This window comes from Papaver somniferum, unplaced genomic scaffold (genome assembly GCF_003573695.1).
Source record: "Papaver somniferum cultivar HN1 unplaced genomic scaffold, ASM357369v1 unplaced-scaffold_107, whole genome shotgun sequence".
Taxonomy (NCBI): Eukaryota; Viridiplantae; Streptophyta; class Magnoliopsida; order Ranunculales; family Papaveraceae; genus Papaver; species Papaver somniferum.
Window position 1 is genome coordinate 3,441,958 of NW_020619603.1, and position 66,489 is coordinate 3,508,446.

Consider the following 66,489-nt stretch of genomic DNA (forward strand, 5'->3'; position numbering starts at 1 on the left):
GACATAGCATGCGCCGTGAGAAAACTAAGTAGGTTTACGAGTAACCCTAGTGAAACTCATTGGCAAGCCTTAACAAGAGTTTTGAGATACTTGAGACATACAAAGGAGTATGGTTTGCATTATACAAATTATCCTGCAGTACTTGAAGGATATGTTGATGCAAATTGGATCTCATACACGTATGATACTAAGGCTACTAGTGGCTATGTATTTACGATGGGAGGGGCTGCCATATCGTGGAAATCATCCAAACAAACGTTGATCTCTAGATCAACTATGGTGGATGTGTTTATCGCTTTAGACAAAGCAGCAGAAGAAGCAGAGTGGCTTCGAAATTTCCTTGAAGATATACCAATATGGCCTAAACCCATCTCGGCAATAAACATACATTGCGATAGTCAAGCGGCTATAGCAAAGGCTCATAGTAAAATGTATAATGGTAAGTCTAGACACATACGTCTTAGACATGAAACCATTAAGCAATTACGCTCCAGTGGAATTATAACAGTGAGTTATATCAGGACCAGAGATAATCTAGCGGATCCACTTACAAAAGGATTATCCAGAGAGCAAGTAATTGCATCATCGAGGGGAATGGGACTATTGCCTACAAATATAAAGTAAGTTACAGCGGTAACCCAACTTAACGATTGGAGATCCCAGGGTCTAGGATCAAAAGGGAAAACTAAGTTGTAAAACACTCGCCAGAGACACTGAGAGAGATTACTCTCTTTCCCATTTCTATGATGAAACAGTGTCACCTGTCAAGTGAAAGATTGAGAATTATTCTCTTAATGATTCTTATAGCTTAGTATGACTAAGAAAAGTATGGCAGTATACCTTCAAATAGGAGATCACCTATATGAGTGAGAAGTGGGGCCGCTTCCGTGATAACTATAAGGCTATGTTAACCAATGAAGTAAGGAAATAAGCTATGTGATATCTATTGTATCGACTTACACTATAAAGTTGAGCAGTTCAAGACATCATGTTCACTGAACAACTAGTAAGTCCGGTAGGTATTCACTAAGGAAGATTCAAAGCCAAAAGCTATCTTTCCCGATATAGTGATGTTCCGCGCACAAACTCTCTAGTGTCTGCATTAGAGTATAGGATTAGAATTAAGCATTTTCTAAATGTCTATGTGGGAAACTTTATTCATGTGGGGGATTGTAGGAAATCTGGATTTGGACGGCCCCCCAAATCCGTTCCCAAAGGTGAATAAAGTTGTGCCTGTTCCCAACCAACGTGACCATTCAGTTTGGGTCACAACCATTGGTGAACCGTCATCTTTTCTATTATAAGAACCCAATGTTCTTAAGCGTACAGATATAGAAAAAAAACAGAAACAAAGCATCCATTGTTTTACTGAAAATAAACTTGCATTAGAGTATAATTGAAGAGAGTTTGTTGATGCTTTAAGTTCGATTGTTTTGATGTTATTTGAGTGCATGTTAACATCAAAGGTATTGTTGTATCTTGGCTAGACTTACTTCCGAATTCGTTTTGCACCAGTGACGGGAAGTTAAAGTTTTCAGGAAAGAGGAGTACCTCGCCTCAATACACAAATTAAGTTGGTAATTCTAGTCCTTGTTCTCTATAATTATTGTATTGTCTATTTTGTGAATTGTGGATTCCTTGGTTGCTGAAATTGGAGGAAGAGGATTGCTGCTCACCAGGTATTTGATAAATTGTCTCAACCATCTCTTGTGTTATTTTGATAAACTAGAATATGGGTATTGTTTGTGAACGATTGATTTGGTTGTATCCATGGTTATAACCCAGATTTTCCAACACTGGTATGGTATCAATTATCAGTAGTAGACACCAAATTTGACAAATGTTCCCTTAAGCGACCTTGGCTAAAACAAATTTGAATTCTCTTAGAATGCTTATTGAATTAACTGATAGCGTGGATCAACCAAATTATGCTTAATTTTGGTTTTGCTTCACGTGGTCTACTCAGCAGAATTTATCTTCTTATCGTAACAAATGGAATTTGTCACAGAGATTCAAACATAATTGTTGCAGGTAGTATGTTGTATGCTTGGTACATTAGTAATTCCAGAGCAAAGAATAGATTTGATACTACTATTATTTCCAGGCTTGATTGGGGTATACCCAATAAGATAAAATCTGGTTATTTTGAAGTAAAACCAAGCCACCCCTTAACCTTGTATTTGCTAAATGGCTAATATGTCCTTGTTTAATTAACACTAAATATTATGATTAGGTTAATTAATTGAGTTTTGATGGATTGAATAGATTAAAACTTAGGAATTGAAGTTATAAAATTTTGTTTTTGATTGAACTTTTGTGAGATGATTTTTGATGAGAATTTTTCTTTTTTGAGAATATCTCTTGCAACGAAAATGAAGCACACAACTGAAACACTTTTAAAAGATGATTGCAAATCTGTGGTATGAAATCATACTCAAAATCAAAGAAGAAATCCACACTTTCATTTCTGAAAGTATTAAAGGTCGGAAGGGTCGACTAATGAAGATCATGTCGACCACTCTACGCCGGCAAGGTATACGGTTGAAGAAGGTGTCGGTTTCCTATGGCCGGTAGGGTATACGAATGAAGAAGATGTCGACTGTAATATTTTTGACACACATGAGACTGTTATAAATGCGAAGGTAGTCGGCATGGTATTGATTTATTACCTTGTCGGTTTCCTTGTCGTCGGCATTTATTAACTTTCTTACCCTGCCGGCCAGCGTTTAGCCGGCATGGTTGTAATATTATAACCTTTCCGACTTTGGTTATCCCCCAAAAAAGACTGAATTCTAATAGATGCAATTCACTTTATTCATTCAATTTTGGTTACTACATTTATTGAAACATAAAACCTAATCATTGTCGACGGAAAAACGAATGCACTTAGCATGTGCATCAAACCTACACTAGTGGACGAGTTATAGTCTCGTTAGGGCTTACATAGAGGTATACCCACAAAACCTACACTAAAACTTCTAAAGCCATCAATCTTCCTCTGACGAAGACGATACAGCATCCAAGTAGTCCGGGTTATCCTCCGGGATTCTTTCGGCCAAGAAGTGATAGCTTGCATTGAACGCGAATGCTTCCCCCTTTTCCTCCAAGTAGCGCGCTTTCACGACTTCGTGCTACAAAAACAAACTTACATTTGTTAGTGGTGTTTCATTGGAAGATAAAACAACATGGGTTACGTAAAACAAAAACCACAAAATTACTCACAAATTGCGCAACTTGAATATTAGAGCGCCGTAAAGAAAACATCACCACTCAATAAAACTCCTAAATTTCTTTGCATTTTCAACAACCGAAGAACTAGAACAATTGTTGTGATTCCAAACATTTTGTTGTTGTTTGTTGTAATTCTAATAGTTGTCACCAACATTGATCAAGAATTCTAAAAACCAGATAAAGAAATCAAGAATTCATAGAAAATGTATTTAAGTACTACAACTGAACTACGCAAGCAATGCCTCGGAAAACATGCGCAAAATGATGAGCAGTTGTTGCAGCTGATACTGCTAATTCCAAATCAAATTTCTTCATACCATTTAAATGTACCCAAATATAAAATTTTGGCAAAGTAGTAAACCAATTGGAATACTCTCGTGTGATTGGAAGTCTTATGTATCTAACGAGTTGTACTAGACCAGACATAGCATGCGCCGTGAGAAAACTAAGTAGGTTTACGAGTAACCCTAGTGAAACTCATTGGCAAGCCTTAACAAGAGTTTTGAGATACTTGAGACATACAAAGGAGTATGGTTTGCATTATACAAATTATCCTGCAGTACTTGAAGGATATGTTGATGCAAATTGGATCTCAGACACGTATGATACTAAGGCTACTAGTGGCTATGTATTTACGATGGGAGGGGCTGCCATATCGTGGAAATCATCCAAACAAACGTTGATCTCTAGATCAACTATGGAGGCTGTGTTAATCGCTTTAGACAAAGCAGCGGAAGAAGCAGAGTGGATTCGAAATTTCCTTGAAGATATACCAATATGGCCTAAACACGTCTCGGCAATAAACATACATTGCGATAGTCAAGAGGCTATAGCAAAGGCTCATAGTAAAATGTATAATGGTAAATCTAGACACATACGTCTTAGACATGAAACCATTAAGAAATTACGCTCCAGTGGAATTATAACAGTGAGTTATATAAGGTCCAGCGATAATGATCCACTTACAAAAGGATTATCCAGAGAGCAAGTAATTGCATCATCGAGGGGAATGGGACTATTGCCTACAAATATAAAGTAAGTTACAGCTTTAACCAACTTAGCGATTGGAGATCCCAGTGTCTAGGTTCAAAAGGGAAAACTAAGTTGTAAAACACTCGCCAGAGACACTGAGAGAGGTTACTCTCTTTCCCATTTCTATGATGAAACAGTGTCACCTGTCAAGTGAAAGGTTGAGAATTCTTCTCTTAATGATTCATATAGCTTAGTATGACTAAGAAACGTACGGCAGGATACTTTCAAATAGGAGATCACCTATATGAGTGAGAAGTGGGGCCGCTTCCGTGATAACTATAAGGCTATGTTAATCTAAGAGCACACATGAATTCCAAGATTGTTCAGGGCCGAAATGAACACAACCGAGAACCAATGAAGTAAGGAAATAAGCTATGTGATATCTATTGTATCGACTGACACTATAAAGTTGAGCAGTTCAAGACATCACGTTCACTGAACAACTAGTAAGTTTGGTAGGCATTCACTAAGGAAGATTCAAAGCCAAAAGATATCTTTCCCGATATAGTGATGTTCCGCGCACAAACTCTCTAGTGTTTGCATTAGAGTATAGGATTAGAATTAAGCATTTTCTAAATGTCTATGTGGGAAACTTTATTCATGTGGGGGATTGTAGGAAATCTGGATTTGGACGGGTCCCCCAAATCCGTTCCCAAAGGTGAATAAAGTTGTGCCTGTTCCCAACCAACGTGACCATTCAGTTTGGGTCACAACCATTGGTGAACCGTCATCTTTTCTATTATAAGAACCCAATGTTCTTAAGCGTACAGATATAGAAAAAAACAGAAAAAAAAGCATCCATTGCTTTACTGAAAATAAACTTGCATTAGAGTATAATTGAAGAGAGTTTGCTGCTGCTTTAAGTTCGATTGTTTTGATGTTATTCGAGTGCATGTTAACATCAAAGGTATTGTTGTATCTTGGCTAGACTTACTTCTGAATTCGTTTTGCACCAGTGACGGGAAGTTAAAGTTTTCAGGAAAGAGGAGTACCTCGCCTCAATACACAAATTAAGTTGGTAATTCTAGTCCTTGTTCTCTATAATTATTGTATTGTCTGTTTTGTGAATTGTGGATTCCTTGGTTGCTGAAATTGGAGGAAGAGGATTGCTGCTCACCAGGTATTTGATAAATTGTCTCAACCATCTCTTGTGTTATTTTGATAAACTAGAATATGGGTATTGTTTGTGAACGATTGATTTGGTTGTATCCATGGTTATAACCCAGATTTTCCAACACTGGTATGGTATCAATTATCAGTAGTAGACACCAAATTTGACAAATGTTCCCTTATGCGACCTTGGCTAAAACAAATTTTATTGAATTAACTGATAGCGTGGATCAACCAAATTATGCTTAATTTTGGTTTTGCTTCACGTGGTCTACTCAGCAGAATTTATCTTCTTATCGTAACAAATGGAATTTGTCACAGAGATTCAAACATAATTGTTGCAGGTAGTATGTTGTATGCTTGGTACATTGGTAATTCCAGAGCAAAGAATAGATTTGATACTACTATTATTTCCAGGCTTGATTAGGGTATACCCAATAAGACAAAATCTGGTTATTTTGAAGTAAAACCAAGCCACCCCTTAACCTTGTATTTTCTAAATGGCTAATATATCCTTGTTTAATTAACACTAAATATTATGATTAGGTTAATTAATTTAGTTTTGATGGATTGAATAGATTAAAACTTAGGAATTGAAGTTATGAAATTTTGTTTTTGATTGAACTTTTGTGAGATGATTTTTGATGAGAATTTTTCTTTTTTTGAGAATATCTCTTGCAACGAAAATGAAGCACACAACCGAAACACTTTTAAAAGATGATTGCAAATCTGTGGTATGAAATCATACTCAAAATCAAAGAAGAAATCCACACTTTCCGTTCTGAAAGTATTAAAGGTCGGCAGGGTCGACTAATGAAGATCATGTCGACCACTCTACGCCGGCAAGGTATACGGTCGAAAAAGGTGCCGGTTTCCTATGGCCGGCAGGGTATACGAATGAAGAAGATGTCGACTGTAATATTTTTGATACAAATGAGACTGTTATAAATGCGAAGGTAGTCGACATGGTATTGATTTATTACCTTGTCGGTTTCCTTGTCGTCGGCATTTATTAACTTTCTTACCCTGTCGGCCAGCGTTTAGCCGGCATGGTTGTAATATTATAACCTTGCCGACTTTGGTTATCCCCCAAAAAAGACTGAATTCTAATAGATGCAATTCACTGTATTCATTCAATTTTGGTTACTACATTCATTGAAACATAAAACCTAATCATTTACGATGGGAAAACGAATGCACTTAGCATGTGCATCAAACCTACACTAGTGGACGAGTTATAGTCTCGTGAGGGCTTACATAGAGGTATACCCACAAAACCTACACTAAAACTTCTAAAGCCATCAATCTTCCTCTGACGAAGACGATACAGCATCCAAGTAGTCCGGGTTATCCTCCGGGATTCTTTCGTCCAAGAAGTGATAGCTTGCATTGAACGTGAATGCTTCCCCCTTTTCCTCCAAGTAGCGCGCTTTCACGACTTCGTGCTACAAAAAAAAAACTTACATTTGTTAGTGGTGTTTCATTGGAAGATAAAACAACATGGGTTACGTAAAAAAAAAAACCAAAAAATTACTCACAAATTGCGCAATGGACAAGGTGAAGGGCCGAGTGTTAAAAATCCGAGGTTGGAGAGCTAAAAAAGAGAATATCGCGTTTTCGATGACAAGGTTCCTATCATGAATTTGTTGAACACTTCTTGCATTAGGATTCCCATACTCTTGGCTAAATTTGTTGTGTACCCTAGCCCAAAATGTTGTGGAATCCACCCTTTCGGAGGATTGACATCTAAGTCGTTTTCCGCATACCAAGCTTTGGTGATTGCCAAATCTTCATTAGAATCAAATGATGCCATTGTTATATCTATGTAGATAGCTATTCGGTGAGTTAGATGGAGTGTATGATGATATGAGCTTTGGAGAGTATATGCAAATAGTTGTGTGTTGTTTTGTGGAGATAAATAGTGTATTTATAGAATGGTGCCCAAACTTGACCGTTATAGTGTATAAGTACAAGTCAATCAATGCAATTGTACTTGCAAAAAATTTGAAATTTAAATCCGTCGGCACAGTTTTATTTCCCCAGTATGCCGACAAAGTCAGGTCGGCATGGTCTAAAATTTGTTACCATGCCGACCTGATGATGATTTTAGGCATTAGGAGACCAGTTTCTTATGTGTATCCGCCGGAACTGTATTTGGTCATTAGCATGCCGGCTTTGATATGGTCGGCATGTTAGGAAATTATAACCATGCCGACCTTTGATGATTTTAGGCATCAGGAGAAGGTTTTTCTTCTGTATATCCGCTGGAACCGTATTGGGTCATTAGCATGCCGGCTAGGATTCGACCGGAAAGGTAATAATTTTTTTACCATGCCGACCTTATATTATTTTAGGCATCAGGATAAAGTTTTTTTTTGCCACAAATAGCCGGCATGGTCGATAACATATTACCTTGTCGGCGAGTAAACAGCCGGCTAGGTAGGAATCGTATTACCTTGCCGACCCTGGTAACTACACAAATATCCGTTGTCAAAGCCGACATTCTGACAATTCACAACCTTTCCGGCCCTGGAACAGTCGGCAATGTAACTTAAACAAAGCATGCCGGCATAAGTATTGAAACTTTATATAGCTAAACAAACCATTCATTCAACAACTAGAAATCCAACACTTTTTGTCAAAAATACGAAAACATGTCCCATAAACCTTAAAAAATATTTGTCCACACCATTAACTTAAACATTTGTCCACCACAACATAAAGAAATAAACTAGGAAAGCATTCATTCACCACGACCACGACCACAACCCCGTTTAGGAACACTACCACTGCTGCATTGTCAACATTGCAAGCATAGTCAGTGTGCTTGCTTTGCTCTTCAATCGACAAAGGATCTCCTCTGTCTTTCGAACAACACAATACCTTCACAAAGGTATTCAATTGGTCCTTTTATTTTCAATTAAACAACAAACAATTAATAGAATGATTCGATAATGTAATCTTAAAATAGTAAGAGCAACTCTAAAATACTTACAAAGAACTTAAGACTTATTGTTGGGTCTTTCGATGCCATCCTCCTCTTACGAGCCAATTCTTCAGCAGTCATTCCCCTAATCACAGTAGGACGAGCCCAACCCAAGTACCACGCCATGTATTTCTCACTGGCTTCACAACCGGTGGTCACCTCGTCCAAAAGACTCACATCGATTTTACGACCACGTCTGTCGTCCCAATATTCTTGAACAGGCGCTGGATCGTAAGAGACATTAATAGTTTTTTGGGACGTGGTGCATTCAGCCATTTTCACAGTAAAGAACGGTTTTCTTCATCGAAATGAGGTTCTTCTTGGATGTAACCCAATTGTCGCATTACCCAATGTGGATTGTACATTGAATATCCATCATACATAGTCATCAAGGGTCCATAGTATAATGCAACTTCATCTCTCCTTTGGTTTAAACCTTGATTTCTAGTATCTCGATACGGATCAAATAACACATCATCCGCGGTCAATTTGTCGATGGCGATTCGGAGTTTGATAAGATTTTGCGGCATGTCCTTATCATGAGTACCCTTAAAACTGTACCTTTGCGCTCTTGGCTTATGAACCGCAACATTCGCATCCACTTTGACGTAGGAGTTGGCTTTGAACAAGGAAGGGAAGTGCTCATATATCCAAACCTATGCAAAAAAAAAAAGTTTAGTAAGAATCTTATCTTACGAGAATTTTGCAAATATAAATGATTTAGAGAATAAAATTACCTGGAAGAGACATGTGTTTCCGTTAACTTGCTTATTGAGTGCCCTAGAACATTTTGTCAACTCATTGTTCAAGAAGGCGACCACCGCAGTACCCAAAGAATACTCACGCATCTTATCTAAGGGATCCAATAGTTGCAAGTAACTTGCCTCGACCAAGCTTCCAGAACTGTCGGGGAAGATACATTTTCCCATGACGTATAGCAAATAAGCTGACGCGGTAGCATTGATTCGCACTGGGTTCACCCTTCCTTCCTTATCAAAGATTTTCTTTGTCTCCCATAATTTGTCCCTCAACTTATTCAGATTAAACTTCTTGCTTAGACGACCATCCTTCATCTCAAGAACAGACTCCGTCTCAATCTGATTCCAACCGAACAATTTCTGGCTCAATGCGTAAATATCCTTGAAAGGAAACTTATTATTGAATCCCTCGGTGACTGCTTTTCTATCAACCTCGAGGCCTAGAATTTGTTGAGCATCATCAGGAGTTATCGCCATCTCAACGAATAGGAATAACATTGTATCAGTCTCTCCCTAGAACCTCTCACAGAATGCAGATACGGTAACTTTATCATGCTCAATATTCGAACTCTCCACCGCAGGCCACAACCCGGAGTTCTTGACAATCACTTTCACCTCCTCACATTCCTTGTCAAGATCCCAAGTACTGATCACTAAACACGAAGCTTGGCGCCTCATGAGACGGACGACATGCCTGTGATTCTAAATACCAAAAAAACAAAATGAAAAGAAATACAAACACTTGACGCAAATTTAAGATAGTTACACACTTGAATAAAGAACAAAGACGGATTGAGATTACTTACAATAGTATTATGGATCGTACATCCCCAAGAGTCTTTGTATCCAAAAAGAACTTCTCCACCATCTCTTGGGGTCCCCCTTGGACGGTCACCTTTTTTCAGTGTAATTATCAAGTGAGGGGGAGGCATGTGGGATCTGGTTTAGTAATCACCCTCTTCTTCTCTCCGGTTTCACTTGAAGTTGAAGCTTCGGTTTGTTGAACAATAGCTAGAGTTTGTTCTCCGGTTCCATCACCTTCTTCTTCTTCTTGTTCCTCTGCCTCTTCAACAATTTCATCCTCCATATCCTTATCTTTATCTCCATTACCATCATAATCATCATCATCATTACCTCCTCCAACATTAGGAATTTCTTCATCACCCTTATCATCATCATTGTTACCTCCTCCAGCAGCCGAGTGCTTTCATCAACATCATCATCATCACCTCTTCTACCAGATGGAATTGATTGGTCATCATCCGGAGTATCGTCTGAATCACTGGGTTCCGATGGTGGTTGAGAATCATTCGGTACACGGATCTTGAGCATTCCCGGCACAACATATGCCCCTCGATGTGTTGAAGACAAGAGTTTATCACCAACACGAGGAGGTCTTGAAGGAGGACTAAGAGATTTCATAGCTTTCTTCTTTTCCTTTTCCAAACTGAACAAGAACAATTAAGGAATAAAAATTACAGGTCGGCAGGGTCGACAAATATAACCTATCCGGCGGAAGAATGGCCGGAAGGGTCTATATCTAAATTACATGTCGGCTAAAGAGCAGCCGGCAGGGTAGCATTCATATAGCCTGTCGTCTTATAACAGATATACTACACATAAGATACAAAGATTTTCCACATTACATGTCGGCAAGTTACATTACCCATACATTGCCGGCCAACAAACAGCCGGCATGGTTGTATCCAATCACCATTCCGGTTTTAAAAAATTCAAGGCATCAGGAACCAATGGTTCCAAAACAAGTTATAACATGCCGGCAGGGTAAAAAATAATAACATGCCGGCTTCATTAAACAAAAACTTCCGCCGGCAAGGTTGCAGGTTGAATAACCTGCCGACCCTGTGGAAGCAGTTACAGATATTAAACATCCGACAACATATTCAACCTAAGAGCTTGTCGGCCAAACCCTAACTATGAAAAGCCGTCAAGGTCGATAACATAATACCTTGCCAGCGTCGCAACTGCCAATTCAGAATTTCGATTTTTCTGACTTAATTTAACATGCAAACATGAAATTGAAGTACTAGAGTGAGTTTATGTGAGCCCTTACTTTCTTAAGCGCACCATTTCTTGCGTTTCAGCGGCTGCGAATTCTCCTTCTTCGACAGTTCTTTTCTTCACTTTCTTTTGAACCAAACTTGCAATTCCAGGGTTATACTCAGTGGGTTTTCGATTAGCACCTTTCGTACGAGTTTCCTTCCGCCATGGTGGATCTATTGATGAAGATTAATCGGAGTTTTCGAATCGACGATTTCACTGAATTAATCGATGAGTTTTGATGGTGGTGGGGGTGATGGAGCCGGTGTGGTTGTGGAGGAGAAGAAGAAGAGAAGAAGAATATGAAATGAAAAGATTAAAACTGATTTAAGATAATAGGTTTTTAAAGGGTAAGGGTAGTTTTGTAACTTACCCATTAAGACTCCCCTAAAATCCTTAAAAAGAGTCCCTTTAAAATTGGGTATTACCCCAATTAATCTGAGTATACCCCAATCTCGCTAGTATTATTTTTACATGTACATGTTTAACTGTTTAAAATATTTACCTGCAAAGACATCCGTCTCCTCGTGGAAAGCAATGCATCATACATGTTGTTGTGATATCACATAACCATACAAATTAATTAGTACAGCTTCGAATTTTCCCAACCACACCATCTGTGCATCATCAACTTTATGATTCGAAGTAATTTCCCAAGACTGTTAATGGGGTATTATTTTGCTTTGGGGTGTACCGACCCAAAGATAAATGATTTTTTATTCTATATATATATTGGTACACCCCTCACAATATGGTACCCATTAGCAGCCCTGTAATTTCCTATGTCACATCTTGAACGGTTCATTACAATTATTTAGAGAGCTATTCATGGTCAATTATTCAACCAAGTGGCATGAAAAATCCGAACGCATTCACACAATGCAGCACAAAAGCATGACAACCACACGTACTAGTCTCAATTATCAAAGAAAAGCGCACTCTTAAGGGTGTAGTCAGTAGTCCTATCCTTACTTTAAATTCATTCACTGTAAACCAAACTTGAAAAATACTTCCTCAGTCCCAATGTTAAGTGAACTATTTAATTTTAGATTTTGTCTTATAATAAATGACCTATATCATTAAACAAGGAGATATTTTTATCATTTTAATTAATTATAAGAAATGTGCATAATTTGTGTTTTTCAATGGTACGAAGTTTGCGGACATCCGTGGTGTAGTTTGTTTGAACACAAAATTGGTTAAAAAGACCAAAATCAACAATTCCTGGGTGAAATGTACAGTTAGATTTTGATACTGTTTAAATGGACAAAAATGTAAAAATAGGCAGGATGTAACCAGTTTCATCGTGCCCATTTTCAAATATTTTTTTCTTATTTTTAATTTACACAGGATGTATCCAGTTTCATCCTTGCTATTTTTTAAATTTAAGCAAGGATGAAACCTTACTATTTTTCTTTGATCATTTCACCCAAACTATTTTTTACTCGTCCATTTGAACCGTGATTTAAAAATATTTGGACAAATGACCCATTTTCCGTTGTTTGAAAGACAAATTATTTCAAAATTTGACTAGTTATTATCCATAAGGGTATAATTGCAAAAAAAAATGCTTAAAAATACTATTTTCCCTTAGTTGCCTTATAAATTATACAAACTTAAACTATGTCACTTAATAGTGGGACGGAGGGAGTATCTCTTAAGCGACCTGTACGAAGGTCGGTCATCGCCCAATATCACTGCATGTTTTCTTTTCTTTTTTTTTTGAAGCATTACTACATGTTATATGTCCTAATAATTTGTTTGTTCTATACTCCATTTGGGTAATTAAAAAAATGTTGCATCTCCTAATAATTTGTTTGTTGAGAGATGCTAGCTTCATTTGGAATACAAGCTGCGCAATGGCCAATTTTGTTGCACAAGAAGTGTTTTCAGCAAATATAAGATTCAGTAGGCTGGTTTTCCAGATGATTGTACGGTACTTACTGTTCAAGACCTGACAGAATAGGTGGTGTGGTTGGAACTGGACTCTCAAATCTCAAAAAGTAAATCAGTGTGCATACTAAAGACTAAAAATAGCTGATTATTGATAGCATATTTGATGGGCAGGTTAATATATAGACTAGTGCGGAATTATGGCTAGCAATTTTTGGAGCCTTGAATTGATTTTCTCGTTATTTACAGATTTTGTGTGCTTTGGGGTTTGGTGAAGATTTGCGATCGCCGCGGCAGGTTTTAGATAAGTCAGGTGGCAACTTTTGGTTCGTGATAAATTCCGGTTCATATGTGAGATTTGTGTCGCAGGGGAAGTTCTTGAGAACAAGATTTGTGTGTCATGAACAGATTTTTGGTTTTTTCAGTTTTCACGAGTAAATTTTGGAATCCAAGTGACAGAACATATTTCAGGGTACAATTTAGATAACGGATCAGGGAGTCGGGAACTATGCATGTCTTGCGCCGGGCAAATTAAATTCTGTAATAACACAAAATTTTCTTTCAGTTTCCCCTCAAATTCTGATAATTAAAAAAATCAAGAAAAAAAATGTGATTCTAGTGTCTCCAGAATCAGCGAGATGGCTGAGAAAATTTGTTCAGAAGAACTACATCAGTTGTACCGAAATCAAGAAACATGTAATTTCAGTTGTACTGCTGCACCGCAAAACCTTTCTGGCATACACCCCCTTATCTTCTTTCATGCAAATACTTGCAGTTTTCTCCATGATAACACCTTCCCTGATTGTAGTAGCGGCATACCTGCCGCTGCATGGGTGGACCTCCACGGTTGGGACTCCAAGGTGGGCAATTAAAGCTTGCGCGAGAAGGAGAATTGAAGTTTCTGTGAGTGGGACTTCGCACAGGAGAATTGAAGCTTCTGTAATTCGGACTTCTTGGAGGAGTGGGACTTCGCGCAGGAGAATTGAAGCTTCTGTGGTTAGGACTTCTTGGTGGATAATTGAAGCTATTCTGAGCATGCAACTGCCGTCCACGGCTGGGACTCCAAGGTGGGCAATTGAGGCTTCCTCGAGCAAGAGCATTGAAGCTTCTGGCAATGGGGCTCCGGACAGGAGAATTGAAGCTTCTATGTGTGGGACTCCTTGGTGGACAATTGAAGCTATTCTGAGCAGGAGCATTGAAGCTTCTGCGTATGGGGCTCCGAACAGGAGAATGGTAGCTTCTGCGTGAGGGACTCTGAAGAGAAGAATTGCAGCTTCTGCGGGTAGGGCTCCGAGGAGGGGCATTGAAGCTCGAAGCATTTTCATTTGGGTAAGAGGGTTTAGCAGTTACTCCATTCACACGTTTATCTCGGTCTTCGTGCAAATACTTACAGTTCTTTCCATATCTACACCTTCCTTGAGGATAGTATTGACAGACCTGGCGCTGTGAGGGAGCCCTCCCAAGAATAGAATTTCGAGGAGGAGCATTGAAGCTTGACTGATTTGCATTTGCATGATGGGATTGATGAAGTTTTTCTGAAAAGTTATTTTGTGCACTGTTCGCATATGCATCATGGACATTTCCAGAAAACTTTTGTTGGGTACTGCTGGCGAACTGAGATTGATTGACCTTTTCAGAGATGTGATTCTGCCTGTGCTTGGCAACCTGATATCCATTATTGTGATGTTGTTCAGTAATACTTGATGGCATTGTGGTGTTCATGCAGACCTCAGAGAGAACCATCTTTGGTGGGAAAGCTGGTTTATGTTGTCCAGTCTGAGTAGATTGTTTTGTGTAGATTGTTGGGTGTTCATTCTGAAGTTGACCAGCTGGTTCCATCTCCAATTCATCTGGTGACATCCTTCTTTTCGTCTCTTGGACACTATTTCTTTTACTATTTATTTCATTTCTCAACACCCTAAAGTCAAAAAAACAAGTGCGTTAATGAAGGAGTCTTTACAGGAAAACTACTAGCTGCCATAACGTCTCGACTTCCTATTCTGTTCTGTACAAACTTTCTAGCAGGAGATGACAAACGGGTTAAGAAGTTCACCTCTGTCCGATACACTTCTTCCGCATTTCCTTTTGCTGGATTCTTGTTTCTCTGTTGGACCTGGCAAGAGATCCTCTGGAGTGTTTTTCTAGCAACACCTTCCGCCTCATCTCCTCATCTACCCATAACTGAAATTTAAGAACGGAGTCAGCTCCATAATACATACACTCCCAAACAACGGAAAGAGAAAAAAAACGTAACTGAACAGACCTGTCTCATTGTCTTTAGTTTATAAAGGTTTCTACCCTTAATTAAAAGAGGGTGGAGTGGAGGAAGTGGTTTCACTCCTTTGCTCCATAATACTTCAATCTGATCAAATCGAGCAAACTTAGAGTTTCAACGTGCACAATGCCCAAATATAAGCCAATAGTATAATTTAGCTTCACTGAATGCTAGGATATTTGAAGTTAACATTGTTGCATATGAAACAATCAAGCTCACCGTAAATGTGTGTTGCTGTTTGGCCGAACCATAGCTTTCTTTCACAATGCGACCTGCAACGGTTCTAGTCCCACAGGGAGGGCCAATTGCACTCCTAGAAGCTATGTTATACCTATGGGAGACAATGTAATCAGATTCCAAAACAATAAGCATGGATATAGTTGTAACTGCAAACCAAGGATAAACAGTTTGCTTGCTCACATTTCATAAACATTTTGCTCGAACATTACGACATCTCCAGTGCAAGCATCACCTGCACATCAATCCCCATCATAAATAGTAATTCAACGACACGTAATAGTAATTTATCATTCCTTTATCAGATGGTATTATTGGTTTCAATGAATTTGGTTGATCACAGCTAGGACAGGTTCCGAGATTAGGTGACATCTAATTATCTGTAGCTCAATGGCACAAATTCTCTTTGTTGTGGTAAATGAAAGAACCAACCCCCAATAGTTTACTTTGTAGATCAAACTCAAGAGTACATCGATGCTCACACTTTTTGCACTGAAATTCACCGGTAATTGTGTATAACATAATAGTTTAATATGGTCTCTGCTAGAGAGAGGTGCTTCATGGTACACTTGTTGAACGAATAGCTTAACATGGTTTCTACTAGTGACTTAATATTTGTTCTAGTCTTTAACATTCTTTTAATGCAAAAACACCACCATAATGCTTGCTCGAATAGTAATTCCACAGGTAAAATCCAACAATGCTCAAACAGTAATTCAACGAACACGCAAAATCTAACAATCATAACAACCTGACCTTTGCAGTTAAACACGAAGCTGGATGCTGGATACTTGAGTTCTCCGCCACCATTTATGATCCTGCACTTACACACAGTCAATAACCAAATTAGATTATTACAACATCTTAACAAAACAATGTCATTCATTATTACCCAAGATGTTCCTTAATCCGATCGATAAGAACGTCTTTCTTCCCCGTTAATCGCAGCCCATTCTTCCTCAAATAAACTTTACACTGCTCCACTTTCAATTTCTCCACCTGACCACCTGTTCCCATCCATCAAAAACACAACACTTTATAATCCAACCGATACCTAAATCCTCATTGAAGCATTATATCAAACACCTTACCAGCAATAATCTTCTCAATAGTTTCATAACTTTTGGCATCTTTAGCATTAAGTTCAGGCACCTTAATCTCCACATCATCAGGTTCTTCATCATCATTTCCAGATTCGATAACCTTCGAAATACTATAAAAATAAAAATAAATAAATAAATAAAATCAGCTTCATCTCTGAGGTTAATCAAATCAAATCAATCAATAAGATTAATATACGAACCGTGATTTAGATTTCTTCAATGAAAGTCTGGATAAACTCGACCGCGTTTCTTCAAGAACATCAAATGTTGGGTCTTCTTCTGAATCATCAGCAGCAGCAATTTCTTCACGCCCTAATGATTCTCCTTCTTCTTCTTCTTCACAGTAGTTTTCATCATCACTCACTGGGAACATCTTCTGATTAATCTTCTCCATTAATGGGTTTTTTCCTCCTTCAAAATTTTTTAATCAAATTAGAGGATTAGGATTAATTGATTTAGTTGTTCTCTCTCTATCTTTTAATGGATTTCTAGTTTCTATAAACAGCGAAATGAATTATATTATTGCCGTTAAGAATTCAAAATTTGTAAACTATCTAGATTTACGGGATTGCCGAGAAGTCGTGCCGATCCGGGCTACGTATTAGGCCCGTAAGATCTAGGTCATTCATTCGAACCCAGGCACATATGCCTATCCGGTATAGAAAAATACAAAAACAAACAAAACTAAGAAGAGCTTGTCGTACCAAAATCCAACTTGTGCTAGCAGTATGGAGTAGGCGAAACGATTTGAAAACTATAGGCACGCAAAGAATTATTCTGATTGATAGAACCCGATGGTAATCGAGAGACATAAAAGTAGACCATGATTTTCGGGGTGGACGGTGGGTCCATCAGGGCCATCAGTAAAAATTGTGGGGGTCGATTTTCTCGATCAGTATGATAAATGTTCGAGCTTGTGTGATAAAAGATTCTTTGAAAAACTCACGAATGGCTGATATATATCAGAGTCGATTTTTGAATCTTTCTGACCACATATTCATCGTGCCTTGAAAGGAAATTTCAGCTATCAACGTTGCCCCAACTTTAAGATGTTAATTCTTTCTTTCGACCAATCACGATGATGATTACTAAAAAAACTATTGCGCTTCCTCTTTTTCAACCATCAAAGAGGGGTCCTAAGTGTCACTGTGGAGCGATGCATGACTTGTGGGTCTTCACATTGGTAGGTGTCACATGCCCATTTTGTGGCCTAAATTCCCATGAGACATGACTGTCAATATTCTGTGGTTCAATGAATAAACTTCACCCACTAATACTCATTCTTGCACACTTGCATCAAAGTATGCATCTTCCTTCACTCTTAAGGCTTTACACAATAGAAGTCTTTCTTATTTTCTCTCTAACTCTTTATGCCCACATAAGCGTAAGAGCTTCGCCATGCATCAATGTACTTAAACAACTTCGTAAGTTTGGCAACACAATGAAAACAAATATATAACGCAAACCCATTTTATTGCATTAAGGAAAACTACATACAACAGTCCATCTCATGGACCAAATTAGGTCATTCACCCTCTTTGGTGGATGCCTAACTCTCCACAATTCAACGGTTCTTCATCCAACCGAACAACTCTAAGCTTATTAATCCCTAAGCTATTTATACATGCTAAAGATCATGCCAAAAATTTTGTACAACCGCTTGCACATCATATGGAAAGACAAGTGTCCATATATAGTTTCTTTAACCGCCAATTGTCACCTTTTGTGTTGTTACGACAATTGATGCCACACTTGTTCTCTACAATTATGGAATGTTAATCAGTTATATATAAAGACACTTTATAACCGTCTCAATCTAACTCCTTGCTCTGGCATGCGAATGATGAGCATCCAATTTGCAACTGACAGCCTTGAGCCAATATCCAGCAAACATTTCGCTACACCCAACTTGGCTTAAGCCAATGTACATCCGACTTAGCGCTACAACTATCTCGTCCATGCACCTAACTCATTTGATTCCAACATCTGAGTAAAGTCATGCCAATCTAGTTTTGTTGCTTGGCTCAACTTCATATGTTAAATGCATCACTTGCATTCTTTTTGTCGAGCAATGGCGAACAATATCGCATTTGACATCGCCATTGTTGCATTTGCATTGGCTAGGCCTTGGCCAAGCCATAGGCCAATGCACTTGCATCCTTAATCCATTTCTTGAGCTGGGCTAATTCTGGATTGCGAATATGCAACACTATCGTCGGACTTTCTTGTCTAAGCCATTTTAGCGCTTCATCGTCGGACTATGCAGCTCCAATAACCGGACCAGTCACTTCAGTAACGTGCAACCTTGGCGCTTCACTGTCTTGGTCTGTAACAGTAGGGAAGCTCAAAAAAAGACTTGACGACCGAAGGTTTGTTGGGTAACAACTGTAAAGGAAGTTATGACATATTTTATTCATTGTTTATAAAGTCGGACAATGACAATACATAATCCGGCCACGAAGAAATAGTCAGTTCATAAAATTTCGAAAAAAAAGACTTCATCAAGAATTTCTTCACACCTTTGTGAGGCTAAAAACTGGAATCCTTTTATACGGGCTGAAGAAACCATTAGAGGGACTGATATAATAGAACAAAAAAGGTCATTAGATGGTAATTTCAAAATCCCCTTATCATTTTTTTTTGATAATGACTAATTAACCCTTACATAGATTAGTGTTGATAATTAAGTTTCAATAATTTACTCTAAAACAAAATCATATTAGTTTTAGAAAGAGAAAAGAATGTAGAGGAGAAAAAAAGAAAAAATATTTTTGAAACCCTAGGTTTTGATTCAATCAACCTAAATGAGTGAATCCAGTGACAAATTTGAGATGGGTAAATATTTATATGACTAGTTATACCTCTAACTTAGCTCCAATCAGATTTTTGTTGCTCAAAATTATCTAAAATACGTAAAAAGATCAAAAAGATTTAGAATTTCAGAGAAACTTGTTGTTGGAGATTTTCACGTAATCAACCGTAAGTGGGAGTTACAGTTTGTAATTGATGAATTACCAACCGTAACTGGTTAAATTTGGGTAAAACTCAATTGTAAAACCAGTTACGATTGGTAATAGTCTTCACGAGATGAACCGTAATTTAGTTATGGTTGATGATCTCTTCTTCACCACCAACACAAACCGTAACATCTTACAGTTTATAAAAAATTACAAAAACACTAATTGTAACAAGATAACGATTGGTATAGTAACCTGAATTATGAGCCGTAGAAAATATTTTGAAAGGGAGTGTAAATATTAGGGATCAATGGCGGTGACGAGTCAACCAGAGGGTATCAAAACATTTTTAGAAAATATCTTTGTTACCAATGGGGGTGACGAGTCAAACTGTAACTTAGTTACGCTTTATATGTTTACAGACAGTAGAACATTTTAGATCCTTCTATCTAAAACAAAGGATAATTTACGGTTTCTAATGGGAGTACCAATACCAACTGTAGACCAACTTACAGTTGCAAATCAAAATCGTAACTGGTCATTCCCATTTGATTTTTTTGTATTTACGGTTCGTAGTTCTACGCGAGACAAACCGTAACACCATCATCTATACTTATGGTTGGTAATTGAATCCGTAACCTCACATGGAACCCTAATTTCGAACTGAAATTTTCATACGAAACCCCAGTTTACAAGGATTTAACCTAGTTTGCAAGGATTCAACTTATTCAAACAAAATCAAAAGTGAGTTTCTTAAAACATCAGTCATTCCCATTAAATCGAAGACGGTGATTTTCCATTTAGGTTAAAAAGTGTGAAAAGCAACTCAGTCTTTTTAAATGAAAATGGGAGGGTAATTTAGACATTTTAAATACCATTAGGACATCCCCTAACCAACTAGATAGACATTACTATTACGTTTGTTTCGGTCCTTAGGATTCAAAAACTGTATCGCTCACAAATTGAAGTTTTATTGGTTGGTACCATGACATCAGCAGGAACCACCATTTCCCGAAATGGGTCTAACCCTTTCTCCTTTTAAGAGTGCAGATTTTGGGGATTCATCGATATGGCAAGGATTTTTTTTAGAATGATTTTTTATGGACCATGGTTTTTTTGGGGACCAGGGTCTTATTAGGCCACCTTCCCTATAGTTATAAGAGGTGTCCTAGAACATTGAAATGACTAACCTACCCTTAACCTAATTTAATTTAAAACCAACACAATAACCATCTATATATATATATATATACATATACATATATAACCACCACCACCACTTCCCACCACCGTCGATTACCACCACCACCACCAACCACCGATTACCACCACCACCACCAACCACCGATTACCACCACCACCACCACCCACCACCGCCAATTACCACCACCAACCACCGATTACCATCACCGCCGATTACCACCACCACCACCTCCAATTATCACTACCAACAACCAACGATTACCACCACCACCTCCGATTACCGCCACCACCACTATATATATAGCTTAATTTAAAACATTAACATAGATATTCTCACAAACCCATTACTTGTCATTCGTTTTTGGTTGAATAAATGAGAACTAATCATCAAAATGAGTTGAAAATGGAAGTTGCAGAGAGGTTTAATGGAGTTTTTTTTTCAGTAAAAAGTTCGGTTAGCACAAATTATTATTTTTTTAACCGAACTCAAAGTTTGGTTGATTCGCAAAAAAATACTTTTAATTGAACTCCTTGTATTAGAACAATACAAGTCCATAAGTTCGGTTCGTTCGCAAAATTATTAAGTTTTCTTTGTAAACGAACTCTACCTATAAGCCCAGTTCGGTTGATTCGCAAAATATGTTGAAGTTTGCGAACCAACCGAACTTCTAACACTAGGTTACTTTTAACCTGAAGTTCGGTTGGGAATTTGGTTGCGTTGAAGTTTGCGAACTAACCTAACACACAAGATGTACTCAAATAAATTGTCAAGTTCAAAGTTCGGTTACCTACCATTTTATCCTAGGTAACCGAACATTGCATTGTACGACCAAAACGTCCATTAACGAGCGAGTTCGGTAATCTGCGTGTTTGGAAAACGTAACCGGACTACACTTTCAGGTGTGTTCGGTTACATGTTCTTGACATATGGTAACCGAACTACACTTTCAGATGTGTTCGGTTACATGTTGTTGACATATGGTTAACCGAACTGGCCCAAATTTACATAAAAAAATTCATTTTTTTGAAAATTTGGAGCAATTCAACCAACATTATCTAAGTTTGAAGCATACCTAAGTACCCAAATACCCTTCCTCCGGTTGTGGTTGGTAAAATCCATCGTCTTTCATGTTTTCCTTCTTCATCTTCTCTAACTTTACTCTCTCAATAATTCTACTTCTTTAAAAAAAAAACTCATCTGATTTTTTAATCTCACTAATTATCTTTAGCTTAATCACCTCACTAGTCATTACACTAATTATTATTAACACTAGCTAATCATCACCCAAAATTAATCCGGAGGGTAATTTATGTATTAATATAAATATCTAGATAAGGGGTAATTAATCAGGAGGGTAATTTAGGTATTAATATAAATATCTAGATAAAGGATAACCTAGATTTACTTCTAATGTCTTTACCCAAAATAAAACCATGGTCCCCCAAGAAAAACCATGGTCCCAAAAAATCGTTCTTTTTTTAACCCTAGCATAGAGTTTACCTGGGCTTCCCATTTGAATATGGAGATTTGATTGGGGCATGGCATGGGCTTAATGAACCAGAAAAATCACAAGCTGCACATCAGGTTGGAATCTCAGCAGATTTGCAGAAAAATCACAAGCTGCACAAGCTCTAGTCGTTCATTCTTTTCTTTGGAGACAGTAAATGATGGAATTATATAGCCTTGGTATGAACCATGGACATATCTAGGGAAATAAGCTTCCAGACTATGTATGGGACCATTTCTCATACAATTTTCAGAGAATGTTTTACACAAATTTCTTTTCAGATTCGCGCTACAGAAAAATTGAACCTAATAAGTTGGTACATCACATATATTTTTCCTCATGTATCAAACCAGGGAAAGAAAGGAATTGAGGGTGCGAAAATAACTAATGAGAGCCTTCAACTTCAACAACACCCCAAACCTTTCACTTGTTCCTTTTTCCTCAAATCTCAATATCCGAAACTACAAGAAAACTGAATATGCTTACTCTTTCCTCCACTTTTAAGTCCATGGTTAAAGTTGCTAACTCCAGTTATGGCTTGCAAGGGGAAAATAAAATTGGTGAATTGTGGCCTCCAAAGCCAAATGAATTTGATAACGCCACCTTTATGTCAAGTCTCTCTTTCTTCGGGCCAACCAGCACCTTTGTATCCTGATTCTTTTAGTAAGTCATCTCAAGCATCCAATTGTAAAGCAATAGAAAGTATTTGCAACTGTGAACAACTATACTAGAGAGCTTACCACGCCTGCCTCAGGATTTTCAAGATTGACATTTGGATAGACCCAACCCGTCCGTGTTGCCTACGTGTAAAATCGATTTCAATTCAGCAATAAGTAAAACTGGAAAAGAAGAGCGCATACAAATTCAAGCAAAAGAGAACCTGAACTTGGCAAAAACTTTCATGTGAATTCTGTCCATTAGCTATGAACTATACATACTGTTTAAAGGCATTTTAGACTAGCTTATAGCTAAGGAAAGAAGCGGATAAATGGATTTACCTGCACTAGTGCAACAGCATCCACAGCACCAGCTGCTCCTAATAGTTGACAGATCATGGACTTGGTGGAATACACTCTTAACTGCAAAAGCCAATATGTCATCAAGCACTGGTATAAGCTCCTTAAAATAGAAAACCAAAAGAAAAAGAACATGAAGATGTAGTTCTAATGCAGGTAAGTTACATCAGGATTTTGGCCAACACAACGGATGATAGATCGGTACTCCTTCAAGTCACCAGACGATGACTTCCTTACAAAAATAGAATAACATTCTGGGTTGTAATATTCCTACCCTCTGGTTGTAATTCTGCCTGTGGTTGGCATTGGGAACCTGATATCCTTTATTGTGATGTTGTTCTGTAATACTTGATGCCATCGTGGTATTCATGCAGACCTCAGTGAGAACCATCTTCGGTGGGAAAGCAGGTTGACTCTGAAGTGGAGCAATTGGTGGCAACAAGTTTTTCGGCTCCAATTCATCTGGTGGCAACCTTCTTTCCTTCTTCTGGACAGAATTACTTTCATTCTCAACACCTGAGTTAAAAAATCAAGCGTGTTAATAAAATAGTCTCTATTGAATAACTACTGGCTAAACCTGAACTGAAAGACAAACTATCTGTTCAATACAAACCTCCTAGCAGGAGAGGACAAATGGGTTGAGAAGTTCACCTATGTCCTGAACTCTTCCGCATTTTGTTTTGTTTAGTTCTTGCTTCTCTGTTTAGTCTCCAAGGTGGACAACTGAAGCATCCTCGAGAACATCGTGGTGTTCATGCAGAGCTCGGTGAACACCATCTTTGGTAGGAAGATTTGGTGCATCCCACACGTACACGTCATGGACATCCTGCTTTTCTATGTCCGGTGTTGTTGTCCAATCTGAATGGGTTGTCTTGTGCAGGCTGCTGGGAGTTGATTCTGAAGTTGAGCAGGTAGTTTCATCAAGAATTCGTCCGGTGACATCCTTCTTTTCGTCTCTTGGACAGTATTTCTTTCATTTCTCAACGCCCTAAAGTCAAAAAATCAATCAAGTGTGTGTTAAAAGTGTGTTGATAAATGAGTCTTTACGGAATAACTACTAGCTCAGACAAACTGCACATAACATCTCGACTTCCTATACAATGTTTCTGGCAGAAGATGACAAAAGGGTTGAGAAGTACCTTTTCCTGAGATGGATGCAGATTTCATATCATAAAAAATTTAAAATTCGGAGTTTGAACTGATACGCAGCTAGACTTTGCTTGACTTTGTATTTGGGGGGACTCCTCGAAGAAAAATCACATTGCAATTGAAAAGGGGTTGTGGGTTTTGATGTGAACTTTATATTATTTCATAGAAAATCATATATGACAATTTCGTTCCAACATGGTTTACTGAAACTGGCTGGGACTGGAAGTTCTCGCAAGACTAACTATGTGTTAAGACATAATTTAAAATTTTAAAGGATAATTACCCACTATATTTAAGTTTACCAATTTTCATCTAACATACATACATCTTCGACCAAGCAACCATATCAATAAATTTCATGCTGATTGTTTGTTCAACATTGTTTCTCTCGTTTACCAGATAAGTTGATTGATAAATTTAATAAACTAGTTTGCAAGTCATGGAGTAATCATATCCAATGTTCCGATTTTGAAGAATACTCTTAATCCTCGACGAGTACGGCAAACCGCGAGAATGTCAACTAGAGGAGAAAACCAAACTATTTATTAGCAGTACCACCCAAAAGAAGAGGAGGTTCTTCCATTGTCAATATCTAATATGATTACTTTCTTACCTCGCCTTCTTTTTGCACTTTATTCTTATAACATGGTTTCTTTCTTACCTTGTCTTCTTTTTGGTGTACTGCTAATACTTGGTTTGGTCTTACTTTTCTAATTGAGATTCTCGGGGTACGCCTTATTCAAGGAGGATTAAGGGTATCTTCAAATTTAAGAAGATTTGATACGACACTTCCACCTATCGCAAACTAATTTAAAATTATCAATCAATATATCTCCTAAGCGAGAGAAACTAACTATTATTGAACATAATAACGACGACAGGAACTTATCAATACGACTGCTTGAACGAAAATACATCACTGTTGAAAATGATTTTTCGGGCTTTGAAAATGGTTTCTAGGCTTTAACATTCTTTTAATGTAGATGCATAGCCAAGAAACACATCACCATAATGCTAGCCACTAATAGAAATTCAACAAGTAAAATCTAACAATGCTCTCACAGTGATGTCAGTAATTCAACGAAGTAAAATCTACCAATCATAACGAACTAACCTAGTTATACACAAAGCTAGATGCCGGATACTTCTGTTCTCCACTTCCATTTATGATCCTGCACTCTCACACAGTCAATAGCCAAATTAGATTAGTACAACTAGTACAACATCAGTAAATTAAAAAATCAAAATCAGATACGATGCAGTGTCATTCATTATTACCCAAGATGTTCCTTAATCCGATCGATAAGAAATTCTTTCTTCCCCGTTAATCGCAATCCATTCTTCCACAAATAAACTTTACATTGCTCCACTTTCAATTCTCCACCTGACCACATTAAAATCCTACCCTTACTAACACCGCATTATATCAAACACCCTTACCAGCATTAATCTTCTCGATACAATGCACGAGAAAAAGAATCCCAAATAGTGATCACTGCTGGCAAGGAAGAGAGACAGATCAATACTTTTTCTCATGTTCTCATGCATTGTTGGATGACCGACCTGTTGCATTCATGCACAGAGTTCCCGTTCCTAGCATAAAGAATTAAAAAAAACACGATAATACTGTTTCACAATACAACCTGCAACAATCAAGCTCACGTCCGAAGAAGAGACAGTTGTAGAAACAACAATAGAAAAAGAAGAGACAGTTGTGAAACACAAACATCTTTTCCATCCATAATGGTGATACATATCTTTGTTCACGCAAAAATAATAATATCGATAATAAGCTTCCAGCAGATATCATGTACCAAATTTTGTGTGGTTTACCAAAGATAATAAGCTTCCAGCAGATAATTGACATTATCAATCAGATCAACTACTAAGACACATAAAATATCGAACACTATATCTGCTCGAAGTTTACCACGATATTATTTTTACTTGATTGAAAATACATCACCACTATAATTAGTGTTAAGACATGATTTTACCAATCCATATCGCATCTTAGAAATCCCTAGATATATATCTAGTAATTTCATGTCGATACTAAGTTCAACATTTTTTTTCTCTTATTCACCAGATAAGTTGAGTGATAAATGTAAACTAGTATGCAAAAGCTGGAACGAACACAACAACCTAAAACTTTGCAGTTACACGCAAAGCTAGGTACTGGATACTACAGTTCTCTACCATTATGATCCTGCTTTTACACACAGCCAATAACCACATCAAGATCAGATACAATAGTAAATCATTCAATACCCCAGAAGTCCCTTAATCCAATCACCTGTTGTCATTCATCAGAAACAAGACATAAACCACATTAAAACTCTATCCACAAACTTACATCCTCATTCAAGCATTATATCAAACACCTTACCAGCAATAATTTTCTCAATAGTTTCAAAACTCCCGCATTAAGTTCGGGTCCTTTTATCTCTACATCATCTGGTTGCTCTTCATCATTTCCCGATTCAATAACCTCTGGAACCATCCTGCAAAAATCAAAAAAAAAAGAAAAAAAAATTAGCTTCATTTCTGGATTTCTGGAATCAAGAGATCAAAGAATAAGATAACATAAGAACCGAGATTAGTTTCTTCAAGAACATCGAACGTTGGATCTTCTTCAGCATCTGCAATCTCTTCACTTCCTGATGATTCTCCTTCTTCTTCTTCTTCTTTCTCACCAGATTCTCACCAGAAGGAGAATCATCAGGAAGTGAAGAAATTGCATTGCCTGACAAATTGATTCAGAAGTTTCCTTCATCCGTCGTTGATATTGAAAATCTCTTAAAGGAAATAGGATTAGAGTTAATGTAGCTGTTATCTCTCTCTGTGATTTTCAAAGGATTTCTTGTTTCGATAGACAGGAAAATGAATTCAAAATTGAAAAACTGTTCATATTGACGGGATTAGAAGTCCGTGCCATACCTATCTCGCTATCAGAAAAATAAAATGAAGAAAAAAGAGGGGAAAGAAAACATGTGAAAATCAACCAGGGGCGGAAGTAAAGGGGGGCTAAACCTGGCTATAGCCCCCCCTTTTTCTCATAAAATTAGAACAAGTTAATAATTCACCCTTTAGTTGAATTTTTTCTTTTATTTTATCCACCAGTCAAAGGAATTTAGTCCATCCCTCGATCATATTAGTCCACCAAAGTCCGTCAAGTGATTAAAGAGACCAGTTGTCCAAGCCAATTAGTCAAAGCATCCAAGCCCAGTTACGTGTCTAACCTATTTTAATGTTCCATGTTCCAATCGGTGCTTTTGTTATTGTTAGAATACAGAACAGTGATAAACAAAGTGAGCGAAATTCATGGCTGGAATTGAATGGGGTTATGAACGATCATTAGTGATAGGTAAGAATTTTTCTTCTTTACTTATTTATGATCAACATGTCAATCAAGAGTAATTCTATAAGTTTGTAATTCCTAAAAGCTATTTCGTTTTGTGTTAAATTAGGTATTTAGGTTTTACTGATTTTGAATGAAGTAAAAACTCAAGGTTGTTAATTGTTTTTTAGGGGTTGATTCTAATTGAGAACTAAATTATGGCGATGTTTATTATTGATAATTGAAATTGTAATTGTAATTCTAGGGTTTGGGTTTTCTACTTTTAGACTTCTAATTGAGAATTGAATTGATGAAAATTGAAATTGTTGAAATTGTCTATTGTATAACAAGTTACTTGTGATGCTTACTACAGGTTGCAATGTCTACTCCTTGTCAAGGGACTAAACGTGGAAGAGTCACTAATAATATGCATAAATTTTTCAAAACTATTGAAGCAACAACTAGTAATGTGCTGTTTTCGTCTCCATCATCTGTTAGAAATCATGAAGTTCCAGTTGTAAATTATGAACCTGAAGAAGTTGAGGGTACTCGAAGAACTGTTGAAGTTGAGGGTACTCGAAGAACTGATTTTGAAGAAGTTGAGGGTACTCAAAGAACTGATGGAGTTGAGGGTATTCAAAGAACTGATTTTGAAGAAGTTGAGGGTACTCGAAGAATTAATCTTGAAGAATTGGATACTCGAATCGTACCTGAAGTTGCCGATAGTGCGTATGTTACTTCTTTAGAACGGGATCCTGGATTACGTATACCGATAATGCAGCATTCGGCTAACAAACATGATGAAGTTCGCCGAGCTTATCTACAAATGGGGCGTATTAGAATAAAACTTGCTAAGTATCCAGGTACTCCAATGGGAATCCAAGACCGTCGATTTTCTACGAAGTGGTTTGATGAATTTCATTGGTTAGAATATTCTAAAGCTAAAGATGTTGTGTTCTGTTTCTATTGCTATTTATTTGAGAAAAATCCACCAAGAAGACCAGAGTACACTTTTGAAGGATTTAGAAATTGGCATAACGTTAAAAATGGAGCTAAATGTGCATTTTTGGCACACATGGGAAGTAGCAATTCTGTACACTTCACATCTGTAGAAGCAGGTGAGAATTTAAAGAATCCACAGCAACATATTTCCACTATTATCCGTACGCAGTCGATAGAGATTATACGGAGAAACAGGTTAAGATTCACAATATCGGTTCAATGTGCCTTGTGGTTAGCTTTTCAGCAATGTCCTTTTAGAGGACACGATGAGTCGAAAAATTCAAAGAACCGTGGTAATTTTCTTGAGATGGTTAGATTTTCCGCCACACTCAATGACAAGGTGAAAGAGGTTGTCCTAGAAAATGCTCCCAAAAATTCTACTTATACGTCGCCTGCTATTCAAAAAGAGATTTTGAATATTGTTTCTAACGAAATCAGAGACAAGATTCGTGAAGAAATTGGAGATAGGAAATATTGCATACTTGTGGATGAATCTAAAGATGCTTCAGATAAAGAGCAGATGGTGCTAGTTTTGAGGTATGTGGATAGTGATGGGTATGTTCAAGAACGTTTTTTCGATATTCAACGTGTGAAAAACACTTGTGCCGTAACTCTCAAAAAAGGTATAACTGATATTCTTAATCGTTATAATCTTCCCATTGAAAACATGCGAGGACAAGGTTATGATGGTGCTAACAATATGCGAGGTCGAGTGAATGGATTAAAAGCTTTGTTTCTTAAAGATTGTAAATATGCATACTATGTTCATTGTTTTGCACATAGGCTACAGTTAGCTCTTGTTCACACAGCTGAAAAAAACGGTAGACTTTGGGACTTCTTTTCAATGTTAAATAATATTGTTAATCTTGTCAGTGCTTCTTCACTGCGTTTAGGATCTTTCCAAGATGCTCAAGAAGATGATATTAACCAAAGGTTGGCTAATGGTGATCTTGAGACAGGTAGAGGGTATAATCAAATAGGTCCGTTGCCACGAGCTACTGATACTCGCTGGAGTTCTCATTATGGTTTTGTATGCAGTTTGATTGATAAGTTTGATGCAGCTTATACAACTATTGAAGATATTAGTACAGTGATCCTAACGAGACATGTGGGGTAGGTCAAGCACAAAGTACTTTAGAAAAAATGCAAGAATTTAAATTTGTTTTTGTGTTGCATCTAGTATATAAGATAATGGGATACACTGAAATACTATGTCAAGGACTTCAAAAGAAAACACAAGGCATAGTCAATGTCGTGGCTTTAGTTTCGAACACTAAGATTTTACTTCATAAATTAAGATCAGATGAAGATGGTTATCGACTTTTTATCGAAACAGTGTGCCTATTTTTCATTGAACATGGTATCGACATCCCTGATATGACTGCACCTTATATGCAAGGTACAGGTCGTTCTTGCCAGCAACGTGATAACATTACTGTAGATCATCATTATCACCATGATATTTTTAATGCTGCAATTGATCTCAGATCGCGGAATTAGTTAGAAGGTTTCCTGAGGATACAATGGAGTTACTTGTTCTTTGTTCATGTTTGGATCCTCGAGAATCTTTCAAAGCATTCCATGTAGAAAATCTTTGTACTCTAGCTGAAAAGTTTTATCCTCTCGATTTCAGTCGACAAGAGGTACATACTTTGAGAAATGAATTATACCACTATGGGCAAGATGTAGTCAAGCATGCTGGTTTTAAGAACTTATCAACTGTTGCTGAATTATGTAGACGTCTAGTGGAAACAAGAAAGGCAGATGTTTATCCTTTAGTTTACAGGATGATTCGTCTTATATTAACTCTTCCTGTTTCTACAGCAAGTGCGGAACGGTATTTTTCAACAATTTCAAATGTTAAATCAGCTCTCCGCAACAAAATGGATGCAAACTTTTTTAGAGATTGCATGATGATAAACATTGAAAGTATCCTTACACGAAAAATCAGTATTGATCGGATAATTGATTTGTTTATTGCTCGAAAGGATAGAAAAGTAAAACTAAAGGAATAGATGATGATCTAAATGCTGGTTGATGGGTTTTGTTGGTAAATCTGTTGTTTTTTTGTATATTTGTATCAACCTGACTACTACATCTATTATGAAAACTTTTTTGTATTGATGGTGTTCACTTTAGCTCAATAGTAATGAAGGTTTCCCAGAAAGATCAGTTGAAATCAAACTTTGGTCCGTTAACTGACAAGTTCATTGTTATCTTATAAATGCAAGTTGCTTTAAAGGAGTGGGAGTTTCGAAAACCATGATGGAAGCAAGGGTGACAACACTTTCTGCGATAAAATGGTAACAGTCCTGTTTTGTATCTCACAAATTACTTTTTCTGCCATTCTCTACCATACTAGCTCACAGTAACAATATTGTAGCAGGAAAATTTTTTTTTATCCCCCCCCCTTCTAAAATCCTGGTTCCGCCACTGAAATCAACTGAATCCAACATCTTCCTGGATGCAACTCAGATGTGAAGACGACCATTCTCATTCTTCTCTCATTCTGCTCCAATTCCATATTGATGTAGATTCGTGGCCTACTGCAACGATTTATTAACCTGTAAACCATCTTAAGACATTTTTTTCTTTCTTAAATCGTAAGAAAATATACTATTCTCATAAAACAGGATAAAATCAAAATAAAACAACTAAATTCCTAAAATATCCTAAAATAATATCAAGATATTAACATAGATAACATAGTATAGTTTCACTCAAATGCTAGGATATCTGAAGTTAATGTTTCACCGAAATGCTATGACTATGACTTACCGTAAATGTATGTTTCTGCTTGCGACCCGCAACAGTTCTAGTCCCACGGGGAGGGCCAGTGGACCTCCTCGATGCTATGTTATACCTGCGAGAGACGATGGATGTAGATTTCATATGTAATTGCACCAAGGATAAAAAATTTGCTAGCTCACATTTTGCTCGAACATTAAAACATCTCCCGTCCAAGCATCACCTGCACATGAATACCATCATCAAGATTCAACAGTTATTCAACTTAGATCTTTTAAATCATAAGACATTTTAAAACAATCCTGTTAAAGGGACGGCATGATCCATAAGAGGGGAGGCAATCTAATAAGACAAAAGGGGTCATTACATGGTAATTCATGCCACCCTTTATAAAAAAAATATTGAAATGACCAATTAACCCTTATTATTGATAATCAAGATTAGTGTTGATAATTAATTTTCATTTATAATAACTTTAAAATCGGATTTTTAGAGTTGAAAAAAAAGTTGTGAGGGGAAGAAAAAGAAACTTTTGTGATATTTGTGAAACCCTAGATTTTGATTCACTCAACCAAAATGAGTGATTCCAGTGACAAATTTGAGATGGGTGAATCTCTAAATTAGTTCCCATTAGCTTTTTGTCGCTCAAAATTATCTAAAGTACATAAAAAAATCGAAACTTTTAAAATTTCAGAAAAACTTACGGTTGGAATTTAGCTCGTTACCAACCGTAACTTGCAGTTACGGTTCCAAAAGTATCGAATACCAACCGTAACTGGTTCAATTTGGGGAAAACCCAATCGTATACCAGTTACGGTTGGTAGAATGACAACACATAGCAACCGTAACAAATTACGGTTGGTAACTAATGAATCGAGATCAACCGTAACTTACCTACGGTTGGTAAGGTTATTTGAGTTACAAGTCATAACTCAAATACGGTTGATAACAGTGATGCAATTACAAACCGTGAAAAGAAGTTGAAACATCCAGAACAACTTACGGTTCGTAACTTAAGTAACGAGACCAACCGTAAGTAACTTACGGTTGCAAAAAAAAAATCGTAACTGAACATTTTATCTCAAAATCAAGAACTTACGGTTGGTATTTGAGTTAAATGAACCGTAACATCAACCAAATCTACAATTACGGTTCCAATTGGAGTTATTACCAACCGTAACTCACATGCAACACATAAATTTTAATTTCAATTTTGATCCAAAACCCTAATTTTTGATACAAAACTAACTTGAATCAAACACAATAAACTAAATCCTAACTGTGTCTTTTCGAAATATAGTTTTCAATCAACGATTATCAATTTTTTAAAATCGCTGATTAATCGAGGACGATGAAAATTTCAATTTTAATAGAGGAGGAAAAGAGAAGATAAGATGAAAAAATAAATAAAAAAACTGTTTTGATTTTTCTGATTCCATTAGGTTAAAAATAGAAGAGGGTAATCTAGTCAATTTACACCCCCTATAGGACACCCTCTAACCAATAAGAGGGACATTGCTATCACACTTGCCACCCCTCCAATGGAACATGCCGCCCCTTTAACAGGATTGTTTTAAAAACGTGGGTAAACACGAAGCTGACGTTGTATTTAGGGGGAACTCCTCCTCCCAATAAACCACGTTGTAACAGAATTATCTTAAGTTAGTATTTTTCAAACACTACTTTGGGTACTTTATTTTAAATTCCGAGTTCTCGCTACAAAACCCAAAAAATCTTCTTTATTCATAATGGTCAAGCAAAAACAATATTGATAATAAGGCCCTCCAGCCGACATAATCTTCAACATTATAATGTGGTTTACCAATTAATAAATGAAAATTAACATGCAAAATTTGGAAACATCATATAGAATCTTCTGAATGTGAAGGCAAACAACAAATTATAATTTGGTATGAGTATTTAAATATTTAATAACATACATACATCTTCGATCAAGTAACCATATCAATAAATTTCATGCCGATGTTATGTTCAACACTTCTTCTCCCGTTTACTGGATAAGTTGATTGATAAATATAAACTAGTGTGCAAGCTATGGAATAGTCATATTGAATCTTCCGATTTTGAAGATACTCTCAAACTCGTTACAACGCAATCAAGAATGTCAATTAGGGGAAAAAACCAAACTATTTATTAGCATTACCACAAAAAAAAAAGAGGAGGTTCTTCAATTATGAATGTCCAAATGCACTTTCTTCTTAATCTTAATATGGTTCCTTTCTTACCTCGTCCTCTTTTCGGTGTACTGCTAATACACGGTTTGGGCTCATTTCTCTAATCAAAATTCTTATTGTATACCTCAAGGAGGATTAAAAGTATCTTCAAATTCAGAAGATCCGATGGACTATTCCACCTGTTGCACACTAATTTATAATTGTCAATCTATCTATCTCCTAAGCGAGGGCTATTATTGAACATAATAACAACTGGAAACTTATCAATACGACTACTTGAACGAAAAATACATCATTGTTGAAAATGAGTCATTTGGGCTTCGAAAATGGTTTCTAGTCTTTAACATTCTATTAATGGACAAAAATAGCCAAGAAACACTGTAACATTCTATTAATGGACAAAAATAGCCAAGAAACACCATAATGCTAGCACCAATAGAAATTCAACGAAGTAAAATCTTACAATCATAACAACCTAACCGCTGCGGTTGTACACATATCTAGATAGCAGATACTTCCTTTTCTCCACAACCATTTATGATCCTGCACTCACACACGGTCAATAACCATATTAGATCAAAACCACATCAATAAATTATAAAATCAAAATCAGACAAAATGCAATGTCATTCATCATTACCCAAGATGTTCCTTAATATCGATCGATAAGAACGTATGTCTTCCATGTTAATCGCAGTCCATTCTTCCTCAAATAGACTTTACATTGCTCAACTTTCAGTTTCTCCAACTGACCACCTGTTCTCATCCATCAAAACCACATTAAAATTCTATCCACAAAAACTTACAACCTCATTGAAGCAATATATCAAACACCTTACAAGCAATAATATTCTCCATAGTTTCGCATCTATAGCATTAAATTCGGGCACCTTAATCTCTACATCATCTGGCTCTTCATCATTTCCAAATTCAATAACCTTTCAAATCCTGCAAAAATCAAAAAATCAAACAAACAAAATTAGCTCCATCACTACACATGAAGAAGATAATCAATCAATCAATCAACCGATAAAATTAATATACAAACCGTGATTTGGTCTTCTTCAACGAAAGTTTGGATAAACTTGATCAGATGTTGTTATCTCTCTCTTTCTCTCTTTGTGATTTCCAAAGAATTTCTAATTTCTACAGTAGAGAGAAATCCGGGCCGTGCCGATCTGGATCGGGCTAGAACTAGGTGTGTAAGATCCAGTTTGAGCTCAGCCGACCCTATCCAGGAATACCTGGTCATATTTTATAATAAATCGATGATACATTGGCAAATTAGACTAAAAATATTTCTCAGGATCAGTGATCTGAATTCCAAACTCGTAGCGATACTTCTTATTGAAAATCGATTTTCGATAATCAAATAAGATTTGAGAAAAGTTGAAATCGTAATCTACATGATTAATCAAACAAAGAGTGATAAATAAGTTTTAAACAAAACACTTTTAATTAATCTGATAAAGATGAGGCAAAGATATTTATAACTTGTGATTGTAAACCCTAAAACTGTTAAAATTACAAATTATCCTAAAACAGAATATTTTTTATTTTTATTTTTGAAGATAAAAATAAGTGTAATTTGATTCATTATTTTGAAGATTCTAACGAAAATAAAGCAACAAATTATCCAAATGAAAATATCCAAGATATTAGCCAAATCTTGATAAATGCTGAGTTGCCAAAAAAAAAAAAACACGTCCGGCTCACCAAAGACTACTCACAAGCTGGTTTTGCACCAAAGGTGTCCAAGTGCGGCTCTTTTGACATTTCTTTTTTTTGTCATTGTGGATGGTCTTAAGTTCGTAAAATGCATTGTTATTTTTACTTTTTTTGTCAAATAGCAGGAAATGCATGATTTAAGCATCTAGACGTCAACTGAACATGCACATTGCATTTTCTTCTTCAAACAGACGTGTAAGATTTGCTTTTCCCCTCGACAAATATTTGGTGCTCCATTAATAATTCTTGTTGCTGGCATGAAATATGCATGAACCAGAATGTCTAGAAGACTTATTGCTTCCATAATGTATGGGTTTGTCCTCACAATATAAACGAGTTTAATAGTTTTGTTTAATGTTAAGTCATTTTCTAGAAGACTTATTGCTCATATGCACTGTTTTTTTTTTTGTTTTTTGAATGATGTAACCGTGCAAGTCATAGTCACATATAGGGGTGGAGCCAAGATTTCTAAGTAGGGGTGCAAAAATACGCTTTGGGATGCAAAGAAAGAAAAATTTAGGCTTGTGAATGAACGATTTTTTGGGGACGATGGTTTTTTTTTTTGGGACCATGGTTTTATTTTGGGTAAAGGTATTAGAAGTAATTCTAGGTCACCCCTTATCTGGATATTTATATTCATACCTAATCTACCCTCTTAATTAATTTTAGGTTATGATTAGTGAATGATTTAGTTAAAAATAATTAGTGAGATTAAATTAAAAGATGGGTTTATTATTAGTTGAGTAGAATTATTGAGAGAGTAGAGTTAGAGAAGATGAAGGAGAAGGAGAAAAACATGGAAAATAATTTTTTTTTTCCAAATCACTAAGTTTGAGTATTCAAATGATGAAAACTCATCTGATTCTTCATCTCCATCCTCTCCTAGAATATTTGTTAACCTTCAAAATGATCCGGATTTGAACTGGATTTTGAACAGTTCGGTTACTTTATATGAAGAACAAGTAACCGAACTCATCTGAAGCTGTACTTCGGTTGTCCCGTGAGATGAACAAGCAACCGAACTCATCTGAAAGTGTAGTTCGGTTACTTGTTCCGAACACGCAGGTTACCGAACTCTCTAATAATTTCTAGGAGTTACAACGTTATGTTCGATTGGTTCTCAACTAACCAAACTTTGGTGCACAAAGTTCGGTTGGTTCGCAAACTGCATGCACTTTTGATCTAACCGAACTTTACGTAATATAAGAGTATATAAGTTTACAAAGTTCGGTTCTTTCGCAAACTTGAACCTAACATCTAACCAACTGAACTCTGAGTTCGGTTTCTGTGATAAAATTGTGAAGTTACCGAACTTAACAAACAAACAAAAATGTGAAGTTCCAGCTTCTATTGGCTAAGTTCGGTTACTTTGTAGTTTTAAGATTTTTTGCGAACAAACCGAACTCTATTGGCTAAGTTCGGTTATTTTGGAACTCAACATAGTGGCCACAACAACACAGTTCGGTTAGACTGGATTTGTTTTTTTCGGTTTTAAGGGTGGAGTTCGGTTACTTTGTAATTTTAAATTATTATGTAACCGAACTTAATTGTGATTGCATTGATGTTGTTACATTTCTTAAATAGGCGGTGGTGGTGGTGGTAATCGGTGGTTGGTGGTGGTGATAATCAGAGGTGGTGGTGGTGGTAATCGGCGGTTGGTGGTGGTGATAATCAGAGGTGGTGGTGGTGGTAATCGGCGGTGGTGGGCGGCGGCGGTGGTGGTGGTAATCGGTGGTTGGTGGTGGTGATAATCGGAGGAGGTGGTGGTGGTAATCGGCGGTGGTGGGAGGAGGTGGTGGTTATATATATATATATAGGTGTTTATTAGGTTGGTTTTAAATTAAATTAGGTTAAGGGTAGATTAGTCATTTCAACGTTTTAGGACACCCCTTATCACTATAGGGAAGGTGTCCTAATAAAACCATGGTCCCCTCAAAAAAACCATGGTCCCTAAAAAATCATTCTTGTAAATAGTCTGAAATTTATATATGGGCCTAAATCAGGTTTGGGAGTCAGTTTGGCAGGATCTATATATATAAACTGCCTCTACCCCTGGTCACAGAGTGCATACGTTGAGAACTGGAACTCAGAAGTATCAGATCAATCTGTGTCCCTTGCAGAAATGACCAGATTAATTTTCCGAGTAAGGCATTAGCTTACTAAGAAGATTTACAGGGGATCTTGGAGTCTCGGTGTAGATTTTAAGTAATGAAGGGCAAGGAACGATTTTTGTATTACGATGTTTGCCACACTAATTTTGAAATCAGAAAAAACATTTAAATTTATCTGGTAAGCCCCGATGTTACCAGATCAGGAAATGCTCTGAGCAGCGCGTGAGCAAATTCTTTTTGCCTCAACCAGTTAGCCAAGTCAGGTGAGGTGGTCATCATGACTAGACACCTTGATGATAAAGAGATAAATTCAATTTGTTTAATATATATTTTTTATTTTTGGCATTTATGGTGAAGCAAACTGAACTTAATTTTTTTTATATTTTTAATCTAGAAAAAATCCAATAAAAAAAATCCATAAATTTGTGGGTCAAATTGGTTCCGGTCATAATCCATTTTGAGCAGAGCAGACAAACCAGTCTTCTTTTTTCTGGTATTAAAACACCCCACTTGGCATCCATCTCCTTTTCTCTGTTCCAAAACCTCACTCACTCCATCCAGACTCAGATTCATTCATTCACCAAATCTTACTCGCCCCTTCTCCTCCAAATCCCCCCAACTTCGATTACATCATCACTCTCTCTCTCTCTCTCTCTCTTTCCCATTCTCAACAAACCAGAAGAAAGAATTTCCCACTTCTCCATTTTCTTGATTCAAAACCTAGAAATCAAAACCCCCATTGTTTCAATTCCTCAAAATTTCTTATCAAGATTGATTTCTGTCCAATCTGGGTCTCATTAATTCATCTGGGTCTGATTAATTTTAGAATCTGGGTTTTGGTTATCAATGGCGACGGCGTCTGTTACTTCTCCATTATGTACATGGCTTGTTGCTGCTTGCATGTCTGTAGACTTTGATAATAAAGATTGTTGTAAGAAACGGCACCCATCTTCTTCTTTGTTTCAATCTTCAAAGAGATGGGCAGCATCTAAAAGGAGGAATCTATTAGTATCTAGATGTAGTGGTAGTGCTTCAGATTTTTCGATTTCATCAAAAGGGGGTTTCATTTCATCGTTTTGTGGATCTTTGATGAATTCCTGTTTAGCTTTTGAACCTTGTCAAGAGTATTACACTTCTAAAGGACTGACTACATTCTTTGGCGAATCGTTGTTTGGTTCCTCTTCGAATACTAATCGGATTTCGAGAAAGCAAAGACGGATTGCTGCCCATTCAGGTAATAATCATGATAATACTAGCTTGCATTCTTGATTTTGTTTATGTGTGGTGGTGGTGATGGTGTTTTAGCATGTGTGGTGGTGGTGGGTGGTTGGGATTGTGTCATTTGTCATGTGTGTGTGGTGCGAAATTGGTCATGAGTAGATACTAGTAGATGTAACTAATGAGATTAGGTGTTTACTGCTTCTTGCATTGTCTGACAACCCCAACCACCCACCACCACCACCAAACATGCAATTACACTACCGCCGCGTTAGCTGATTGCGTCGAATAGTTTATGGTCATTGTATTGATTGCGTTGTTGCTATGAATAAGCAGGGAAAACTATAGCTGTAGCTGTGCAACCGTCTAAAGAAGTGTCAACAGAAAGCAAACCTCATACAAAGCAAAGGCGGGTTGTTGTGACGGGAATGAGTGTGGTGACACCATTAGGTCATGAACCGGATGAGTTTTACAATAACCTACTTGAAGGTGTTAGTGGTATAAGTGATATCGAAGGTTTTGACTGTTCCGGTTTTCCAACTGTGAGTCCTATTTGATTCGGTCCTTTGCATACGAAGTTTCATGTTTATATATTGCTTGAGGCTTACTTGTTGGTTTATTTTATTTGTAATGTGTAGAGAATTGCGGGAGAAATCAAGTCTTTCTCGACGGAAGGATGGGTTGCACCAAAACTCTCTAAAAGGGCTGACAAGTTCATGCTCTACATGCTTACTGCTGGGAAGAAAGCTCTGGCTGATGGTGGGATCTCGGAAGAGGTCATGAAGGAACTGGATAAAACTAGGTGTGGTGTAGTGATTGGCTCTGGGATGGGTGGTATGAAGGTTTGTTTCTTTCTTCTTTTTGGATTCCAATGTTGGTTTTTTGATCTTGAGCACATGATATGGGGAAACTAATGTCGATTTAGTGGTCCAATGGCTTTCATTAGGATAAGTATAGAGGTGTTTTAGGAAAAAGGGTGGTGTGTTGTTTACTTTAACAAACCTATCACTGGCTTACTTTTCTTTAGTAATATGTGCCATGAGAAGCTTGATGGTATGATAACTAAGAGTCTAGGTGTAGCTATAAAAATTCGATACAGGAATTTGCTGGTACAATACCCTATTGCATGAGGATTATATAGCTGCAAACGAGCATTAAAGATGTTGCGGATTAAGGAAGTTGTTCTTCCTGACAGCATATCAGTCCCCTTTCAAATTTTTGTATACAGAGCGTTTGTTTGTTAATTAAGTTTTTTGTTACAGATTGCCATTGATGCATGATGGATTTTACTTTGAGCAGGTTTTTGATGATGCAATTAAAGCCTTAAATATATCTTACAAAAAGATGAATCCGTTCTGTGTTCCATTTGCTACTACAAATATGGGTTCTGCCATGCTCGCAATAGATCTGGTAAGCTAAAAGCCTAGAAGTAGTCAAGGAGCATCCAGAGTGTGTTCTGTGATTTTGAAACTTTTTCTACTCTTATCTACAGGGATGGATGGGCCCCAACTATTCAATCTCTACGGCCTGTGCCACCAGCAACTTCTGTATTCTGAATGCAGCAAACCACATTATTAGAGGAGAAGCTGTAAGTTGTTCAGTTTACTTAATGTATATCAAACATTAGAACAATTGTGTAACCTTTATAGCTGAAATTGTTGAAAATTTCTGAGAGGTTGCAGGATGTGATGCTCTGCGGTGGCTCTGACTCAGTAATAATTCCTTTAGGTATCCTTTTCTTCTTCCCTTGAGCTTCCTCTTTTTCATCTATTATCCTGAACTATCGCATTTTTTATGTTATTTGATTATTATTAATTTTTGTGTTCTTGTGTTGCCTTACTACTGCAGGCTTAGGAGGTTTCGTGGCATGTAGAGCACTTTCAAAAAGGAACGAGGATCCAACCAAAGCTTCACGCCCTTGGGATATTGTAATCACCTATCATCTTCTCTCGCATTTAAATCTATATTAAAAGCTTTTTGTATAAAAATAAATTGGCAGATTATTAAGTCATATGTCAGCTCAAGCTAGTCTTCCAGTAGTCGGCTATGTAGCATTAACGCATCCTAGTGTTGGACTTTTTATTCCGATACTGTCACTACCTAATTAGAATTTTTCACCCAATCAGGATGAGTTCTCCTCAATCCATATCTATCAATATAGATTTCACCATATGGATTATTCTTGCGGGTAATATTTTGAGAAATTGCTAATGTTAGGCTTAACTTGTAACTAACAGAATCGTGATGGATTTGTTATGGGAGAAGGAGCTGGAGTTCTACTTCTTGAAGAACTAGAACATGCAAAGGTAATTTGTTGATTTGATAGTGTCATTGTTAAATAACTACTTTTATAGCCTCTGATTTTCTTTTGGCTGTGCAATACAGAAAAGAGGTGCAACTATCTATGCTGAGTTTCTTGGCGGAAGCTTTACTTCTGATGCTTATCATATGACTGAGCCTCATCCAGAAGGTAAGAAAGTTGCAACTCAGAATTTTACTACTTTTGTAAGGAAGTCGGCCTCTTGGTCATTGCCAGCATGTATTACATTGCCTTGAGAAACATGTTCAGTACTCATGTCTAGGCCAAACAAAGATGCATGCTCGCCTTGATTGATGCATTTAACTGATGACTGTGGTTTCCCCCTTTGTACAATCAGGAAAAGGGACTGTTCTTTGTATAGAAAAGGCCTTAGCTCAATCTGGGGTTTCCCGCGAAGATGTCAACTACGTGAATGCTCATGCAACATCAACACAAGCTGGTGACTTGAAGGAGTACCAATCTATCATCCGTTGTTTTGGCCAAAATCCTGATGTAACTTTGCTGCACTAAAACTACATCTTCATGTCTTTTCCTTTTGGTTTTCTCTTTTAGGAGCATATGCCCATGCTCGATGACATATTGCGCATTTGCAGTTAAGAGTGAATTCCACCAAGTCCATGATCGGTCACCTATTAGGAGCAGCTGGTGCTGTGGAAGCTGTTGCACTGGTGCAGGTAAATCCATTTATCTTTAGCTATAAGCTAGTCTAAGATGTCTTTAAACACAGTCGGTATGAAGATGTATAGTTCACATGAAAGTTTTTGCTAAGTTCAGATTTTCTCTTTTGCTAGAATTTTGTATGCGATCTTCTTCCAAGTTTCTTATACTTGTTGTTGAACTGAAATCGAATTTACATGTAGGCAATACGGACAGGTTGGGTCCATCCAAATGTCAATCTTGAAAACCCTGAGGCAGGCGTGGTAAGCTCTCCTCTATATAGTTGTTTACAGTTGCAAATGCTTTTTATTTTCTACAACTAGATGCTTGAGGAGGGTTGCAATTTTTTTAGTAGTCAGGTGTTACCCATTTGCGGGTGTGACATCAGGGATGATAAATTGAGATGACTTACTAAAATGGTAGTTTAATAAGATAGATACAAATGTGCTCGGAAAAGAATTGATGAACATTCTCTACTTTTAACTGCTGTACCTTCATATAGTTAGTTGCCTCTGACACTGGACTGCAATGAATCAGGATACCAAGGTGCTGGTTGGCCCGAAGAAAGAGAGACTTGACATAAAGGTGGCGTTATCAAATTCATTTGGCTTTGGAGGCCACAATTCATCCATTTTATTTTCCCCTTACAAGCCGTAACTGGAGGTAGAAACTTTTAACCATGGACTTAAAAGAGGAGGGAGGAATTAGCAATTCAGTTTTCTTGTTTTCGGATATTGAGATTTGAGGAAGAAGGGAACAAGTGAAGGTACGGGGTGTTGCTGAAGTTGAAGTTGAAGACTCTTATTAGTTGTTTTTCAGAATCCTCAGTTCCTTCCTTTCCCTGGTTTGATAGAAAAGATATGTGATGTACCAACTGAATTAGGTTCAATTTTTCTGTAGGGCGAAATTTGTGTAAAACATTCTCTGGAAAATTGTATGAGAAATTATCCCATACATGAAATCTTGTTTTTGTAGTGTCATGAAATGGTCGCCTGGCAGCTTATTTTCCGGCACCACCATCAATGTCAGGACTGACAACACTGTCTTGGTAGAATCTAGTTATAATACTCGGTAATCCGGTTGTTGATGTCGTCTACGTCTGCAACCCTACTGCACTTGTTATTCAACCACTGAAATGCTTCATGGAGTGCACGCTCCATCTTCTTCTTATCATCGGCTGCTAGTTTTGGTCCTATTCTATAAATCATGTTCCTCATAAGAACTCATCGACTCCATTTTCTTCACGTATTCTTCATCTTCTAATTTATGTTTCTCAGCCTCTTGAATCATCCTCTCAATCTCTTCCTTAGACAACGCCCCCCTGTTCTTTGTAATGGTGATCATTTTATTTTTCCCTGTTTTGTTCTCTTTTGCAGGCGCACATAATATATAGTTTGCATCCATATCAAAGCATACTGTGAACTGAGGAACACCACGAGGCGCTAGCTGAATTCCTTTTAACTCAAACGTACCCAACCTGTTGTTGCGGCATGTTCTAATACTTTCACCCTCATTCACCAAGAACTCAATATCAGTTTGTCTGCTCTTGCTAGTAGTGAACATCGCTGTCTTCTTAGTAGGAATGCGGCTGTTCCTCGGTATTACCACACTCATAACTGCAGCACCATATGCCACAGCTTCATCAGGATTGATGCTTTTTCAGAGTTCCTTGCCATCAAAGAACTCCTGCAACAGAGACTGAACTTTTGGGATTCTAGTGGAACCACCAACTAACACAATTTCGTGGATGCTGCTCTTGTCCATCTCATAATCCATCAAACACTTGTCAACAGTTTCCAAGCACTTTCTGAACAACTCCATGTTCATATCTTCGAAACCTTTACGTGTAAAAATCGATACCTTCGTGCAAGGAATCAGTCTCCATGGTTGCCTGGGTAGCAGATGAGAGTGTCCTCTTTGACCTCTCGCATGCATTCCTTAATCTCCTAGCTAATAAGAGCCCTTGGGTTTTCACTAATGTCCTTGTTGTGCTTTCACTTGAACTCTCGCACAAAGTGATCGACCATCCTGTTATCAAAATCCTCCCCTCCAAGATGCGTATCTCCAGCTGTAGCAATGACTTCGAAAATACCCTCATTAATGGTGAGTACTGAAACATCAAAAGTACCGCCACCAAGATCAAAGATAACGTTTTTTTCCCTTCCCTTGTTATCAAGACCATAAGCTATTGCTGCTGCGGTTGGTTCATTGATGATTCGCAGTACACTAAGGCCAGCAATGGCTCCAGAATCCTTAGTTGCTTGACGCTGTGAACAACCAGGTTAACTTTGGAACCAAGATAAGTCTCGGCAACCAAAGTTGTTGCCTGGCAGCTTATTTAAGGCTATATGTTTATGCCGTAATTTCTTAGGGCGCTGCTTTGGCAGAGCTTAGTAACTTTTATTTTGGCCTATGCTGACACTACCAAATCCATCATTTACTGTCCAAAGAAAACAAAGAACAACTAGAGTCTAGGGATGCAGTTGGAGAATTTCCAGTCATATGGACCAAATTTTCTACAAATCTGCTGAGATTTTGACCTTAATGGGCTCGTTTGTGATTTTACTGGTTCAATTAAGCCCATGTCATGTCCCAACCCAATCTCTCTCTCTATCGTTAAGAATTTGGGGACCATGAATTTTTTGAAGGTGACCATTCTTTTAGTTTTGGTAGGTCATCTGTTAGCCAACAAACCTTCCATCGGTGGTCAAGTCTCTTTGGAGAAGAAAGAAGAAGTATCATGTGTGTGAAGAATTTTAATTGTTTATTTATTTTTTTTATCTTGTTGTACTTTTATTATTTTTCGTGGCATAGTAAATCATTTTTTCCTTTTCCTTGTTCATTGTGGTCGTCTTCAACTTATTCTTTATCCATGTTATTAGTTTTGATACTACATGGATTATTCCAACAATTATAAGCATGCGTAGATGAATGACAAAAGAGTTTAGCAACTTCAGCCATGGCTTTTTATTTTCGCACCAAAAGAAAATTTTATTTACAATTCTAGTAAAAACAGTAGCGACCTCGACGGTTTTGCAAATTATTATATTGTTATCAAATATAATCCATATTAAACATAGTTTACACACCTCCCAAACACAAATTTTGCTTTTGTCCACCATCTAACAGAAAAAGAAGCTAAACTTGTTATAGAAACTACCAATGATAAACTAGAGTGTATCTATAGGATTTAAAAGGCATCTCTTTGATGGGCAACAATCTCCCTGTGGATATAATTGCTGACATATTTTTCCAATTATCAGTTGAACCATTTTTAACATACAAACGAGTATATAAAACATAGGGAAATCTCTTGTCACTTAATAACATGATTTTTGACGAGATACACTTAACTATTGTGGATGATCACAACAATTTTAACAATGATGTTAAAACTAAGGTAAATCTAGGTATAATACGATATAACTTTCTGATATGTTATGGAGTAATGCGGGAGTATCGCTTTGTGGAAAATAAAATAAATGAGAGTTGCATAAAAGTTAAGATAGGTGAGACTGTTTTCTAAGAAAATAATGATTATTTTTCTTATTTATTTACAAATATTAACCACTTATTTTATTTACATATATATTTGACGAAAAATTAGGATTCATACAAAGCTTTGGTTTAAGAAAAGATCATTGTGACTTCTCTCTCTCCTTTGCGAATCGGTGTCTCTTCGTATGCCCGACTCAGTTCTTTTATACCACTAGATTTTGATGATTAATCCTAATTAAACAGGTTTTTCTAATCTTTTTTGCTTTATATTCTCAATTAATGTTTCTGTTTTAGTCTAATTTTCTCTTCAACGATTATTCTTTGATCTTTTAAACTCTATCTCATGTTTCATTTTCAAAATTTCATGAGTAGCTAATCTATTTGCTCCTCCATTATGTGTTTACATTTGTTTCTTGCTCTAATGGCTTTTGCTTATATATACATTGTGATTATAGCTTTTGCTGAGTTCTCTATTAAGCTTTTGCTTTCAGGAAGTGTTTGTATTGCTATCCATGAACCTACAGATGTTATGAGGATGAAGATTTGGCAGAACTTCAACTCACTGTTCCGATTCTTGACTTTGGCCCGCCATTCAAGCAAATTCAAAAATTTCAAATTTCAAAATCACAGCTATTTTAGGAAAATATGTTATTTTTGGTTCATCACTTGGTCAATAGACAGCTACCATAGTTATCAAACTTTCCACAATCTGCGTAATTTAAGTTCCCTCAATTACAGCCCTAATATATCTCAACATTCAATCCAAAGATATCTCCAAAACCCTACATCTCATATCATAAAACCAATTCACAGTGCTCTCCATTATTCTATCTTTAGAAGTAAAACAGATCTCCTCAAGATGGCTGACGAAAATCAAGAAAATGTTAGCAACCTTGTTAACAAATTCAAACAAGCTCTACTAGAACTGGGTGATACAAATGAAGTTAAAGTTTTACAAAAGGTTTCAGATAAAGGTGAGAGTGAAGAAAGTAATTGGGAAGCAAGCTCCATTGGCAAAATAATAATTGAGGGTAGAATGAACTATGACACTGTAGAAAGATTCATCAAGTTCACCTAGCCTTTCATGGAATCTACTGATATCAAAATAGTGGAGATTGAACCTAATACTTTCATTTTTAAATTCAGCAATTGGGATCTATTGAATAAGTCTATAGAACACAAGCCATGGAGTGTTAACAAGAAGCTGTTGGTGGTTCATGATTACATTCAGGATATGGTCTACATTGAAAAGCACTGGGGTTTTCAGCAATTTTGGATCTAGTTGAAATACTTACTTCCAGAACATATGAATATCTCTGCAGTTACTAAGATTGGTTAAGTGATGGGTGAAGTTTGTGGTATTGAACCAAAAGATGCTCTTCCAATTGGTACTGATCCTGTCAAGGTTTGTGTCAATATTGATCTCTGCATGCCATTAAGTAGGGGAGTCAAATGTATCACTAATGCTGGTGTCTCTAAGTGGAAGAAATTATTCTATGAAAGACAACCAAGAAGTATATGCACTGATTGTTATGTCATCAAGCACTGTAAGGTGGCCTGTAATGACGCTGCAAACTACCTAGCTAAAGCTCATGAGAAGCCATACTTTTTTGGTAACCCTAATAACCTCAGGAAAAATATTTCCAAAAGGAATCTCAATGAAGCCCCTGTCCCAAAATAGAGTCAAGGTAAATTTGTCAAAGTTGTTGTATTTTCCACCAAAATATGGTGAAATAATCAATATGGATTTCGTTCTTAAGACTACTTCTGCTGGTGATTCTAAGGATGTCAGAGTTGGTAAAAGAACTAGAATCTCATTAGATTCAAGTCAATGTTCTACTGATGCTGAGTCTTCTTCCCAACATAACATCTTGGATAGCAATTCAAGCCTTCAGGAAACTCAATGGTCACAATCGGAGCTCAGCAAAATGAAAATACAAACATGGAGGATCAGGTATATCTTACTTCTCATCTAAATCTTCTTTATTCTTTTACTTACTGTTTTCTATATTATCTCTTTACAGTTAAATTTCTCTTTCAATTTTTTTTGTTTGGTTCTATTTTCATTATTTTTCCATCACTAAGCACTCAACTTTTAATGATCTTATAGAGGGGGTATTTTTATTATCTCTTATTCTTTCTATTCATTACAATAATCATTTAGAAAGTGAAGTGTCTAAATGAAGATTATCTCATGGAATGTTCAAGGTTTTAATAAAGTTAATACTAGAAATCACTTGAGTTATCTTATTAGAACCCAAAACCCTGATATTATCTTCCTTTGTGAAACCAAAATTAGTTAGCTCAAATGCCTTCCCCTTCTAAAAAAATATCAATACCCAAATACTGCCTACATAGAACCTGTAGGTCTTTCTGAGGTCTAGTTCTTCTTTGGAAGAATGGTTTCACATGTGATGTGGTAGATTCTTACTACAATATGTTCAATGTTATAGTTCAAGGAGACCCCAACAAACCTGAATTCCTCTTAACTTGTATGTATGGTCATAGTAATTATAGTAAGAAAAAAGAGAAATGCGACTTTATTCAAGAATCAGTAGAGCCAACAATAATCCTTGGATTGTTCTAGGAGACCTGAACTTTCACTTTATTGATAATGATAATGTTGCTTCTTCGTCTTCATATGGTCTTGTGAATGGTATTATTAAAGACTGTGGGTTAGATGATATTGGTTATATAGGCAAGGATTACACTTGGACCAACAACAATCTAGGTACAGGATTTAAGAAATCTAGGATAGACATGGCCATTGGTAATGGTAATTGGTCTTTCTATTTCCCCAATGTTAAACTCATGCATTTGCCACAAGTTGGTAGTGACCACAGTCCTATAATGCTTGTAACAGATGCCACTGTACCTAAATGTTGGAAACCATTTAAATTTTTCCTTACTTGGTTGAATGATGATAATTTTGCTACTGTTACTGCTAACTCTTGGAAAACTAGTGTTCAAGGCTCTCCAGCATTTCAGTTTAACCAAAAGCTTCATATCACAAGGAAAAATCTTTCTCTGTGGAATAAGGAACATTTTGGTAACATCAATCAAAGAGTGGATAAGTTGCAAGAGGATTTAAAACTACTTCAAGAAGATACTAATATCTCTAATGTTCAAGATAACATCATCAACATCAATATTGAATTGGATAAGTGGCACAAAGCTCAAAGTGACTTCTACCAACAAAAATCAAGAGATAGCTTCATGAAGGAGATGGATTATAACAACAAATATTTTCACACCAAGGCCAATAAAAGGAGAACAAGGAATAATATAGATTCCATACAAGATCATGAAGGTAACTGGCTACAATCAAGAGATGAAATATCTGCACATCTCACTCTTCACTTCAAACAAATCAGCTCAACTACAAATCCACAACTGGAAGAAAGTCTCTACAACATTTTGCCTACTTTCATCACTGAGGATGACAACAACAGACTCACATGTATTCCTTCATCTCAAGAAATCTTGGACACTCTTAGAAGTATGGAAAACTGGAGTGCACCAGGACCAGAGGGATTTCAGGCTGGTTTGTATAAAAGTCAGTGGGCTGTGATAGAAGAAGATGTTTGCTTAATGGTCTCCAGGTTTTTGATTCTAAGCATTTATCAAGACAAATTAACAAGACCTACATCTCTCTCATCCCAAAGAAGAAGAAATCCTTGTGTGCTGCTGATTACGGACCTATATGTTTGTGTAATACTTCATATAAGATCATCTCCAAGATATTGGTGAACAGAATGAAGCCTCTAATGTCCAAAATTGTGTCACATTTTCAAGCTGCTTATGTCACAGGTAGACTCATACAAGATAACACAGTTATAGCACAAGAAATTATACACTCCATGAAGAAAAAAAGAGGTCAGATAGGTTGGTTAGCCCTTAAACTAGACATGTCAAAAGCTTTTGACAGACTAGAATGGCCTTTCTTTTTAAAAGTTCTTCAATATTTTGGGTTTTGTAATGATTTCTGCTCCCTGGTACATCAATGCATCAGTACTACCACACTGTCAGTCATGCTCAATGGTAGTCCTTGTGAAGATTTTACTCCTACAAGAGGTATAAGACAAGGAGACCCCTTGTCTCCTTATATTTTCATCCCAGCTATGGAATTCCTTTCTAGGCATCTTACTGCTGCTCAAGAAAACAAGAAAATTCCTGGTAATAAAGTGTCTGCTCTTGCACCAGCCATCAATCATCTGTTATTTACAGATGACTGTTTGATTTTCACTCAAGCAAACACATCATCAGTCAACAATTTATTGGAAGTCCTTCATATGTTCAGTTCTCAATCAGGGCAGGTCATCAACTTTGATAAATCTGTAGTTTATTTCAACAAGAAGACAAAGTCAGAAGTTGCAGCAACTATCACCAACATTCTTGGAGTAAAAACAATGAATTCAAAAGAAAAGTATTTGGGTTCAGCACTCATTATTGGACATTCAAATCAGGAAGCTTTCAAAAGCATTAAGGAATGTTTTGAATCAAGATTCTCCACATGGTCTTCCATCAATATCTCTCAAGCTGGAAGAGGAATTATGATCAAACATGTGCTCAATTCTATTCCAGTTTATCAAATAGGTACATTCAAGCTCCCTAGTAATTTAATCAGTCAGCTCACTTCCATTAAAAGGAAATTCTTTTGGGGCCATAAAAGTAATAGAGGTTCAAATCCTGTAGCTTGGCAGAATTTATGTACTTCTAAGGATCTGGGAGGTCTTGCTTTCAGAGACCTGGAAAAACTGAACCTTGCACTTCTCACCAAATTAGCTTGGAGGATATGCAATGATTCAGATCATCTAATGGTTAGACTTTTGATCAGTAAATACTTCAAAAAATAAGGACTTATTACATCAAAATATAGAAGCTAAAAATTGTTCTTTCACTTGGAATGGGATCACTAAAGGCTTGAAGATAGTGCAGCAAAACTATTTCATGGAAATCAATAATGGAGAAGACACAAAAATCTGGTCAGACAAATGGATAGAAGGTATGCATCATCCACCCCTTCCACAAAATGACACCTTCAGGTTTTATGGTGAAGTTGCTGAACTCATGATCCCAAACACAAATCAGTGGAATATCAATCTGCTAAATCATCTATTTGATGCTAGTACTTCCATGAAAATTCAAAATCTCTTCATTGATAAGTCTAAAAAGGATGTTATGATTTGGATTCCAGCAAAAGATGGAAAGTTCTCAGTTAAAAGTGCTTACAAGCTCCTCACTAGTGCTGACAGGGAAGTGCAAGTTAATGGTGTTTCTATCAATAAAATGGTTTGGAGAAGATTATGGAGCAGTCGTGCGGCACACAAGATTAAGATGTTTGCCTGGAAGTGTATTAGAGACATTCACTCCACTAAACACAACCTGGCAAGGTATAATGGGGATATGGATAATCATTGTGATACATGTTGGCATTATAATGAGACTATGTAACACATTATTTTTTGAATGCACTCATGCAAGGAAAGTCTGGAAGGAAATTAACATAAATATAGATAATGTCATACAACAATTTCAAACTGCTCAGAATGGGTTATAAGTTGTTTCATGAACAACTCAGTTTTAGAAGAAAGCCTACTATACACTTTCATGATAGGAGCTTGGATGTTATGGAAGGACAGATGTGAAGTGGTTTTTCAGGGAGTATCTCTCAACCCTAATACTATTGTGCACAAGATTTTTTATTATTTTTCTCCTTATCTGCGTGAAATTGCATCGATTACTCCCTCTCATATGAGTGTTAATAATTCTGATTGGAAACCACATTTGAATGACACTTGCAAAATTAATGTAGATGCTTCTTTTGACTTGGATACTAATCAACTTGGAACTGGTCTTGTTTTGCGAGATCACACGGGTACCTGTAATGGCATCAAAGGGAGCTACTCAAATGGAGCTTTAAGTACTGAGGCTGGGGAGTATATGGCAGTGTGAGAGGCTTTATCTTGGGCTAAGGAGAAGCAACTAGTTAACATCCATATTGAAGCTGATGCCAAATTGGTCATACAATCCATAACTGGTAGCACTTTACTAGTTCAATGGGAGAATAGGAACCTAATAAAAGAGATTAAACATCTCATCTCAGGTTTCAATAGTTGTATTTTTTCTTTCGTTGGTAGAATAAACAATCAAGTGGCAGATTCTATAGCAAATTCTGTCAGAGTATCTGCTTCAAACATTGAAGAGTATGTGTTTTTTAACGATGAGTTTTGTAGTCTTCTGGCAAAAGACATGCAAAACAATTTAAGCTAAAAAGCTAATAAAATTCTTTTATCAAAAAAAAAATACAAAGCTTTGGTTGAAAACTAGCAACGACACCCTCCTGAATAGCAATACCTAATCTATAAAAAAACAAATTTACCTACACCATTACTAGCATCATTACTAACTAGACAATTCTTCAACCTCTTAACAAAACACACAATATCACAACTAAGTTCACCCAACGTGGGAAAAGATATAACATGCAAACCATATCCGTGTGAAACACAATTGTCTAAATATTTAGTACGTTTACGCACACTGCATTTGAAATAGCCTGACCCGAAACATAAACAAGAATGCCCTCCCCTGTGAATGGTGAAATTCCGGTGACATCCATACAAACATCAAAAGTTCTTTGGTTGGCTTCCTGGCAGCTTATTTCCCATTATACCAAGGCTATATGTTTATGCCATATTGCTTAGGGCGCTGCTTTGGCGGAGCTTAGTAAGTTTATTTTGGCCTATGCTGACACAACCATCATTTATTGTCCAAAGAAAACAAAGAGCAACTAGAGATGCATTTGGAGGATTTCCAGTCGTATGAACCAAATTTTCTGCAAATTTGCTGAGATTTTGACCTTAATGGGCTGGTTTTGTGGTTTTACTGTTCAGTTAAGCCCATGTCATGTCCCAACCCAATCTCTCTCTATCGTTAAGAATTTGGGGACCATGGAATTTTGGAAGGTGGCTATTTTCTTTTCTTCGTTTTGGTCATTTGTTACCCAACAAACCTTCCTTCGGTTGTCAAGTCTCTTTTGAGATTCCCTACCAATATGAAGACCCACAAATCATGCATCGCCCCATCCTGACACTAAAGACCGGAGGATATTCGCTTATTTACGACAACTTATTTGCGGTGAGATATTTTCAACCGTTAGAGACAAGTCCATAAATATCAACAGAGAATAAAGAAGTATTATGTGTGTGAAGAATTGTAATTGTTCATTTAATTCTTTGATCTTGTTGCATTTTTATTATTTTCGTGACGTAGTAAATCCTTTCTTCCTTTTCCCTGTTCATTATCGTCGTCTTTTTCAGCTTATTCTTTATCCATATTTATCGTCATTTTTTTCGACATATTCTTTATCCATATTTTATCGTCATTTTTTTCGACTTATTTTTTATCCATATTCATTAGTTGTAGATGCTACATGGATTATTCCAACAATGGTAAGTGCATTTAGCTGAATGAAAAAAGAGTTAAGCTGCTTCAGCAATTGGAGAGCACATGTAAACGATTTCAGTTTTAAGATAATTGTCCCAGCGAAGGAATGGTTGTGGTAATTGTAGAAGGTATGGTTATTGACAGGGTCGAACGTATCCTTTTTATTTTCCCTCCAAAACAAAATTTTATTTTCAATTGTTGTAGAAAAATTAGCGACCCCGACGCTTTTGCAAGTTATAATATTTTTTATCAAATATAATCCATGTTAAACAAGTTTACATACCTCTAAAACATATATTTTGAGTTTGTCCACCACCTAACCAAAAAGGAATCTAGCTGTTGTTGAAGCTATCAATGATAAACTAGAGTGTAAGTACCGACTTTTAAGACATTACTTTGATGGGTGACAATCTTCGTGCACAGATAATTGTTGACATATTTATTCAATTATCAGTTGAAACCTTTCTCATATGATATATGGGAATCTCTTATCACTTGATAACGCAACATTTGATGAGATCCATTCGCACGAAGGATTGTGGATGATCACAATACTTTTATAACAATGATGCTAGTTTTAAGGTAAATCTAGGTTTTTTAATTACAATATGACTTGCTAATGTGGTGCGAGTAATGCGAGAGTGTCGAATTGTAGAGAGTAAAATAAATAAGAAAAGTCAAAAAAATGTGAGATTGTTTTCACTAAGAAAACAAAGATTATTTTTCTTATTTATTTACATGCAGTATTAATTTTTGTCTTCAACATACGTGTAATTTTAGTTTTATTAGCTTATTATATTACAATGTAACAAGTTTTATTGTTATTCATAAGGATTATCTTTCTAACAACCTTTTAACACTCTTATAGATTTTAATGTATTAAGAAAGAGGGAGGATCCATGGATACTCTTGGATGAACACTATCATATATGATTTGTGTCATTTTCTCCGTAAAACACAAACGATAATGAATTAAATCTAATATTTTGATGGTACGTTCCTCTTATGGGGCTCTACATTCCTACCAAAAATGACTACAATTCGAGATACCTAACCTCACAATCTACCGATCTTAATTTCAACTGTTAACTTTTAACGACCGAGATTCAAAGGGGTAGATGGTGGTGTTATACGTCTCGAATTGTTCTCATTTTTTATAGGAATGTAGGTCCCCATAAGGGGAATGTATCATCTAAATATTAGATTTAGATTCATTGTCGTTTGGGTTTTGGGGAGAAAATGACACAAATCATGTATGACAGTGTCCATCCAAGAGTGTCCATGGATCCTCCCTCATTAAGAAAACTCAGAACCGTGTGAATTTTCATTTCTTATTTATATTTTTGTAAATTATATCCTCATGAGACTTAACTTCTTTCTTCTTTAGCATTTATTTACCATTGTAAAGATATGGTATGGATCCTCCAAACATGTTGAAACTATGAACACTAAGATGAGCCCTTTTTTCATTCATCACTTCATTTGAAATTTGTTTAATAATTTGTATTTGCAGAGATTACATTACTTAATCGGGAGGGTTGAAATAAACGATGTTAAGTTTCCTGATGTCATTAATAAGTTATCAGCAAAAGATACAAAAAAAAAACAAGTTTGTTAATTACAATGGACACTTTAAAAAGAAGAGTAATAGTTTTTCTAGTAATCATGATCGTGATTGGTTGAAATAAATAATGAATGTCTTAAAGGTGGGGGCAATGTTGGTTGTTGTAATTTCCTTTCTAAACGGTGATGAACCTGTAGTTAGAAGATTCGAAAATCGACTCTTATACTCGTTATTTGTGGATTTATCGACGGATTTTTTATTACCCAAGTTCGAACTTTTATCATGTTGATTTGCATTTCAATAGGGTGCCTTGCATTTAGTTATTTATCTATATTTGGACGACCAAAGGGAGTCCCTATGTGATGAAAAAACCAAAAATATCAGTCACAGAGAGTGTGCAGAGAAAATATAATTGAAAAAAATTTCACCAAATTGAGTTACAATTTGAGATAGGTATACAAATTGTCAACAATTTCAATCAAATGAACAGATTAACAGTTCCAAGTTATTTGAAAACTTCATTAAATAAATCGGAATCGATTGAAAATCGAACACCATGGCAAAAACTTGAATGGATAAGTTTCAGTTAAACGGTGAAGATGATTGATTTTCAGTGCAGATTTCTACATCAGAACCCTATCTCTATGAACCCCATTGAATTTCATTAAGAAGAGTTTCCGAGCAATAACCAATAATTGTACACCAACTAACTAATTTTATATATTAATTATTCTAATAACAAGGTATCTTGCAACATCGATTGATCAATGAGAAAAAAGAAAAACAGAGTTGTTCTTCGACTGTTCGGGTAGAGAAGATGAGTAGCGAGTCAGGTAGCGATTCACTTGCTTACAATTTTGATATACAGTAGTTGTTTCCACCCATCCCTAACTAAACATGTCAATTTCAAATATCAAATTTGTCTCATGCATACTCATTTTACCACACCTAGAAGGAAACACAGAGGTCCATCACCACGTACCAAGTAATAAAATGTGGTGTTAAAAAAAAGAAGAGAAAACAATGACACGTTTGGTCGGCCTTTCAATGTGGAAACACAATCATATAGTAGTAGACATGTTGCCACACTTTTAAATTAAGCCAAATTTTTATTCTTAGTACTCTTGCTATTCTTTGGAGTTTGAACACTAAGATGAGCCCTTTTTGCCATACTAAGAGGAATTTGCTGCATTGGTTGTGGCGCCGAAGATGCATTAGCTTCCTTAGAAAAATATAGAAAAGTACAAATAAATTTCATATTATAGTATATCTAACTTTAGTTTATGTAGCTTCTTTAATGGCCAAGCTTAGAGTGACCAAGTTTAGATATCTATAATTTTAGTTTTGGTATTATTTCGTTAACTCATATAAGAAATGTGGAGGGGGACTACTCGCGGAGCCGTAAAGCTTGTTTGTGATGATGCTTACTGGACAGCCAACCAAAGGGATAACATAATAATTGTGGAGGCAGAGTAGTAGGAACGTCTCTAGTTCCTTTTTCCTTATAGTTCAATTATTATATGTTATTATAGAATGTTTATCAATATCCACTTCTGTATATATTATGATGATATTATTTCATTTCTAATACGAGGTTACTATCTCATTAAGAGAATTAAAATATATTAAGAAGACTTTGAACTATCCGAATTACTATTTCTTGTTTAATCTTTTATTAATTATATTTTAACATCGGAAACACATGTCACGATTAATTTGTTTAATGCAAAAAGAAAATTGTATAGATATATTAGGACTTCTTTTCCCGAGATACCGTAGTCAAGTAGTGGGAATGTACTTTATAAGCAACTGGTGAGTGTTGCTTTTTCATCTAGAGGTTTTCTTCTTCATTTCAAATATCATGTGACTTGACTACATTAATTTCTTTCTGCTAAAAGACAGTGTGACCGGGATTCAATAATTCCTTAGAGAATACTTCAAAAATTGTTACATAACATAGTTTTTAAGGAAACCTAGGTCTTTAGAGAACGACTCTAACTGCAACTAGCAAACATAAGTGCCATGATTGAGATTTTAGTTTGCAAAGAGTCCTCTATTTATAATGATGAATAAAGATAGGTAGCTTACAATCAAAGATGAGTTTGTGACCTAGTTTCCATATTTACGAATTACTTTGAAACCAAGTAAGATCAGCTTCTCAATTTAGATTCATTATACAAGCACATGGAAAGTTTTCCTTGGATTACAAAAAAGAATGTGCACCCGCGTATTTATCGATATAAGCTATGTGCAACAAAAAGTTATCCCAAGGACAATGGTTAAGTTGTCTGTGAACCATCAAGGAATCATAAAGTTAAGTATCTCTCAAAGACTAAATTAGCTTCTGAACTATCCAAAATAATTTGTAAACAAATTGTTGCCTTGGAGTTCTGAAACTTTTGATATCCATAAATTCACAAACTATCCAAATAAGTTTGCGTACTTAAGTTACAAGAAGTGTCAATGAATCTTGTGAAATCAACGAATTTGTGTAAGTGAGTTAATAAGAGAATTATTCATTAAGTATTTTATTTATATGATCAAAGTTCGTGTACTGACCAAATCGGTTCTTGAACATAAATATGACTTGATGTTTATTATCAACTTCTTACGCAATTACGATATGTTGAACAATAAATTGTTCTCAACCTATTATGCGACAAGTATTTATTGAATTTATAATTCGATATTTATCATGTACTAGCTTGAACTCGAAATTCCGTTTTTACAATATTCATCGATTATACTAGTCATATGATATTGTCTCAGAAGATAGAATGATAAAAACTATGAGTAAATAGGATAGTCAGTCTTCACATACATTTGTTGATGAATTTCTCATAGATGTCTCCGTTGTTAATTAGTCTTCAATCTTCAACGTAGATTGGTGAATTATGATACTCAACTAACATGAACAACGGTTAATTGGTACGTGAACCATCAAGCAATCATACAACAAAGTCAACTAGAGAAACAAGATCACATGTTGAAACTTATGGTAATTTTGAACCTGCTATATGTAGTCTCATAGCAAGAGACCAAAATTTCAATTACGGATATAAAATGTCTTATTTTATAAAAAAAGCTAAAAAATAAAAAATCAATTCACAAACTGCCCAAAATAATTTGTGAACAAATTGTTGTTTTAGAGTTTTGAATTTTTTTATATCCATAAATTGGCGAACTATCCAAATCAGTTTGTGCATTCAAGTTCCAAGTAGTGTTCATAAACCTCTTTAAATCAACCAGTTCACTATCTGACCGAATCAATTTGTGCGCATGAGGTAATAAGAGAATAATTCATCAAGTATTTTATTTATAAGCTCAAAGTTCGCGTACTGACCAAATCGGTTCCTGAACATAATTCTAACTTGATGTCTCTTATAAACTTCTTACACAATTATAATATGTTGGACAATAAATTGTTCCCAAACTATTATGCGATAAGTTATTTATTGCTTGAATTTATAATTCGATATTTATCAAGTACTAGCTTGAACTTGAAATTTCTTTTTTTGCAATATCCATCGATAATACCGGAGTCATACGACATTATCGCAAAATATAGAATGGTAAAAACTATGACTAAATAGGATAATTAGTCGTCACATACATTTGTTGATGAATTTATGGCAGATGTCTCCCTCGATCTTCAGTCTTCACAGTCGGTCGGTGAATTCTGATATTTAATTCTATTCCTATCCGAGACTGACTTTAGTAGACTATAAAATATAACGTTGATCAACTAAATTTGGCAACAAACTTAACATACCGAAACTCTTGAGTTTTACCAAGCGACACTACACAAACATCCTAGAAAAGTTAACTTTTTTGCTTCTAGAAGTCATTCTCAAATTTTATTCCTTACCTAGTAAATGTCTTTTTTTTTCTTCTAGAAGTCGAAAAACAACTTTTAAAATAATATCCAAACACTAGCAAACTGTTTTTGCTTATGATTTATGGGATTAATTATTATTGCTTTTTCATGTACCCACATACTGGGAGGAGGGTGTCCCATACTCTATCCGTATCAACTTTGAATCACAATGACATTCAATATAGTTAGTAATGTTAATTAGAAATTAGTTGTAACGACCGGTCCAGATGAAACCACTTAGAATATTATTAGTGTCTATGAAAAAAAATACAATTATTAACAAAAACAATCGTACAATTATTCGATCCAGGGTAGTTCTTAAGAATTAGAAGGCTTGATCTTTCGGGATTCGGAGGCCACTTCTTTTTCTTTTATATATATATATATTTTTTTTTTGGATCATCAAACCTCAAGTATTTCATTCCAAAAGAAACATTTACATGATGGTTTTAAAGAGAACAGGTACATCATAACATGAAACGAATAAAAAGAAAGATACAAAACATAAATATATCGCGAAGAGAAAGAGCGATCTACCACGATAACACCCAAATCTTGTACTATAGATTGGAGAAGGAATGGTATACGAAACTATAATTCGACCATTTTGACAGATTTTTTCTTCTTAGAATAGAGATGCTCCTATGACAGAGGAGTGGTATGCCCAAAAATTCTTCATGTGCAACTAACCCGAACTCAAGATCTATTTTTCTGATAAAGAAGAAATTGATCTCCGCCCTTGCCGAATCTCCGATGTACTTTTATCAAGAAAACCAAACACGAACTAATCGTTAGAAAGAAACATTATAAAAGTGTAGATAAAATCGCCCAAATAGCGAAGATAAAAATCGCTCTAATAGCGAAGAAATTATTGAAAACAACAAAAATAACTAAAAATAAGAAAGATTTTCTCGGATCTAGCCCCTAAGAGCATCTCCAACAGAAGGTGAAAATATTTTTTTTGAATGACACATGGATTTTAGACCACCATTTAGTATAAAATCGTCTTCAATGGTTAGGTCCTACAAATTAGGAGGGATCAAATACTAAATACGAAGGTGTTAAAGAAAGTCTTAACTACACCTTCGGGATGACCCTTAACTAATTCCATGTCATCAATTTTATTCAAAAGAATAATTTTTAATATGGAATCAAGCTAAATGTTATTTTTTTAATGTTTATCTAAATCTAAAATACAATGTATCACCTTGACTACTGGAGATGAGTTCTAATATAAAGGATCTTATTAAGATCCACGGATAAAATCTAAATAAATGGAGGTCTAAAAATGACATCCACGTAGGATTTTTTTGACCTACTGTTGGAGATGCTCTAAAAGACTAAATCTGAGCAAATGAAGTTGATGGGGATTTCTCTAGTTTTTGAGAAGTGAGAGAGAGAAGAGAAAAGTTTTTTTTTGTTTTGTTTTTGTTTTTGTTTTGTCAATTGATCCAATCTTATACCGACATGCCTTGTTATCAAAACACTCTTTTCCCAGTGCAAATTGTGGCCAGACCCGGCCCATAAAATAAGGCTAAATAAACTTCACACCCAAACCCGTCAAATACAAAGCACGCCCTCCAAATTTAATTCCGTTATAACAGTTCATATTTCTTAAAACCTACCATTCCATTTATCAGAAACCAAAAACTAGGGTTTAGACAATTTCCGCGGCAGCTCCTCCTCCTCCGTCTTTCTCCGCCTTCTTAAACCCTAATTTCTGAACCCCAATACAACCAACCATGGAAGGAACATACCTTCATGAAGAAGATTCCTTACCAATCATTCAAGAAGATGAAGATATCTGCAATTCAATCCTCTCTCGATTCGGAGCTTCCACAAAAGACCACCACCAACATCTCTGTGCAGTAGTTGGTGCAATCTCAGCAGAACTCAAAGAATCAACAAAAAAAAACTTCAATCTCTGTGATTTACTATTTAGGTGCTACGACTTCATCTTTGACAAAATTATCTGAAGAATTGAATCCATCTGAACATATTATCACAGCTTTGTTGACTTTCCAATCAATGGTTTTGCCGAGGATTTGGAAGGCGATTTTGGGGAAGAAGAGGAATGAAGTGAGTTGACCGATTTTGAAGGTTTTGGAAAGGAAGGGTGGAGGTCGCTATCTCATTCAAAGACATAAAATATGTTCAGAAGACTTAGAACTATATGAATTACCATTTTTTATTTAAACTTTTACTATTTTTATTTTAACATGGAAAATATATTTCACAATTAAATTATTCAATGCATAAAAGAATTATATATGTATATTAAGACTTTTTACCTATATACCGTAGTCAATTAGTGGAACGTACTTTATAAGCCACCGACGAATGTTGATGGGACTTTTTCTTTTTTTTCAATATCATGTGCTTTAACTAACAGGTTATAACTAGACTTGTACCATTACAAAAAAAATGAGCCAGATCTGTCAAACATCATAAATATTATTAAGGAAAAATAAACTTATGTTTTTACTTCTGATATAATAATTCCACATTTTCATTGTCGACAACCCTCGCCAAATTTTGATTTTGAAACCTTGGTCGTTAATCAAATATATAAATATATATTCACTAAATATTTGGCCGTCGTAATATTTCCAAACTGACTGATTTTTTGTTATAACGAAATCGACTCATCTTTATATTATTAAACAAAAATCTTAGAATACTTATAACACAAATTGACAGACTTCCAATATCATGAAAAAAATAGTATAAAGATTAAACATTTGTTCTCCCGGAAGATTGGTTTCATGCTAAAGATTTTTATCGTTACATAGAACGAGATCAATACGAAGTAAGGAAAAAGTGACGAAGAAAATAAGAACAACAATGTAGTGGAGAGATTTATCTAGGCGGGTCTCCCCATAACTTAGTTTTTATCGAAGTGAGAAGCTATTGGTCGCTTCACAAAAAGTTTTATTTTTTTACTTTTAGAAGTCATCCTTAAATTGTGTACTCAAACTAACTTATGAGGTTTTTGCTTCCAGAAGTCAGAAAACAATTTCTGAAATGATATCCAAACATGATGTAATTTTTTTTTGCTTCTTGCGGGAGTTCTTTTTCGGCTTATAAGTAACTTTACAATTCGTTTTTTTTAGCTATCCATCCTTCTGGCTTTTCTGTTCCCAGAAGTTGAAAAACAACTTCTAAGATGATATCCAAACAACCTCTACAAAAGTTAACTTCTTTTTTTAATTTACCTATAAAAATCATTTTTTGTTCCCAACCCAACATATGACTTCTCTGCATCTTGAAGTCGAAAACCAACTTCTAAAAGAATATCCAAGTAACACCAAATTATTTTGGTTTCCGACTTCTGATATTAACTTCCGTTGCATCTCCGGAAGCACTTCTGCTTTGTTATCCGAACAATTCTTAACAATATAAAACGGGTTAGACCCGGCCCATAACAGTGTAGCTCTTAAAAGTTAAAAGTGAAAAATACTATAACCCCCCTTCTATATGGGTTCAACATATAGAAGCCCCACTAAATGGATCATACATTGTCAACTCCATACTTTCAGAAAATGATATTACCAGGCCCAAAATATCAAAAAAAATTCAGATCTGGTCCATAATTAATTATTACAAATTTAAGTAATGATAACACTACCCTTTAGTATATATACAAGAGGAATATCAGAAGATAATTTTCATTTCTCTATTCTCTTTCTCTCTCTTCTCCAACCTCTTTCTCTCTCGACTCCAGAGAAAATAATTTCTAGGGTTCTATGATTTTTAATTGTAAATCGATTTTAATTCAATAAGTTGATTAAAACAATTTCATGTAAGATTCGAGTTAGTTTTAGGTCCGTTTAGTTCTGATCTAGTATTTGTTTAGGTTGATTTTATTCAGACCGGGGAAGAAGAAAGAGATCTGGATTCTTTTTTGATTTAAGAAATATGATTTTTCATGAATCAATCGATTCATGTGTTTTGAATCTAGGCACGTTGTTTTGATTCAGGTAATTATAATCTCAATTAACAACTCCAATCAACAAATATTTTATTATTTCATTTTCTTCCTTTCTTCTCTCTTCTCTGCAACTCGCATAGTTGTTAGGGTTTGAAGAAATTTTCAATCTCGTCTTGACACGATTCGGCTTTAATGTTCATCATCTTAGTATAAGTTCCATATTCACTGAAATCAGATCTAACATTTATGTCAGAATTGAAGATTTTTGAGATCGAGAAATTCAATCAAATATCAAGTAATTATCATCTTAATAACGACTTCAATTAGTTTTCATCCTATGATTTGTTAATTTGATCAACCGTTCTTTTTTCTTCATTTTAATGAGTTACGGTTTTCATGTTTTGATCTAGTTTATTTTCGGTTTTAAATTAATTGGAATACTAATCTTTTTTTTATCTCCTTATTCATTACGAGGACAGTCTTACACAATTTGGACATGATGGTAAACTCAATAAACATTTTCGTTGAATTTTTTATTGTGTTTTTGGTACTTGATGTGATGATTTTTCAGATGATTTTTACTTTTGGGTTTATATCTTTCTTTCTTTGTTTGATTTTTTTTTTTTTGTAATAAGTCTTGGTCTATTGTAGTACTGTCACATGTAATGTTTACCACTCGTGTACTGTGAGAAAGTATGATCTTCTCTCATACTTTTTGTAGTTAATCTATTACCAATCAAATTTGAATATGTAGAAAAACAATCAAGTTTTAGATTTTTAATTGATATGATGGGACACACGTACAACCATACTTTACCGTATGATACCATATTGGTATTATTTAGTTACTGCAATAGTTTGTCTCTTTGTAAACTGCCTGGAACTTCACTTCGCATAAAGTATGTCTTGTTCTTTTATTAGTTTCATTTATGTTGCTTCTAGACATTGACCAATCTTTTCAATGCAGCTGATGCAAGTTCATTGGTCCAACAAGCAAGGAAATATGTAGATGACGAATTGGAAAAACTAGGTGTGATAATTATTCATATGTGTATTTATATTTTTCGTCATTCCAGTGGATTCTCTTAACATGCTTGGTCTAATTTTGAGTTCCAAAATTATATTTTTAGTTTGTGTACTTATAAGGATGAAATTATCCTTTTACTTTGCGTATATTAAGATCTTATTTCAACTCTGCAGCAATTGTTGGGCCGATTTGCGAATCGAAAGGAACCATTACATTAGAATAGTGATCTTTAGAACGCCATCAATTCCCTGCATTTTCTGTTCACTATAGATGCTTTGAACTAGTACTAGTATAATAATTTATTAGTTGTGGCATAGTTCAATGAATATGATTGTGAAATGTACATTACTGTATTTTGGTTTAATTTTATGACAAGACGAGCCATCATGTTTGAGAAATTAGATCCATCAAAAAAAAATTGTTTCAATGCTTGGATATGTTTAATAGGTGCTAAAGAAACAATATTGTTGTCCAGTAGATATATTTTGTGCTTTAACGTTTATAGATATCTGAGTTTTGTTGATAATGGATGCCAATATGCATGTGTAACCGCTGATTACACATGCTAATATGCATGCGTAACTGTTGATTACACATTTATTCTCTTGCCATGATGTTGGTTCATCGATGTCTATATTTTCTCAATGTTGGTTTGTTGGTGTCTTCACACAATGTTTTGTTCATTAACTGCGGAAGATAGAAATCCTGGAAACTAAATTAATCATATGCATGTGTAACTGAACGTTACACAAGTTAGATGCATGTGTATCTCATAATTACACATGTTATATTCATGTGTAACTCTCAGTTACACAAGTTAGCTGGTGTGTAACTAAATCTGAAGTTTATGTATAAATCTGATATTCAGTGTTTGTAGAGTTCAATGAAAAGTGTATTTCACTTTGATTGTTTGATTGTTCTTGTAATGTTAATGGTTGATTCTTTTTAATGAATTTGTTCTTTGTTCTGATTCTTTAAATGGTTTTGTCATTGAAAACCATGAGAATAGATTCTGAGATGAACAATTTGTTTTTCCAATATAGATTTTACTTTTTGAACTATACGCATGAGATTTACATGCGAACCATTGTGCCATTTCTTAGCCGTGTCATTTCTAGTTGGGATGCTGGCTAATACTTTGTAAGCATGACTTATTGACATCCCAGGTTTTTTCTTAAAGTAGTAAATGAATCCTGAGCTCGTTATTGTAGGCTGAAAGTGAGAACTTTCGAACTGAAGCTCAAGTTGCTTAATGCTAGTGGACCAATCTTTTGCTAGTTTCTCGACAGAATCGGGTCGCTTGCCAAGTGAAGTGTAGTTATCTGATATAATCTTCCCAGCCCCTTTATATTTATCAGCTACAGAAGAGACCAATGGTGAGCTCCTCCCAGACTTAGCTCCATTATACTGATTTTTCTTTTTTTGTACTATCTAATTTGTTCTTGTCCTGTTCCTCAATTTTTACTCATTTTCATGAAGCATATATATATTTTGACATGTCATTCGACACAAATTAGGTCTGCTAAATCTGTAGCTTCTAAAAGTTCATCTGAATAGATGTGTAATTTCTAGTTACACATGTTAATTAGATGTGTAACTTTTACTTACACATACTGATTGAATGTGTAACTTCTAGTTACATAGATTTTACTTACATATAGTAATGGAATGGTTGTTAATATCATCAATTTGACAGGAAGTGATGCTGGTAGAGAATGATGATATGAGCCATGGTGGTAGCGGTAGCTGGTAGGATAAATGTTGTTGAAGGTGTGCACAATGCTGTTGGACATGATGTGAAGTTACAGGTGCTCATAGTGGTCCTGGTGAAGTGCAGATGCAATTGGAATTGCTGGTTTAGATGCATGTTTATGACAGGGAAGTGCAATAGCAGGTACTTGTGATTCTTAGTTTGCAGCTGGTTGGTTGTACGGGTGCTGGGAAGATATAGATGTGGTGGCTGTGGTAGGAAGTGCAGGTGATGGTGCTTAGAGAGTTATGGGTGGTGTTATACTGAAGAATGGTTGCAGCTGCTGGAGTGCCTACCACATCCACCACACCTGATATGACATGTGTAACTGTTGATTACACATTTCATATGCATGTGTAACTCCAAATTACACATGCATTTTTATGTGTACTAGTGGATTATTTCTAGGATTTTTCCATATCTAGTATTTTAATTCGTTTATTGTGTTCAAACAACCAATTACTACAATTGTAGTAATTGATGAACGAAAAAATTATTGTAAATGGAAAATTAAAGTAATACATGTATTTTATGATGAATAACTTGTAGATAACCTGACATATAGCATATGTAATAAATAGTTACACATGCATATGGATGTGTAACTCGTAGATACACATGCCATACGCATGTGTAACTTATGCGTACACACATGTAACTACAAAGTACACATTTATGTACAAATGTAGCTTTGTGTATTGAATGTGTCACTTCTGGATACACATGTCATATGCATGTGTAACTTCTGTGTACACATCCATATGTTGGTAGTGGTCGCAGTGGTGGTTGGCGGCGGCGGTGGTGGTCAAAGGTGGCTGGTGGTGGTGGTCGGAGGTGGTTTCACTGACGGTGGTGGTCGGAAGTGGTTTGACTGACGGTGGTCGGAGGTGGCTGGCGGTGGTGGTCGAAGGTGGCTAGTGGCGGTCGGAGGTGGTTGGCGGTGGCTGTGGTGGTTGGAGGTGGTTGGAACATCATCACATAATATTTTAATAATTTGGGCCTAATTTTAAATTTTATTTAATTATGGCTTGACAAAATGCATAAGGGTATCAAGGTCTTTTGAATGATTTTTTGGGATCATGGTTTTTTTGGGGGGACCATGGTTTTATTTTGGATAAAGGCATTAGAAGTAATTTTAGGTCACCCCATATCTAGTTATTTATTTAATACATAATCTACCCTCTTAATTAATTTTAGGTTATGATTAGTGAATGATTTAGTCAAAAACAATTAGTGAGATTAAATTAAAAGATGAGTTTATTATTAGTTGAGTAGAATTATTGAGAGAGTAGAGTTAGCGAAGATGAATGAGAAAAACATGGAAAATAATTTTTTTTCTAATTCATTAAGTTTGAGTATTCAAATGATGAAAACTCATCTGATTCTTCATCTCTATCCTCTCCTAGAATATTTGTTAATCTTCAAAATGATCCGGATTTTGAACAGTTCGGTTACTTTATATGAAGAACAAGTAACCGAACTCATCTGAAGCTGTAGTTCGGTTGCCCCGTGAGATGAACAAGTAACCGAACTCATCTGAAAGTGTAGTTCGGTT

At 36.0% G+C, this 66,489-nt stretch overlaps 5 protein-coding genes, 2 long non-coding RNA genes and 1 pseudogene across 10 annotated transcripts; 3 read left to right on the forward strand and 5 right to left on the reverse strand.

Moving 5' to 3' along the window:
* Positions 1–13,625: 13,625 nt before the first annotated feature.
* Positions 13,626–17,195, reverse strand: LOC113327763 (zinc finger CCCH domain-containing protein 62-like). The gene is made up of 9 exons (XM_026574896.1): positions 16,887–17,195; positions 16,675–16,796; positions 16,476–16,590; positions 16,340–16,401; positions 15,767–15,818; positions 15,566–15,677; positions 15,335–15,433; positions 15,125–15,252; positions 13,626–14,989 (listed from the first exon to the last, which is right to left on the reverse strand). The coding sequence occupies exons 1-9, from the start codon at positions 17,078–17,080 to the stop codon at positions 13,819–13,821; spliced, it is 2,055 nt and encodes a 684-aa protein (XP_026430681.1). The 5' UTR covers positions 17,081–17,195; the 3' UTR covers positions 13,626–13,818.
* A 5,371-nt stretch (positions 17,196–22,566) lies between these two features.
* On the reverse strand, positions 22,567–26,266 carry LOC113328377 (3-oxoacyl-[acyl-carrier-protein] synthase II, chloroplastic-like). 3 transcript variants are annotated; one of them, XM_026575491.1, is made up of 7 exons: positions 25,798–26,266; positions 25,634–25,691; positions 24,022–24,358; positions 23,645–23,886; positions 23,353–23,433; positions 23,095–23,154; positions 22,567–23,005 (listed from the first exon to the last, which is right to left on the reverse strand). In XM_026575491.1, exons 4-7 carry the CDS (start codon positions 23,759–23,761, stop codon positions 22,886–22,888), a joined length of 378 nt encoding a protein of 125 aa, XP_026431276.1. In that variant the 5' UTR covers positions 23,762–23,886; positions 24,022–24,358; positions 25,634–25,691; positions 25,798–26,266; the 3' UTR covers positions 22,567–22,885. The 3 variants fall into 3 exon arrangements, with proteins under 3 accessions (XP_026431276.1, XP_026431277.1, XP_026431279.1); XM_026575492.1 differs by having other exon boundaries at positions 23,984–24,358; XM_026575494.1 differs by lacking the exons at positions 25,634–25,691; positions 25,798–26,266 and adding an exon at positions 24,510–24,846.
* Positions 26,267–26,532: 266 nt separating this feature from the next.
* LOC113328152 lies at positions 26,533–27,154 on the reverse strand. Its single transcript, XR_003349282.1, has 3 exons — positions 27,114–27,154; positions 26,909–27,023; positions 26,533–26,815 (listed from the first exon to the last, which is right to left on the reverse strand). It is a non-coding gene; the product is annotated as an uncharacterized LOC113328152 (long non-coding RNA).
* Positions 27,155–27,780: 626 nt separating this feature from the next.
* Positions 27,781–29,996, forward strand: LOC113328336 (zinc finger MYM-type protein 1-like). 2 transcript variants are annotated; one of them, XM_026575451.1, is made up of 3 exons: positions 27,781–27,886; positions 28,233–29,398; positions 29,755–29,828. In XM_026575451.1, the coding sequence occupies exons 2-3, from the start codon at positions 28,239–28,241 to the stop codon at positions 29,780–29,782; spliced, it is 1,188 nt and encodes a 395-aa protein (XP_026431236.1). In that variant the 5' UTR covers positions 27,781–27,886; positions 28,233–28,238; the 3' UTR covers positions 29,783–29,828. The 2 variants fall into 2 exon arrangements, with proteins under 2 accessions (XP_026431236.1, XP_026431235.1); XM_026575450.1 differs by having other exon boundaries at positions 28,233–29,996.
* Positions 29,997–31,644: 1,648 nt separating this feature from the next.
* Positions 31,645–35,167, reverse strand: LOC113328149. The gene is made up of 5 exons (XR_003349277.1): positions 34,853–35,167; positions 34,644–34,752; positions 34,445–34,560; positions 34,268–34,347; positions 31,645–31,832 (listed from the first exon to the last, which is right to left on the reverse strand). It is a non-coding gene; the product is annotated as an uncharacterized LOC113328149 (long non-coding RNA).
* A 2,980-nt stretch (positions 35,168–38,147) lies between these two features.
* Positions 38,148–42,812, forward strand: LOC113328148 (3-oxoacyl-[acyl-carrier-protein] synthase II, chloroplastic-like). The gene is made up of 13 exons (XM_026575235.1): positions 38,148–38,877; positions 39,198–39,403; positions 39,500–39,703; positions 40,161–40,271; positions 40,354–40,449; positions 40,544–40,589; positions 40,710–40,789; positions 41,099–41,167; positions 41,247–41,331; positions 41,519–41,673; positions 41,775–41,855; positions 42,042–42,101; positions 42,376–42,812. Exons 1-13 carry the CDS (start codon positions 38,490–38,492, stop codon positions 42,493–42,495), a joined length of 1,701 nt encoding a protein of 566 aa, XP_026431020.1. The 5' UTR covers positions 38,148–38,489; the 3' UTR covers positions 42,496–42,812.
* Positions 42,665–44,272, reverse strand: LOC113327891 (annotated as a pseudogene).
* Positions 44,273–47,868: 3,596 nt separating this feature from the next.
* Positions 47,869–51,291, forward strand: LOC113327892. Its single transcript, XM_026575012.1, has 4 exons — positions 47,869–48,938; positions 49,091–50,172; positions 50,258–50,764; positions 51,152–51,291. Exons 1-4 carry the CDS (start codon positions 47,869–47,871, stop codon positions 51,289–51,291), a joined length of 2,799 nt encoding a protein of 932 aa, XP_026430797.1.
* The last annotated feature ends 15,198 nt before the right edge of the window (positions 51,292–66,489 follow it).

What these genes read in the sequence shown, in the direction of transcription:
- LOC113327763 (XM_026574896.1), bottom strand. Translation starts at nt 17,080, where the DNA reads ATGGAGAAGATTAATCAGAAGATGTTCCCAGTGAGTGATGATGAAAAC. An exon ending in CGGATTAAGGAACATCTTGG is followed by an intron (nt 16,402 to 16,475) that starts GTAATAATGAAT and finishes GTGTAAGTGCAG; the next exon opens with GATCATAAATGGTGGCGGAG. An exon ending in GAGCAAAATGTTTATGAAAT is followed by an intron (nt 15,678 to 15,766) that starts GTGAGCAAGCAA and finishes TGTCTCCCATAG; the next exon opens with GTATAACATAGCTTCTAGGA.
- LOC113327892 (XM_026575012.1), top strand. Translation starts at nt 47,869, where the DNA reads ATGCGACTTTATTCAAGAATCAGTAGAGCCAACAATAATCCTTGGATT. An exon ending in GTTTGCTTAATGGTCTCCAG is followed by an intron (nt 48,939 to 49,090) that starts GTTTTTGATTCT and finishes ATTGGTGAACAG; the next exon opens with AATGAAGCCTCTAATGTCCA. An exon ending in AATGGTTAGACTTTTGATCA is followed by an intron (nt 50,173 to 50,257) that starts GTAAATACTTCA and finishes GGATCACTAAAG; the next exon opens with GCTTGAAGATAGTGCAGCAA.
- LOC113328148 (XM_026575235.1), top strand. Translation starts at nt 38,490, where the DNA reads ATGGCGACGGCGTCTGTTACTTCTCCATTATGTACATGGCTTGTTGCT. An exon ending in ACATTATTAGAGGAGAAGCT is followed by an intron (nt 40,450 to 40,543) that starts GTAAGTTGTTCA and finishes GAGAGGTTGCAG; the next exon opens with GATGTGATGCTCTGCGGTGG. An exon ending in CTTCACGCCCTTGGGATATT is followed by an intron (nt 40,790 to 41,098) that starts GTAATCACCTAT and finishes TGTAACTAACAG; the next exon opens with AATCGTGATGGATTTGTTAT.
- LOC113328377 (XM_026575491.1), bottom strand. Translation starts at nt 23,761, where the DNA reads ATGGTTCTCACTGAGGTCTGCATGAATACCACGATGGCATCAAGTATT. An exon ending in ATGCTGTTGCACTAGTGCAG is followed by an intron (nt 23,155 to 23,352) that starts GTAAATCCATTT and finishes TTTTACACGTAG; the next exon opens with GCAACACGGACGGGTTGGGT. An exon ending in AAAATCCTGAGGCAGGCGTG is followed by an intron (nt 23,006 to 23,094) that starts GTAAGCTCTCTA and finishes TAAAAGAATCAG; the next exon opens with GATACAAAGGTGCTGGTTGG.
- LOC113328336 (XM_026575450.1), top strand. Translation starts at nt 28,239, where the DNA reads ATGTCTACTCCTTGTCAAGGGACTAAACGTGGAAGAGTCACTAATAAT.